General features: G+C 34.3%; 4 protein-coding genes across 5 annotated transcripts; 2 read left to right on the top strand and 2 right to left on the bottom strand.

The window, feature by feature from the left end:
• The first annotated feature begins 15,888 nt into the window (after window positions 1-15,888).
• LOC133328501 (calcium uptake protein 3, mitochondrial) lies at window positions 15,889-28,377 on the top strand. Of its 2 annotated transcripts, XM_061537066.1 has the most exons (9): window positions 15,889-16,133; window positions 21,381-21,516; window positions 21,577-21,687; window positions 21,758-21,805; window positions 21,897-21,979; window positions 22,248-22,310; window positions 24,241-24,354; window positions 24,688-25,093; window positions 28,071-28,377. In XM_061537066.1, the coding sequence occupies exons 1-9, from the start codon at window positions 15,906-15,908 to the stop codon at window positions 28,358-28,360; spliced, it is 1,479 nt and encodes a 492-aa protein (XP_061393050.1). In that variant the 5' UTR covers window positions 15,889-15,905; the 3' UTR covers window positions 28,361-28,377. The 2 variants fall into 2 exon arrangements, with proteins under 2 accessions (XP_061393050.1, XP_061393051.1); XM_061537067.1 differs by lacking the exon at window positions 22,248-22,310.
• A 5,851-nt stretch (window positions 28,378-34,228) lies between these two features.
• On the bottom strand, window positions 34,229-58,906 carry LOC133328495 (serine/threonine-protein kinase/endoribonuclease IRE1). Its single transcript, XM_061537060.1, has 9 exons — window positions 58,860-58,906; window positions 58,554-58,671; window positions 38,264-38,701; window positions 37,981-38,203; window positions 36,848-37,917; window positions 36,497-36,687; window positions 36,262-36,426; window positions 35,172-35,486; window positions 34,229-34,819 (listed from the first exon to the last, which is right to left on the bottom strand). The coding sequence occupies exons 2-9, from the start codon at window positions 58,630-58,632 to the stop codon at window positions 34,229-34,231; spliced, it is 3,072 nt and encodes a 1,023-aa protein (XP_061393044.1). The 5' UTR covers window positions 58,633-58,671; window positions 58,860-58,906.
• A 3,965-nt stretch (window positions 58,907-62,871) lies between these two features.
• Window positions 62,872-64,340, top strand: LOC133328494 (venom serine carboxypeptidase-like). Its single transcript, XM_061537059.1, has one exon. The coding sequence runs from the start codon at window positions 62,872-62,874 to the stop codon at window positions 64,327-64,329; it is 1,458 nt and encodes a 485-aa protein (XP_061393043.1). The 3' UTR covers window positions 64,330-64,340.
• A 1,744-nt stretch (window positions 64,341-66,084) lies between these two features.
• On the bottom strand, window positions 66,085-66,895 carry LOC133328493 (rRNA methyltransferase 2, mitochondrial-like). The gene is made up of 2 exons (XM_061537058.1): window positions 66,542-66,895; window positions 66,085-66,480 (listed from the first exon to the last, which is right to left on the bottom strand). Exons 1-2 carry the CDS (start codon window positions 66,893-66,895, stop codon window positions 66,085-66,087), a joined length of 750 nt encoding a protein of 249 aa, XP_061393042.1.
• Window positions 66,896-72,089: the final 5,194 nt, after the last annotated feature.

The following is a 72,089-nucleotide window of genomic DNA, read 5'->3' as shown; positions in this document are numbered from 1 at the left end:
ACGCGGAACAAATCAGATAACTATTTTAATATAAAATATTGCATATTGCAGCGAATTCGATGGAAAAACGCGCTCAAGAACCCCAAAATACCAAAAATTGGAGGTGCCCTTATATAGATAGCTCGAAAAAATGGACCAATATTCATAATTTGTTGGGGAGAGATTTAGTACCTATAGAGATTTCAAAATAATAAATTACAGCAAATTCGGTGGAAAAATACGATCAAAACTCCCAAAATACTGAAAATTAGTAGGTATCGTTATATAGGGCCAGCAGAAAATGTGGACCTATATTTATAATTTTTTGTGGAGAAATTTAGTATCTAATGTACCAAATTTCAGCGAATTCGGTTGAAAAACGCGCTAAGGACCCCAAAATACCGAAAATTGGGGGTACCCTTATATAGGAGATATGACTAAACGTTGACCGATATATCTAGGAATCTTGACCTGCCTGCAGACAACAGACAAACCTATGCAAAGTTTCAGCACCCTATCTTAATTCCTTCAGAAGATAGCGTGATTACTGATGGACGGACATGGCTAGATCGTCTTAGAATTTTACCCTGATCAGGAATATATATACTTTATAGAGTCGGAAATGAATTTTTCTATGAGTTCCGAACGGAATGACAAAATTAATATACCCTCCATACTATACGCTCTTATTATTTGCGCTTATTTTTCCTCTCTCTCTCTCTCTCTTTGACGAAAACAAAAATACCACAACAACCATTCATTGTTCGGCTGTGCTTTCGTTTGTTTTTTTGCAACAGTAGTCAAATAAAATACTGTTTCCAACCACATACTTTCCTAGATTGTGACTAGTTTTGCATTCCATTCCATTCATTTCAGACACTCTTGCCAAACTCTGCATTGATGTTACCAAATTCGCATATATATTTTCCAATTTTTTTCGATATAAATTCTAAACACAATACACTAAATTTGTTTTTTTCACTCTCTATATCTATGACAAGAAAACAAGTTTTTAAAGTTTTATGAACTGCATTCATAATATGCAGAAATCCCGTAGCAGCATTTTCTAAACACTCTTCATATAATGTTCGTACACTACTTTTTTTCTGTGTACAATAAATACTTACGATACTCTTTATAAACAATCATACAATCAGCAAAGGTGGCATATATAGCCGAGAGTAATACGAAATCCATCTAAAGATACCGCAAAATTTTCGATATTTTTACATTTTTGGGGGAATTTTCCCAAGTTCAATTGAGGTATAGCCGGTTAAATGGAATATGAAAGGCCGATACGATGTCAATGCTCACTCTGGAAGCCCAATTTCAAACGACGTGAAATTAAAGGTTTGAAGAAAATGATTTTGGATAATAGTCGACTTACTGTCGACTCATACAAATAAATATTACGAATGTTGTAGGCATGAAACGTGCGGAAGTGAAGATTTTTTGAAAAAGCAGTTGAACATCATCAACACACCAGTTCATGCAGAGAAATAACTTTTTAATGAATATTTTCATCATTTCATTCATAGTTAATTTTTCCCTTATTGTAAATGTACCTCTCTTTCAATACGAGTACCAATTCGTATAATCATGAGAAAGCCACTACTTCTTTCCAAAAAAAATCTAAACATTTCATTAAAATCACAACTATGTTCCTACTTCGCTCTACTTTACCACTATTTGCACTCATTTTTCGAACCGTTTATTTGGCTACTGTTTCTGTTGCTAACAACTTTCCACTCACTCGATTCTATTGTTTATTTCAGACACTTACCGACCTCTGCAGTGTTACAAAATTCACATATATATTTTCCAAATTATTTAGATATAAATTAGAGGCGCTCCAAAAAATACAAATGACAAAATAGAAGATGAAGGTATGTATGAACATAAGAACCATATCCAATAATACATAATGTTTTATTTTTACAATAGAATGCTTTTTCATTGATGATCATACCTTTCGTACACCACACTACAGGAAATACAGGTGTGTGGTTGGCTGTGAACAAAACAATTGTAATTTTTTCAGGTTGAATAAAATCCTACCAATAAAATGATTGGGAGCAAAAAAGTAAATGGTTGGGGCAAACATTCATATTGTAATTTTTTAAAATATATATTTTCAGGTAAAAAGAACAAATGTTTGGGACAAACATGTAAATGACAGAGATATTTATTGCATTTTTTAATATATATAAAAGATTGGGCCAAAAATGTAAATGGTTGGGGCAAACATTTATATGCATACTGCTGACTCATATCGAAACAAAAAATATGGTTGCAATATTCCATAATAGAGTCCACAATATATTTTACTTTTCGAATATTGTTGGCACAACCATATTTTTTCTCTGCGTGTACAGATTTACTACCCGATCATACTCCAGTTATTTGGGGCCTAACCAGAAACGTGAATTAAGGGAGAAACACATAAGAGGACTTGACATGTTAAATCGATCACGACAAAGCTCGCTAAGTTTTTTTTGATATTACAAATATAAAAATCCAGCCCAATCATCATACAATATTTTCCATAAAATTTGCAGTTACTTGACAAAAACGTTATCCGAAACGGAGATATGGAGGATTGGTTTTAAAATATTGCTCGTCAGTTTGAAGATTATACATACTTATTTATTGCATTATTTGGATTTTATTCAGTATTTTATATTACAATCCGACCTTGTTATATCGTTGAACAGTCATTAAATAAAGGCCTTAAATTATTGCATGAATGATACCAAATCGTACATTTGGGAAGACAATATTTTATATATTTATGATGTGTGTTCTAAAAAATTGATGATAATGGTTTAATAACTTAACTTATTATACTAAAAATAACAAAACTATAAACTATAGTTATATAATTTAAGTTACTTTTTTATGGTCTTTTGGTATGGTTGGCATTTGAAACGTGTACCAACAACACTTATTACTGCCTTAGTCCAAATTTGAAGTAAACTGTAAATTTTCATCGAATATAAACGATTTTATAGGCCCAAGATTTTCAAGACCCTTAGTATTGGACCAAATCCAAATCTTGGTTCGACTTATCTACATTTTGTTAGTTTCATGGAATTTTATTAAATATTAAAGATAAATTTTCAAAACCCATTATATGGGAGCTATATAAAATCTTGTTCCGATATATCCAATATTTTGTCAGTTGCTCTTTAGGCCAATAATAAGCATTTGCACATAGTGTGCCGGAGCCAGACATGTATTCTTTTGAATGTCATTGGAATTTTTAGAATCATGTCCGCCATCGAAATGAATGACTTTTTGTTAATTACAAAAAAAAAAACTACAAAACAACAAAATTATGTCTATTAATGTTCTTATCCTTCTTATTCTTATTCATTTGAATCGTGAATGGGGAGGTCCTTAAAGGTTTGTCGCATTCGTTTGTCCAGTGGAGCATTTTTTGTTTCCTCTATGCAAAACCAACCTCTCATCAGAGGTGTAATGAACTGTGAAATTACTACCAAATCGAACAGTTCCTATCTTCCACAACCTGGTAGAGTCTCTATGTGTTTACTAGTATTTTTTCTCTTAATAATTTAAAATTTTTTGCCAGTTTTATTATACGGAAAACAAACAGTCTCGAGTCAAAAATAAAAAATAATCCAACATTAATTGGCAATATTTGAATTGAAAGTTGTCTCAATTACCACAAAAGACGAAATAACAACAATTACAATACTCATTATTATTTGAATGGAATTGAACTAGACAACAACAAAAACTATATCCATTCAGAAAGAAGCCGAAAACCGAAGTAGTCGAATACAAACGAATTTCAAAGTCAGCATCAGCAAATAAAAGTAAATCGAAAGACAAAAGGCAGATCATGCATATTACACGTAACGCCACGACATGGCTCCCTGTGATATTCAAAAAAAATAGAAATACCAGTTGCTAGCCAAGGTGTTGTTCGATTAAACTTCATTGGAATATGTTAACAAATAATAATTATTATTATGGACCGATTGTTGTTGTTGCTGATGTTGAACTCCCCCTCCATTCAAATTCAAAGAGATTTTGTTTTGTTGTCTTTCAAAAAGTCATGTGTATTATTTTTTGGTGTTGTTGTGGTTCACTGTTCTTTCATATTGGTACAATCACCACCACTACCACAATTGTGGTGGACCAGTATCAATAGATGTTAATCTATTTTATGACGATTGTAGATCGTTATGCCATCCTCATATATGTTGTATACCTCCCAAAAATTATTAAGAATTATCAAACACGCAGACACTCAATGTTGCCAGAATGGTTATTGACAAATCACTCATGGCAGCCCACTAGACTGCGAATGAAAAGAAGAGCTATGAATACCCCATGTTGTAGTGAAAATCATCTATAGGCGATCTCATATTCACACATAGTATTTTAAACTATTTAACGACGGGGACATTCTCTGTAATGCTGCGGGTTAGGTGTACAGACCAGAGTTGGGCTGCTAACACACACACGCCTAACCTTTCATAACTTGTCTAACTCCTTTACAACGCTCTGACCACTAAACCCATTCATCCCTCGAGAAAAAAAACAATATTCTTGGTTATGGCAAAAGATTTGTAAAATATTTCCAGTACGTGACTTTTTGTCTATCTGTCTTGGCCGGGGTTTGGTCGAGTGAGTGTGTGTGCGTGTATGTGTTATTTTTAAGGAGAGAATACCTTTATAATGGCCATTTATGATGACGTTGATAATGTGGCGATGATGCCGATATGGTGATGATTATTACACTGAAATTTGGGAGACAAGTGAAATTCTAGTTAGAAGCTACCTCTCTCGCTGATGAACCAACAACGCCAGACAAAACGTGGCTCTGACATACAACTGAAGGTGCTGATGCTGCTGCCAACCCAACAAAAGGAGAAATCACACAATTCTATTAAAGTTTTTTGTAATATTTTGACATTTTTATTACGATTCTTATTAATTATTAAAATGTTGCATTTATCGTTATGTCTGTCTGTTCAGCCGTCCGTCCGTCCATCCACTTGGTTGTAGTAGTGTTGCTGGTGGTGGTCCAAAACCCCTCTGACTTTGGTCACTCTGATGCATGCCATTACTTAGCTATAGTGATGCTTGGTTTTTTTTTTGTTGTGGTAATCTGAGATGTTTGTCCATTGTTGTTGCTGTTCTTTGTTACAAAGCACACTGCCCAGCCATTGTGATTAATGACCGATAAATCATTGAATGATTTAATAATTATTAGGAAATTAAAACAATTGTCTGTCTGTCGGACTGGCTGGGCTGTCTTCTTTTCATATTTTTGGTGTTTGTTTTCATTCGATTTTTATTGTCTCTTTGTCGTCTTAATATCATTCCCCCACTCCTCTCCTGACATTAAACGCCATCTAAGCTATCTGGAAGCTAATCATATTTTTGATAACGTTCGGCATTCAATAAAACCAAGAACTTAAAATATGAAAGTTTAAATGACATCTTTATCTGATCCAAAAAAGGGCTTCGACTTGACGTTAATCTGCTTTTTAGGGTGCACGAATAACTTTTATTAGACAAGGTAATTCGATGTGTGGACCAAAAGATTTGTAATGTGATAGTCTATAATTAGATATGATAGAATCATATTAGAGGAAATTTAAAAAAAATATATAATGAAAAGTTTACAAATAAAAATTATCTTACATTCACCAGTCCGAATCGGTCCAAAATATTTATGTATATTTACTATTATTCAAAAATCTATTACATTTTAATATGTTTACCAATCTTCATGAAATGTTATCTGAAGTTTTTATTTCTGACCCAAAAACTTTACGGAACGGGCATTATACCCTACACCACTTAAGGTATATACAAGATATGCTTCTAAGATTCTTATTGTAACCTACAATAAAACGTAACCTATATAAGCCAAACACAAAAAAGATTTCCAGGTGCATCGGTCTTGTGCACAGCTCTTTCAATTTGAAAGACCCTGTTTCGAGATGTTTGGTATGTTCCCGTACTGCAAGAATCTACTATTTTTTACTCCGATAACACTTATAAAATCGTTGACTACCTCGAAGCTGTAGTTCTCAAGTTCCACAGTTTGTCCGAGTCTACTGGACGTCTTGATCGTTTATGCCATCAGGTTGATCTTCTCGCCATTTACTGTAATCGGCATAGGCGAGTAAACTATCTTGTTCGGTGTACAAAGTGCCATTTCTGTTCACATTTGCCTACCGTATGACTTTTTCCAGCAGGATCTTAAAAGACTCCGAGAGGACCTTTCCGACTTTAACAGCTGACCTTGTGCCAGTTAAGGTTATTCTGCATAGCCGTATTAATTTGTCAGGAATACCGAACGCAGACTTGGCTTTAAACACCTTCGAACGGGTAGGACTGTCGAATGCGGCTTTTCCAGGATTTGGCGCAGAGTGAAATTCTAGTCAATGGTGGATTTGTTAGGTCTGAAGCCGCATTGGTATGGTCCAATAATGTCATTAATCATTGGCTTCAGTCTTTCACACAGCACGCTGTATAGCACTTTATATACGATGGGAAGGAGTCTTATTCCAATCCAATCCTAGGTCATGTATTCCACTAACCAAATTGAATAATTCAGGTGGTGCATGCTCCTGACCAGCATCTGACCTGATGTTTTACTCGTTGGTAAAATTTCCGGACTTCGTAAATCTCGATTTGCTCCAGTTGACGCTTTTATTTTTCATTCTTTATATATCTGAAAATTCACTCCTCCTTTTCTCCCGAAAATTCTCTCACGCATTACGTATTGCTACTGTGTGCAAGGTTGCCCTATACGGGTTGAGTTTCTCAATGGTGGTCCATGGCATAACTATACATGACAGTCCCATGCTATCATATGTTTCTATTTTTTTTTCAAAAATTTGCTTTTGGCAACATTCAGCTTTCAAAATTTAAACGAAAATATCTTCCTTGGAAATGTACGCAAAGTTCCCTCCCCATAAGTTCCCTGCCTATAAAACCTACAAATATAAATTACAACATTCTTAGTTAAATCTTGAAAACAAGAAGTTCCTACCTACCTGTTGTTTTGCAGATTTTCGACGTCGAATTTCCGTTTTACATTAGATCGCACATTTGCTGCTACATTAAGACGATTGCGAACCTTGGCTGCTACAAGGTAGTGGTCCGAATCGATATTCGCTCTGCTAACTACCATATTTTTTATGCAGGCTGAATTTTCCAGCGGTGGAGCCAAAAATATTTTCCCTTCCGATTTTTGCACTACAATCTCCTAGCAGAATTTTAATGTCATGGTCATCGGTCACATGTCTTTGGTCTGTTCATCTTTGTCTTCCGTCGGAGCACGGCTACAAAGAAGACTGATGTAGAAGAACTTCGCTTTTATACGGATTAAAGCAATTCGCCCATCTACTGGAGTGAATATGGAGACGAGGTCTTTTATTTTCCTGTTAATCATAAATCCGCAGCCAAATTCATGTTTCGTTGCGTGGCAGTAATCGTCTAATTTACTCACGACTGTCCCTTTCCATCTGACAAATTGCCTCGCGAAAACGGCGCATGACGTCAAGGTAGTATTCGTTATTGACCCTACTACCTTATGGCAAGCCGAAGAAGACAGTGAACAGATACTTTTCATATGAACTTCAAAATTTCAAATTACAGCCTTTTCGGTTGGCAAATGTGATTAAAACCCTCTAAAAATAAAATTTTGGACGGGACCTTTATATGGTAGCTATGTCAAAACATGAACCCATAGGAAAAATTGTGTAAATATAAAAATGTCAGTTTCAAAAAACCACAAATAATGCGGTGAAAATCTTCCAAATACAGAAAATAGGGTGGGACCTATGTCAACACACTACATGTTCCAGTTCTAAAACACCGAGTACCAAATTATAGGCCTTTTGAGGCTTAAACCGTAAAAATACCGAAGATGCGGCGGATATTTAAAAATACAGCCCAGCCCCTAAACCCCAAAACACCAAATTAGAACCATTTTCGGTTGAAAATCCGAAAATGGTTCAAAACATGGACCAGTATTTCAAGTTTTCTGCATATACAGTGAGTGTAATAAGTATTTTGCCTCAATACTAATTTGACCCCCATAACCGTGTATGCCAAATTACAGCCCTTTCGGTTGGAAATGCAGCTAAAACCTTCAAAATACGGAAAATTTACAGAAACGACACTATACAAATCAAATTTGAAGGGGCCACGTAATTATCACACCTTTGCTTATGTGAGGAAAAAAACAGTTTATAATGACATCTGTAATATCAAATCATTTGTTTAAGTAGAACATAATATACTTTATCGAAAAAATAGCAATTGAAACAAAATGATCATGAGAGATCAGAGGGACCAGAGATAAATAAATATAAATTCTTCAAGGAAAATGTAAAATTAAATACGGTGGATCGAAAATGTCAAAAAATATGAAATTTTCCTCTGTACCTCAAATAGACTTATTCATAATTTTGCTATAATTAATATGCCTTATTTCAAAATATTTTAAGCAAACTATCTCTCCGGTAACTAATCTAATTTTAAAAATTATAATTATATTTGAAAATAAATGTACAATTTAACATTCAACTTCACTAATTAAATTCCTCACCAGAATTTCAAAATAAATAAAATATTACGCTTTATGTCTGTATGTGTGTATATATTACCTACCTACCCCAAACATTTGGTTTGAGACACATTAACTTTGAAACAATTAACAAAAACTATCAAAAATTTGTCTTGGGCAAAAACAACTGTTCAAATACGCCACAAAAAGTGCGGTAAAATACCAAAGAGTTCAAATGTGAACAAAAAGAGTGACATTTTAGAAAAATATTGAAATAGAACAACACTTAAAAGCAAATAAACAAATCTAAAATTGTGAACGAAACCTCAATTGCGATGGAAACGAAATATTTCGTTAAATTTTTTATTTATCTTTAACGAAAAACGAATAGATTTTCGCTTGTACTGTACAAACCAGATAAGATGCTTTGTGCCATTGGCGCCACCTAGCAGCAGGAATTAACACCAATATCTGAAGTGCTGTCAACAACCATTGAAGAAGGGGTAAAAGGGATATATTCGGCAGAACCGAAGGTTAGAGAGTACCTTCAATATTTTCAAATTAATTCGTCTTAAAAATGAATTCAGAATTTCGATATTACCAAAACCAGTAAAGAAAATGCAAAAGTCGGATGAGGTAGGGTATATGATAACCTTTATAATTTTTAAGTAAATTCCAAAAGATCACAGAAGAATATATTTATCAATATATGGGAATATTCCAAAATGCATATAATTTAAATGATTTTATATAAAATGAAGTGTTCTTGTTAAAATCTCATAATATCGGTAATAAATAATAAGTTGCGTGGAAGCTGTGATGGTGGTTGAAGGATACCCCATGGACAGACAATATGGTTCTAATGTATGATTTTTCGATATAACCACTGCATCCACCCAAAACGGATGCTGAAATTTTGAAGCCAGATTTTCGGTGTTTTTTGAATTTTTCTTATAATTGGGAGACAACCAGATAATGGGCTAAACTGACTATAGGATTGTAGAACTTGCGATTTTGCTTCGTTTAGTGAGTATCATGAATGTACTCAGCATAGGTATTTAGTGATTGGATTCCAATGACGAAAATTTCGGGCGTAAATGTTAATAAAAAAAACTATTATTCGGTAATAGTTGCATAATTTAATGAAATCAGGGGAAATATATCTAAATATAAACCGGTTTAAACGAAATTTAACACACGACCTTGTAGGCTGACTAAGATGATCCATCGTTCGTCACTTCTGATGATCCATCGTTCGTCACTTGGGGTATGAATTTTATTTGGTGCAACTCTGCCCTTGTCATTCACTTTATTCTCCCGTAAAAAGCGTTCTATTATATGTTGCACTGTTGAGGATGGTATATTAACAATTTCTGCTATATTACGTTGAGATTTTCCCCTTTTAAAATGATGAATCACAATTTCTGGTTGCTTAATCGTTGTGAGTCGACCCATGTTTTAAAATTCTCCGGTATGACACGTGAACTTGCAAGATCAAACTAAAATTATGCAAAGCATAATAGAAAAACCCGAACAAAAGAGAAAAACAAAAAAAAACATTATATTTCGGATCATAGCGGTGTCAATAACATTAAAACATCATTGCATCAAATAAGCTGTTCTAATTGAGAACTGTTGTATTATTGTTTTCCACTCATTTGTTGCAGAACTAATAAATATATAAAAAAAAACAATTAAACTTAGATTTGAAGTAAAACTGTTGAATTCATAAAATCCTTTTTGTTTTTGTTAAAATTTTATTCCATTTTTGAGTTAGATAATTTTAACTCATTTCGTTGTGCTTGCATCAAATAAACTGACAACCACTGTACATTTTAATACTCCTACAGTCAGAAATAGTACCTCATTCATGCAGCTTCCGAATAGCATTATTATTTTGGTATCAAATAATTGCCAAATTTTAGAAAAAACCTCGAAACCGTCCTTTTTAGAGTTAGTTCTCTTAAAAAAAAAGCAAATTAATAAATAATAGATTTATAAATATATCAATTAACATGATCTGTTAACTTCTGTCAATTGACTGATCTGCCTATCTACTATGGACATATCTCGCATGTGCTACAAGACCGGCATGAATCAAAAATCCTGTTTTTTGACATAATAATTCAGAATTATTCGCAATATCAGACGTCATTTAGATGAATATCTCGTTCACAACCTGATTGAGGTGCTGTAGAAGTTTCTTGGTTATTTGTAGGGTGTGAGGCGATTGACAACATTAAACACATTTTCTTCGTAAAAAGTAGTAGACCAATTTTCTGCAAAATATTTTTTATACCGACCTTGCAAATGTGGACAAAATTATCTTATATACATAATATTATTATTACTAATTGGCTGTTAAGTTGATTTTGACTTTCTTACTGCTTTTTTTTTTTTGTTGAAGAACTTTTCGTATTTTTGTACTCTAAGAGCGACTTGGACTTGTTTTCTTTTTGCCAACTTTTCTATTAAAAATGTATGGGAACAAAACAAATATTTGCATAGTAATATTCCGGGGACTGTATTTCTGTAACCATGGACTTTCCAACTTATATTTCTAAGACCTATAGCATTCAATTAAATTTATGCCAATGAACACAGGAGCTTCCAGATCCACAACTTTAAAGCGAGAAATGTGGACTTACCCGAATAATGTTTAAATTCCAGTTCAATTCCAGTCCAGAGAAATTATTTCCATGTTACGAAAAATTAAAATTAAACCTTTTTTCCTTTATAGATTTTTTCATTAAAAAATTTTTTTTTTCAATAAAAACTGTCAGCTTATGCCATTTTCTCTTAGCAATATTGAAAAAAAACTAAACGACAACATAAATCAAACAAACAACGAACAAACGTGAAATACTTTCTTGTTTACTTTAGATATAATTTCTTTTAACACATGTAAACATTAAAGAAAATGTATAAAATATAAATCAAATAAAACGGTAATTTAGTTTGTTTTTAGTAGTCGACTACATTCTATGTTGACGCCGTTACTTTTATATGCCCTACTCAGGCATTCGTTTAACATTGGCAAAGTCAACATTCGATCTAAGAACACCTATCATCAGTCAGTGAGCGTATGCCCCCTTTTCCACGGGCAAATTTTTATTTGGCAAGTTCTGAGTTTTTAGGCGAGAGGGGTGCGAGGAAGAAAAACAAAACTTTGCCTGTTCAGAATTTGCGGTACACGCAAATTCTGCTTTGCTCTGTTCGTTCAAAACATTTTTGTTGACATTTCCTTTTTAACCTATTCGTGTTACAAACCTGTTGCTTTAATTTGTGCAAGTGAAATTTAATTTTTGCAATTTATATAATAAAATATATAAAAACTAAATAAAATATTAAAAAATTCTTTAAAATGTAAACACTTTTGACGTTTATTTCTTTCTTTTGTATTTGCTTTTTTGTATTTGCAAGCGAAAATTTCAAAACAGAAAACAAAAAAATTTCAAAATAACAATATGCCTGTGGAAAAGACGACTGAATTTTCTTTATTTTTGGCTTTCTTTATATACATAATTCGCTTAACATAATTAATTAGAAAATGTTATTGATAAATGCTGATACAAATTAATAGTAATGTAGGTCGGTCACCAGCAGACTTTAAATGCTATGTAACCAAAATATGTAAATGTATTAAGAAATTTAAAAACATTGCAAAAGTGAATGAACAAATGGCCAATGAACTTATAAAAAAAAGTGATATGCAACAATAAAAGAATCAAAATAAGTTATATATTAATGCTGTATAAGCAGTTTTAACAAAATACAAGAAAACTTATAAATGTGTAGGAATGCTAGATTGTTGTATTTATTATTATTTGTTTCGGCAATTAATTTCTAAAGTATGTTTATAGAACAGCAAAAAATATATATGTATGTTTTAGCACATTATTTTGATGCAGTTTGGGGCAACAACTACAACAGAACATTTTTTATGATGGCAAATACCGCATAGTACGATTTCAAAGAAACAACAAATTATGGGAAGAAATCTGCCCTTGAATAAAATTAAAGGCACGTTTAGATTTACGAAATCTACTCGATCTCAAATATCAATTCCATTGCTTATACGGCAAATATAACCCACTGGATTTGTGAACAGGATTAACGTGACGTATACGCAATGGAATTGACATTTGAGATCGAGTGGATTTAGTAGTCTAAACGTAGCCTAATTCGCAGTTCATTAATTCCTTACATAATTGTTGCCTTTTTATTTAATTCAGATATTTTATCTACCCAAATTCTTAAAGTGAGCAATTATTTTGTGGTATGCTCCTCCTCCTTTATTTCGTCCCTTAAATCTTGCACACCATAAATTTGAAAGAAAAAAAAAAATTTTTGTAGCTTTATCATTGCTCTTTCATAATTTTTATTTGAGTTTTTCACTGTTAAGCGTGGTTTTATATTTGTCGGGATCGGTGTTGAGAGTTTCTCTCTCTTGAGAGAGTAATTAGAGTTGCGCTATTTTTAATTTTGTAACAAGCGTACTTTTTGTTCACAAAAGGTACGAATTGACATAAACGTACCAAAACAAAAATTATATTTTTTATTATTCGTGGATACATTTACGCTTAAATTATAACATATATTATTTATGCAAACAACTGGTATAAATAAATATTGGCCAATATTTCTCGATAATTATGATTTATTATCATTTGAAGTAGAATTTTAGGTACCTTTTCGTACTTTTTTGTTCCTACCTGTGGCAATGTTTTCCAACACAATTCACAATTTACCACTGAGAGAGAGAGACTCTCAACACCGATCCCGATCCCGGCAAATATAAAACCACGCTAAGTGCCTCATCAGGCAAATTTGACTATTTGGGGTTTCCAAATTGCATCAAACTCGGCTTAAATATTCCTTATTCCCTTTATACATTCACTGGGCATATTTGGTTGAGCATGCATCGTTATAGGATAGGATATCCAATGTTTTTGAATTAAAAATATGCATACAACAATGTATTGTGTAGATATTTTTCATAAAAAATATTAAATACTTATATTTTTGTCGGCAGCACCATTCAAATTTATTAGCCAAAATTTTCACACAAAAACCCTGAAACCCAAAATAGCAAATTTTTCCCTTAAAGCGGATTTTTTCACTTTCGAACTTCATTCAGAATAAGGCGAAAGCAAGAATGCGATTTCATCAAAAATCAAAAGTCGATTTCTTAACTTTTCAATACAACAAGTCGATTAGTCGAAAGTCGATTTACTTATCCCTAATCATAATTTGCCTAAACCTCATTCGTAAACAACACGGTTTCCATTTAGTCTCTATCCCACCTCAGCCGGCTATTTAGAAAAAAAATTAGTTTAAAAACATTGTTGATGCGTTAGCCGAATTTTCCGCCTGTCCATAGGAGAAAGTCTTAAATCCCCGGCCGAAGGCCGGCTATATAAGAAAAACGTTGATATAAAGGAAATTTTAATCGCGTAGCCAATTTTTCCACCTGTCCATAGCAGAAAGTCTTAAATCCCCGCCGAAGGCCGGCTATTTAGAAAAAAATTAGTTTAAAAACATTGTTGATGCGTTAGCCGAATTTTCCGCCTGTCCATAGGAGAAAGTCTTAAATCCCCGGCCGAAGGCCGGCTATATAAGAAAAACTTTGATATAAAGGAAATTTTAATCGCGTAGCCAATTTTTCCACCTGTCCATAGCAGAAAGTCTTAAATCCCCGGCCGAAGGCCCGCTATTTAGAAAAAATAGTTTAAAAAAACATTGTTGATGCGTTAGCCGAATTTTCCGCCTGTCCCTAGGAGAAAGTCTTAAATCCCCGGCCGAAGGCCGGCTATTTTGGATAATTTTTAATTAAGACGAATTTAAGTGGAAATATAATGTGTACGCTTTACAATCATACCAATATTACCTTCACCGATTCATAAATAACGAAGTTATGAGCATAGGAATTTCGGAACTTTAGAGGTCCATATCTCGGGAATTATGGACTTCCCCCATGAAAGTCATATATTTTCGTGATCAGGGAGACGAGATCTACCTATGACAAAAATTTCAGAAAAATCGGAGATGAGCCCCTAAACTCAACTTGTTCCAGTGGACCTATATTTATAATTTTTTGTGGATACATTTACTACAAATTCGCTTGAAAAACGCGCTCAAGAACCCCAAAATACCGAAAATTGGGGGGTACCCTTATATGGGAGCTATGCCTAAACGTGGGAAAATCGGAGATGAGCCCCTAAACTCAACTTGTTCCAGTGGACCTATATTTATAATTTTTTGTGGATACATTTACTACAAATTCGCTTGAAAAACGCGCTCAAGAACCCCAAAATACCGAAAATTGGGGGGTACCCTTATATGGGAGCTATGCCTAAACGTGGGCCGATATATCCCATCTTCGAACTTGACCTGCCTGCAGACAAAAGAAAACCCTATGCAAAATTTCAGCACCCTATCTCAATTCCTTCAGAAGATAGCGTGATTACAACAGACGGACGGAGATGGCTAGATCGTCTTAGAATTTTACCCTGATCAAGAATATATATACTTTAAAGGGTCGGAAATGAATATTTCGATGAGTTACAAACGGAATGACAAAATTAATATACCCTCCATACTATGGTGGAGGGTATAAAAAGTACTGGAACAGACCATTTGTTGGCGAAGGTTTGCGTACGACGTCGCTTGAGTCTTGGCAGAACGACGATTAACAAGCGAATTTTATGAAGGCTGGAGTCTTGGAGGCTTCCCACTGTTCTTTTGAATCTCTCTCTCTCTTTTATTATTTTTTTTTCGTTTTTCCATATATAGTTCCTTTGCTCCATATAGTTCCTTTGCTCTTTATAGTTCCTATGCTCCAAATAGTTCCTTTGCTCCATATAGTTCCTTTGCTCTTTATAGTTCCTTTGCTCCATACAGTTCCTTTGCTTCAAATAGTTCAAAAAAGGAACTGGATCAGAGAAAGGAATTATATTAATCAAGTTAGATATATAAGGTAGCCGCATCGGCGAATTTCTATTTGATATGTCAAAAACATTTTGCCAAAACAAACAGATTCATAAGATTTTTTACACAGATTCTTGTAGAAAATGTTAATAAAAGTATTGCCAAACAAGATCTTCAAAATTCGGAGATTTTCCTTTATAATTTTGTTTTATAATTTTTTGGTTTTACACTACAACAACATTTTTGACATTTATTTGCACCAACAGCTGGGCCGATGCGGCTACCTTGTTAAATATACCTTGATATTAATTAAAGAACTGGAACTAGTTCCGTTCGTTCCTTTCTCGGAATAGTTCCAATGAACTAGTTGAACTACCCAACTCTAAAGTAAAACATACGGAACGGATCGGACGGAAAAGATTTAAAGAAAAACAAAATGAGTGTTACAAATCGATTATTAATAACAAAAAGTCTAGTGAATTTTACAAAAAACCTTCGACCCGTACAAAGAAACCTCAGTTCTGTCCGTTACACGCCACAAAAACAACGAAATTATGTGAAATATGTGTTAGTAGTTGGTGGCGGAGTCACCGCGTTTATGTTTGCAAATTTAATGAAAAACCAATCCAATCGACATGAAGCTCTCAATCTGAAACGAATTAAGGTGAGGCGATGATTAATGCAAAAAACTTGTTTTGAAGTTGAATGGAATAGAAATATTCAATGTGTTTTGGGTGAAAATTTGCCAGAGATCTGTTGTGGAGAAACAAAGAAATGAATTTTTTCTACTTCATCATGTGCCATTTTTTGCCTGAATATGGTGAATATGGTATATTTGTGTCTATTTTTAGCCCAAATGTATATTGACACTTGCTTATAGTCGAATGTTTATGTGTATTTTTATTGTTCTGTTGATGGATATAATCTACTCTCTCCTCGTTCTCTTTTTAACGCTCTGGAAATCTCCCCAGTCAGCTGTGTTTGTTTATATTATTTGTTTGGGTGTAGGGATGCCAAGTTTTCTTTTGGAAATCGAAAGGAAGATAATTCAATTTGTAGAATTCAAAGAAAATTTTTCTTTATTCTCTAAAAATGAAATAATTTTCTTTAAAATATTATTTTGCTTTGGAAAAAGGATATAGAAATTGGCCATAATTCAATGACGAAAGAACTGGGCCAACTTTTTCACATGACCTCAATATTTTGTGATATATTGTTTTACTAAATGTGTCATCATTGTTAAAATATGAAGGGGTATAAATTAACAACAAATTAGTTATTGCTTTCAACTCTATCACATAATTGATAAGGTCGTTAACCCATACAAAAATGTCGTATCTTTGCAATCAATAGCTAACAACAACAACCACACATACGCATGTAATAGCTGATAAATGTTTTTCAAGTTCATGTTAATTGATAGCAGCGACGTAGATACAATGTAAATATTTTTGTTTAATTCCGGAAGCAAATTTGACGGTTTTAGACATAAACAACTAGCCAAAATGGTCATGTATAAGTTAATATGCACATTACATTGGAAAGGTAGCAATACTAAGTTTGTAACTCCTCATTACCATAATTGCTTATGTGCTCATGTGCATGGCTGTAGTAAGTGCTGCAATCGAACTAAGGTATATGCCCATCTGTTTGGACTAATGATGCATGCATGATAAAGGAATAAACCAGAACCAGGTGTCCAATAGCTAATCTCGTAAAATAAATAGTTTCATATTATTTATGATATTTGATAATGTAGAAGATTCATATTTTATAGTTCAAACCACTGTCCCTTCAACAGTGGGTCTACGATCCGAAATAAGCTATAAACCTGGCTAAAATATGAAAACGAATTTAACATCAACCTCAATATCGAAGTTAATATTTTTTTTTTGGATCTGGGCACATCCAACCGAAATTGAGATTCCTATTGTAGACGTGATAACAGCCAATGGAAATGACAACATTGACAATCTAGAAATGTACTGGGGCGATCATTTTGGTATCGTGCGACTAGAAGTAATAATAGACTCATGATCTGTATATAGGCCACAGGACTTTATTAGCATGTTTCATCACTGATATTTCCTCAGATGAAAGAACTGTTCAATGTCCAAATATATGGTAATTGTGAGCAGATTCCCATAATAGAATAATGATCTGTAATTTGGTACCAGGTACCTTTATTGTATTTACTGAAGTTATTGGAGGACATCGATATCAAATGTATGAATGTGTAATACCAGTATACAAAACCGATATCAAATACTTGTATTTGTTGTTAAGGTGGCAAATCAATTCAGAACATAGAAGCAGCTTCCGTGGAATGAATGTATGGGGGTAGGGTGGAACTGCCAAGGTAGAGATGCTTAATGTTTATATAAAGCCGATGAATAGCTGTAAACTGGGTAATTTTTCGGATATTAGGCCAATTATAGATAGTCATAACCCCCTGATACTAGGAGATTTCAATGCCCATCATGTGTTATGGCAATATGTTTATGTTTAATTACACTGTGCGACACGAAAATTTTTCAGGGGTTCTAATGTACCAATTCTGTTTAGTTGGAGTCCCTGGGCCACGAATATACCTTTGGTTTTTCTGGGTCACTTCGAAAATTAGTTTTATAACGGTAAATGTAGAAAAAACGTGGGTAGACAATTAAATAAGCTTTCGAAAATGAGAAATATCTAAAAAATCGGTTAAAAAATGGACGACTTATACAAATTTTTGTATTGATTCTATGCATATTCTCAAAGATCGTCCGTGTTTTTTCTTGCGAGTCACACAATTTGTATTTGGGATTTTTACGATCCTCGACATCGGGTATTTAAGGACAGCGGGTATTTTGACTTATGTTGTCATCCATACTATCCTCATCTACACATAAACCTAATGTATATATTATTTATTTTAATTATAATATGTCCAGTGTTTCGACTACATTATAATGTTAAAAAAAAAACTTAAAATTAGATATAGTAATTTAAATGTGTATAGTAGAGTTTTCTGTATTCGGGACTAACGTCTTCTATATTAATTTTCGAAATTTGTTAATGATGTTAGAACAGAAATCATTCTCTATATTTAATTCGTTAACACCGATTTGTTATTTGTTAACAAAATTTGGATACCGAAATGCCTTTCTGTTTAGCTTGGCCACTGTCACTACGCCTCTATGAATAAAAAGCTAAGTCAGATGTAGCAAACTAGAAGTTGAAAGTTGTATAAATAAAAAAATATATATAAATTAATATTAGCATCAAAATAATTCTGGCCTGATTGTTTGTGTATTGAATGACAATGAAACGGATGTTGCAAAAATAATATTAATATCTAACAATGGTATTATTTATACGATTTCACTGCGATCTGCTATCCCCAGTCATTTCATACAAATCATGTCACATTTGTCTACACACACCTCCTTAACAGGAATAGGATCTCTTACGTTCTATTGTGATTTCTTTTTTAATTGTTCAATCTTTTTAATCGGGCCATTACTGTGTGATCTCTAAGCCCCGATAACAATTATGAATAAATATCATAATGATCTGTCTACATACAGAAGTTGAAATGATCTTTAACTACACAAACAAAATAAATCTACCTGCTCCCACGCGATCTATTTCCCAGACAGGCAGGTCGGTAATGATGATGGATGCATGATATCACTTTCGGTATTGTGATGAATGCTGGGGGTGCGAGCATATATAAAATAATGACGATGATAGCGAGAGATAAGGATACTTATAATACAAAAGAGAATTTTTGCTGTGGCGCATAAATCCGCATTCAACTGACATCATCCTTTTCACAGCTACTGTCAAAGACATGTGTGTATGTATGTACGACATGCAATGCATAATTTGCAGAATGATTGGCAATAACAATTTCTACCGCCGTTCGGATGTCATTCATCATGAAATTGTGTCATGTATTGTGTCGCGTTTTCTTTTCTGGTGTTTGTAATTGTTGGGAGGATATTTATTGGATGTCAGACCAAACAATGTAAACATTCCCATTGGATGTTTGACTGTCTGTCTGTCTGTCTCCGTCTGTGGTGAGTTAGTTGCCATTGAAAGTTTGCATTTATTTATCTTTCAAATTCTTTTGTGCGCCACAAAGGCAAACTCCGCCTTAGCATTATGAAGGGATCACGATCCCAGCCACAATCATCAGTACCACCACTACTGACAAACATTGCCACCGACATTAAATCTCGCCGATTATCATATGGAAATGATCATAAATGCAATCTTTCGCTCTGAGATTCCAATTGTGATTTATAGATAATGTCACATTTCATTGGCGCTGAGCTGTGCCATTCTGCGCATGCTGGTTGGTTGGCTGCCTGACTGACTTCATGTCTTCGGTTGTAATTTATTGCAGGTGGGTGTTTTGTGAATTAATTTTTTACCCGCTTTTCGGAGCGGCAGTAAGTAGCATTGTGCAGCTTATTTAATTCCTCCTACCACTCCACTCCAATCAATTGGAATCTATTTCAACTGTTTTTGTTACTGTTATTATTTGTCTGTTATGGGATCACTTCTTAGTGGCGCCATTAGATCGCGGCACACTCGTGGTATCAAATTTCATTTCATGTTATTACATCGAGTATAATTTATAGGGCAATTTGTTTATTTTGAAGTTAGTTTTGTTAACATTATAATTTAATTTATAGTTCATTAGTTGTTGTGAACTCGTTGAATGCGTTATTCGTGGGGTGTTTATTTCAATAGAAAATAATTTGAATAGCAGACTAATAAAGCAAGTGATTGATATTGTTTGAAAATATATCCGTGAGAAATTTACAAAAACAATTAAAACCAGTGAGCGGAGCAGTATAGTCGGACGGACTATACCTTACACAACATCCACGGAACTCCAACTTTCTGCGGATGTTTATTCTGAGCTTGGGCAATATTTCGTGATATTTCCACCCTCTTGCCCGATTAGAGATCAACAGCACCACTTCCTTACACTGACATATATTCCGAATATTACTAATATTCAGTACAGCCATTCTAATTACTTGTCCAGATTTCCTTCCCTTGTGATGTTCGGCTTATAATGGTGGCCTATAGATCGACTCAAGAAAAACACAAAAAATTAAGTTTTCGGTCCACTTCATCCCAATATTATTATCTGATATTCACCGAAAATTATAGGCGTTGTCCTTGACCGTACCTGGATCCTCATGGAAAATTTCAAAACGATCAGCGCCATATTTCGCCCTCTAGTGTGGTAATGGGTTACTAAATGCTATCTCAGTACGTAAGCACCTGTAAATATTTAAGTGTAACTCCCATATCCGAGTGTACGACAATATAATTAGAATCAATTTAAATGTCAACCACTCGTCTTGGATATACTCTCAACTTCTCGGGTCTTCATACGCTATAGAACACAAATATTGCCATTTTTCACACAAAAGTCAATATCCATTTGACCCGCTAAATATTGACCGATCTTTATCAAAACCGGCATGTTTATTCTTTGGCCCGATCCCCTTCTCCATGTAAAAGTTCGAGCGACCAAAAAACCGACAAAAGTTAAGTTTTTGGTCCATTTCATCCCCTATATATATTAACCGATCTTTGCCATTAAAATTCCCTCAGAACCATCAATGTCAAACCCCAGAACCGTGGTTATAACAGTGAAACTCTTTCTGACAATTCCCAATTGGGCATTTCAGGTTCTTAAAGGAAAAACATTTCGTTCCGAAATTTTTCAATATACACAGGTCATGTTTTCACATAGCTCCCATATAAAATTCACGATATGCTGAAGGCCTAAACACAATTTTCATACAGAGCGTCCGTAATCTTATTCGCCAAGACGAACTTAATTCATTTTTAAATGTTTTTAAAAATTAAAAATTAATTATTTTCTTTATTTCCATTTTAGCGTGAAGAAGAAAATTTAGTTAAGCTGACAGCACGTGAGAGGCGATTTATCAAATTTTCTTCTGTCGAATACGACGGACAATTGTACATGACACCGCAAGACTTTTTGGATTCTGTTGTCGAGCAGGAGCCAAGACGTATGATATTGAATTAATTTTATTAAACAAATTTCAAAATTTAAAACCTTTTTCTTATAGCCCGCCTTAAACGAAAAGTGTTAACCGAACAAGAAGTTGCCAAAATAAAAGATATAACACCACCATTAAAGAAAGGATCCAATCAACTTTTTAGAACGTTAAGAGATAAAGGTAAAATGCTGTTGACTGACTCGTTATTACAAACAATCAATAATTTGTCATTATTATTTGTTTTTAATAGGAATTATTTCATATACCGAGTATTTGTTTCTGTTATCAGTCTTGACCAGTAAGTAAATGCTACAAAGCATTTCTACTTTTGCATAATAGCCATTGATTAATTGTTGTAAATATTTTTTATTGTTCATTGTTACTTACAGAACCCAAATCAGGTTTCCGCATTGCCTTTAACATGTTCGATACTGATGGTAATTCGCGTGTTGATAAAAATGAATTCCTAGTGGTATGTTACCAAAACGAAGTTCTTAAAAAAGGGCAGTTTGACATTTACAAAGAAATATGCTTAAAAATTAGACCCTAAAGCATGTTGTATGCAACACCTATGTAAATTTTGTCAACATTCTAATTTTCATTGCAAATAATGAACTGCCCTTGATTTTATGTTTTCAACATTATTTACATAAATATTTCTTAATTGTTGTTTTTTTACATTTTATTTGTGATTTTTAATTTTATTTCCATTATATTATTTTAAACCTGTTTTCATTTAGGTTAGACAAATTTTGGGTGGCTCTTTTCATTCACATGACTTGGATGATGAAACAAGACGAATTGTAAGCTTTTAATTTTTCAATTATTATTTAATAATCATATTTTTGTATTTATTTATGAGCAAATTTTATATGGAAAATCATTAGGGTGCTATTTGTTATGAACATATAATTGAGAAAAATGTATAACTAATGGGAATAATATTTAAAAAAGTTCCCAGCTCCTCCAGCAGCTTTCGTAACCACTTATTCGAAGACCGTCTACTTCTCAAACATCTTCAGCTTCCAACTTACGCCTAACCCAGAAGTGGTGGTTCAACCCTCTCTCTGAATACAGATAGCCAGATTGAACCTTCCCCAAGGAAATTGTTAATGGCCTTAAGCGCTTTGTAAAACCATAGTCTCATTCGATTCATTTCGTCCGTTCTTCAGATACCGATCGACGATCGAATACTACTCTGCTCATTTAGAGGTTTTAATCGAGCATCTTTTTGTTTCGGGAGGAATATCCTCTCCATCTGGAGCTCTCGATGAAAAGCGTGTGGATAGGTTCTTTCGAATTTCCATACACATTTCATCTTACCCTTGATGAGATGAACCTCCCTCTCCGAAAGCAAATTCGCATCTCGCCATACGAACTTGCGAACACCGTTAATGTTTCTTTGCCGTCTGTATCAATTCCCTTTTTTTGTTATTTCCAAATAAAATTTGCTTTATAATTATATATTTATATTTTCTATATATTTATAAACAAATTATTTTATATTCTTTTTATTCAAATACAAAAAAAAACATTACCCTTATATAGCTTGCCTTTCAGGATTATAATAGGTTATGTTAAGAAATGAATGTATAATTTCCTTATTCCGCAATGTGTACAAGATGATATTCTCATTTTGGTTTTCTTAATAATAATTTTGTTTTTTATTTAAAATCCGGTATTCAGCTTAAACGTTTAGTTTCCACCGAAGAACAGGCTCGTGAATTATATTACAAGAAAAAGCCAAAAGAAAAGCCTAGCCAAAAAAATGCATTTGTAAGTTTCAGAGATGGATTTGATTTGTTATCAGAATGCCTTTCGTTTCAATGTTCACTTGTTTGAGTTAATTTTATTTGTTTGTTGACTATTTTTCTGTTCACGAGTTAATATTTTATTTTTTGTTTTATAATAGAAATAAGTTATAAATAGCTATTCTTAAGAACATTGGCTTGTCGTTTATTCTAAAGCTTGCAACAAAAATCTTAGCTTTAGAAAAAATAAAAATGCTATTACGAATTTGTTTCAGCAATATATTATTTCGTTGCAGTCTAGCACAGTGGTTCCCTGTCTCAAAATATTATTGGGAAACATATGTATATATAATTTCTCAAATTATTATTTGATTTTGAACATCTATGCACTGTGTGCTAGAGATGCCTAAAAGTCCTAAAAGCTGCTCAGTTTTTTGTTATTTAAGTTGAAATATATTTTAATTGCCTTCTTTCTTAAACGAGCTTCTGTTTTGTCCAATTAGCAAGCTGCGCCTTAGTTATTTTTCTTGTTTCAATGACAAAGACGTACATTTCCGTTATTGTAAGTAAAAACACAAAATATCAATAAAACACACAAACATATCCGAATATGAGGTCACCTAAAATATCCCTGTTTATTTGTTTATTGTCCTTGTTTAAAGTTTTATTCCTCGTTTTATAATATTATTATTTCCAAGCTTTAGTTTGTTCAATGAACATCATTGTCCACATTTATTTTTTATTTTTTTATTATAAGTTTTTTTAACAACACTTTAATTTGTAAAAACGCATCTGAGTATGGTAACTAATAACCTCTTTAATATTATCCAATTTTTCCCTTGCTTTTTCCATTTCTCCCCAAATATCTATATGCTAACCTCTATTGCTAATATTTAACCCGAATGGATTCTCCCCCTACAATCAATCCCTATCAATGAATGTATGTTCTGTACTGTGTAACCACCAATATATTGTGCTAAAGATGGAACGCATATTTAGTGGAGCATGGAAAGATAAACGTGGCAAAAATAAAACTGAAGAAGAGGCCACAGAAGAAGATAATAAATCTAAACAAGAAGAGGAAGAAAAAGAAGAGGTACAGTATACCGCAAAAAAACAAAAACAATGTGGAAAATTAAAAAAAAAAACATGTAAAAATGAACTACATTTGTACTATATGACACTCTATTAAGGTGTTGTAAAAATGTACTATACTATATGTATATCCGTCACTATGTACATTTTTCTATTTTCAAAACAAGTGAAAAGTTTGTATTCCTGATATACTATTTTGTGTTAACCCTTTTCCAAATTTTGCAAGTGACTAAAAATTTTAGAAGTAAAAAAAACTTTTTATCCAAATTAAAAAAAATCCTATCCTCATTTGATTATTTTTTACTAATCTGCATTTTTCCATTAACCACAACAGGACAACTACATTGATGACGAAGAAGGCTTACAACGTAAACACAAAGTCGACACCACTCTACAAGTCCACTTGTTTGGCAAAAAGGGTGATAAGGATCTATACTATGAAGGTTTCTATAAATTCATGGACAACCTGCAAACCGAAGTATTAGAATTGGAATTTACCGAATTTTCCAAAGGCAATAAAGCCATAACGGAAGTAGATTTTGCCAAAATTCTTTTACGTTATACATATTTGGATACCGAAGAATATGATAGTTTTCTGGAACGTCTTTTGGATCGTGTCAAGGATGAACAAGGCATAACATTTGATGAATTCCGAGATTTCTGTCGTTTCCTTAACAATTTGGATGATTTCTCCATTGCCATGCGTATGTACACATTGGCTGATCGTGCCATTTCAAAAGGTAATATAGGCTTATATAATAACCATATTTTTATACAATACATCACGACTACGGAATATTGTTAGTTTGGTTTCGGCGATGTAATAACTAGGGTTCGCTATTCACATTTTTAATACAATTCCACCATGAGGTATGTCAATATTTTTATTCCGTTGATAGCTTCTAGAGATATTCATTTTAAAAACCTATGTAGATCATACGATTTAAAAATGTCCTATCATCGTCTGTTGTTATTGTGAAGATGGGTTTATCGGTCATCGTTTTGGTACCATCTCCGATATTCGGTATTTTGTAGTTTTTAGTCACATCATTTGTGTCGTATTTTATAAAACCGCTCTTTTAACACCTGTTTACGCAAGTCAACGTTTTAGTATAGGTCCCATATAATGATATCTCTAGATTTTGCGGTAATGGAAAACATCGGCTCATATTGCGGAATATTACGATTTTCAGGAAAAAAATGTCAATTGGAAGATATTAATACCGATACACGTTTTTGTATAGATTCCGTATAATGATACCTAGAAGTTGTAGTCAAATAAAAATCGTTAATTGAAATTACCAACTGAAAAAGAAATCCATTATTTTTATATGAACTATAGGACTTTATTTAACATACATCGAAATGTCCGATTTGAGCCAAATATCCATTGTTTTTTGTACGATTTTATCCACATTTTCCACGACCGGCCTACCTGTGCAAGGTGCATCTTTAACATCAAAAATTTCTGAACGGAATCTACGAAACTAAAATTGCACATAATTGGCTGTTACAGTATCGGAACCATAAACACCATTATCAATTTTAGCCGCTTGGCTTACATAAATCTGAAATTGTTTGATCGATACTTTACGAGAAATCTATCAGTACAGCCATCTGCCTAAAAAATAATAATCACCCCTATTCTGTATGTCGTCGTCGACACGAAACGACGTCGAAGAGAGTCGTCTTTTGCAAATTGGTATTCCCTATGTCGTTGTCGACATTTATCGATAACTATTGAAATATTTTGGTATTCCGTAACAATGTGTGACGACGACGATGTCGAAGATTTCTTCGTCATAGTTTTTGTTGACGACTGAAGCGTTTGAACATTTTTTTTTTAGAAATTAAAAAAAAAAAAAACATGACCTGACAAGAACAGGATACATCATTCTAGAATCTATTCAATACTTAATGCAAAATAAAGTGTAAATAAAGAAAAATATATGGAATCTATATATAAATCTGAACCGATTTTGACCAATGTCAATAGGACTCTATGTGGAAATAAAATTTCATCCCAATTGGATGGATTTTTTCCAAATTTCATCCCGTTCGGATCATAATGGTGGCATGTAACTTGTTTAAAATAATACATGAATGGAGGGACATGCATAAATCGACTAAAAAATAATTCTATGTACATATATACTAAAAAGTAACTATGGGTCTATCTCGTTTCTTTTTGGTCGTTGCAGACACATTTACCAAGGCATAATGCCCTGTGCCACAGTGCGGTGAAGGATACAAACACATTTTTGCCCAAAAATATGCAACAAAATTTTTGTTTTTATTGATATCGATAAATAGTCGACATCGTCGCATGAGTGTTACAGAATACCAAATCAGTGTCGAAGTGATGTCGATGTCGATGCGAAGTGATGTCGAAAGAGAAACGTCGTCGACAACGACGACGACATACGGAATAGGGGTGAATATTTACGTAGATTATTTGGCGAGATATGAGTTCAACCTTACACATGTATACATCGCCAAGATCATAATCCTACCTAACTGCTGCATTTGATGGCCAACCTGGTCTGTTAAGAACATGGTCTTCAGATGATGATGGAAGTACCAGCGAAAAGATAGAATTTGGTTATCTGGGACCATTTGACGATTGACGATTAGTTTTTGGCTTCAAAAGTTCATGCGAACACTTGGTACGACTTTCGTCTTCCCATGAATAGGAGACAGACAGTTAAGCAGTCTGCAGCTCCTCGGACGATCTCATTCTCTCTAAAGTTGTTGTTGTAACAGGTTGGCTGTTAGTGAAAGTTCTTTCCTAAAAATATTGATAGAAAATAGAAGTAGAAAATATAATAATTATTAGTTAGGAATTAAGATTCGAAGAGTTTAGCCGGATAAACGGTGATACTTCTATAGGCATTAGCCATAAGTCTATAGGCTCGATCGGACAATTGAATAGATGGTGTGTGTTGTGAGGGCTTTGCTGGCAGGATTCCAATATGTTGACTTCCGATGGAATGACGTCTTGGACGCCTTCACGATAGCGCCTGAAGTCCTGACGGATGTGTCGCTCAGGTGGATCTGCTATCACTGTGTGATTGTTGCGATGACACGGCAGATAGCATACCATACCGCATCCTGGTGTCCTCATGGAGGTGATCGATGCTCATCATTTAAATATAGCCTGTTGCAATTTGGAGTGTATTATTTGGGTTGTTTGCAATGATCTAAATTGTGTGTTGCTAAGGAAAGAAGTCAGGGGCAGCATAATTTTGGATGGAATGACCTATGGCCTTATATATGTCGTTATCTAGCCCCAGGAGGTGCCAGCCAAATATTTCAAAACTTTATTCCTAGCATTCACCTTCTGGTTGATGTAATTGGAATGCGAGGAGAAATTCTTGCACTTACGTCGTCAATGTTAACGCCGGACGAAATACGAATACAGTCGATACCCTTAGTGTAAACCATTTAACTGATAGGCACGAGGTCGCTTAATACCCCAGCGTTAGGGAGTCATCCTTTAGAAGAGGAGACCAGGAACACAGTATTACTTTGGACCAACTTAGGTCATTACTTTTGGTATTCAACTGAGATTATTACTGCTAGCTGATGCGAGATAAGTCAGTATTAGATTGAATGCACCCTTTACTTCGAAGACCTATTTTCAAAAATTGGTTTATTCTGTAATATCATAGTCGTTCGTTATATTTATCTCACACATATACCTTTCTTTAATTTCAGATGAATTTTCTAGAGCTGTCAAAATCTGCACCGGTTACACACTGTCACGTCATTTAATTGATACAGTTTTTGCCATTTTCGATCAGGATGGTGATGGTTTGCTCTCCTACAAGGAATTCATAGCGATCATGAAGGATCGCCTGCATCGCGGCTTTAAAGTAAGTGGTCATGCATTCGAATATAACGAGCTATTAGATACATACGATGAACCTGAACAGCCCATGTTTGCTGTTTGGCGTAAACGTGCCTGTCGCAATCTTGATCATTTCTATGAGCATGACGTTTTATAAGAATCTCTTTTTTTATGTTTTTTATGTATTGTTGCCACAACAGCGCCCTATGCACACTTAAGCCTAATTATACTTTTTGTTACGCTAACAATAAAGCTTTAATGTTAAAATATTGGATGATCCAGAAAGTTAAAAGGTCTGAAATTTAATTTTGATGTCATACTTATTTAAATTAAAATATTTTTAACATGCATAAATGTTGTAACCCTTTTCTGGATCATCCAATATTACAGTCGTATACTCAATCAACACAATGAAACAAATAATCTCTCACACGCGAAAAGAAAACATGACAAGACTATGAACACAATTTTTTGTTTTGTTTATTGCTATGTACTCAATTATTTTTATGTTATTTGCTTTAATTGTTGTTTTATTTTATTGTATACTGTGGGCCTAAGTCTTTTAACTTTAAGTGCTTATTAATTTATTTATTATTATTGTTTTATTTTAATAAACAATTTTTTTAAATGACACACACATTTTTAAATCATTTTGTTTTAATTGGCTGTGTATTTTGTTCGATATATTCTAAGGCGTTTTATGTCTCAATCTGCTTTTCTGTAACTAAATTATTGTTCTCGTTTTGTTGTTTCTACAAAATTAACACATCACTCACGTCATCAAGTATTCTAATAACCTGTGTCAACAATATTCACAAGTTTCAGTCCCATGAAATGGTAAAAGCGAAATAAATCCTCTTCTATATTCATTTTTGTTGTTTACCACCACATTAAAACTTCACTTAAAGTTATCGCATCACTTTTTGACATTTATCAAGTTTTTCAAATTCATCCATTCACATTTTAAAGACATTTTTATCTATTTAATTTATTTACTTCGTAATCTATTAAAAAATCTTCTGGTATTTTAAATAGGGTCCCATTGATCAAACATAAGATTTACTACATTATGAGTGGTTAATAGTAGATCTTCTTCAAATTAATCTTCTCCATCACATCAACATTTCAAATACATTTTTAAATCTTATCTCACATTTCGCAAAATTTATTAACTGTAATTGCTGCGATGTGTGGTTGTTGTTGTAAGAGGTTGGTGAAAGTTCTTTCCTGAAAATATTGATAGAAAACGGAACAAAGAAAAGGAAAATATATTAATTAGAAATTGAAGAGGGTAGCCGGAGCCACCTCTACTGGCTTTAGCCATTAGTCTATAGGCAATAGACTTGTAGGCTCGGACGGACTATTGAATAGATGTTGCGTGTGTGTGTGAGGGCACAATGCCCTGTCGATACGAATTGAAAACATTGCTGTACCCAGACCTTAGTTGTCCCAGAATCGAACGGGTTTGCCTAGGAAAAAGCCTGTCACTGTCAGAAATTACAAGAGGATGTTAGAGTAGGACTTTGTTGCATCTGTAGTCATTTATGGGTTTAGGACCGCCAGTTGATGCATTATCTGGCGTGTTCGCTAAAGACAATCTGTTGACTTCCGATGGAATGACGTCTTGGATGCCTTCACGATAACGCCTGAAGTCCTGCTTTCTTGGAATTAATTTCTTCTAATTAATCTGTCAACACTGCGTGATAGTTGGGATGACACGGCAGATAGCATGCCAGCAGGAACTTTCTAGTCAAGAACACATTATGTTGCTTGACTGACAGCATCCTGGTCTCCTCGTGTAGGAGATCGACGCTCGTGTTGTTTGCAAGGATTTCCATGGTGTGTCTCTAAAGAAAGAAGTCCAGACTGGGGCAGCATAATTAAGGATGGAACGACCTATAGCCTTGTATGTTGTTACCAACGTTTCTATATCTTTCCCACGAAATACCAGCCAAAGCTCTCAGAGCTTTATTCCTAGCTTTCACCTTCTGGTTGATGTAGTTAGAATGCTAGGAGAAATGAAGGAGATTATCGAAGACCACCCCAAGGATTTTCGGATTATGGACTGTGGGGATGAGCCTACCTTCAATAGGAATGTCAAGTTCTAAATTGACTTCTCGCGTCCAGGAAGTGAAAAGAGACACGGTAGACTTTGCAGTGGATAATTTTAGATTGCGCTCCTGGAGTGTGTTGTTTATGGTTAATGTTAACGCCGGACGAAATAATCGTACTGTCATCGGCGTACGGAACCACTGAAACATGAAGTGGAGGAATGGGGAGTTTCGCAAGATACAGGTCGAACAAAATGGGAGATAGGACACCGCCTTGCGGTACTCCCATGTTGATAAGAACCTCAATAGGAATAGGAGGAAGTACGAAAGGGACGAATTCCGATGGAACGAATTCCTACCGAGACCGCAGGAACTTGAGAATTGAAATTTTTTGAATTATATCTTAAAATATGTAGTACTAGCAGTTTACTCTTACTTTGCTAACCTTTTCGGCCAAAAAATGTCCCATTCCAAATAATGCACTTAGGCATCGGCTCATGTTTGTATCACTTCGGATCGTTTTGGGTACGTAATGAGTGGCTATATTGATTATAATGTTTTCCAAATTGCTGTCATTCAATAGCACAGTTCTCTGAAAAGGTTGTTTAACTTCTTGGAATATATACTAATTGGTTATAAAAATCAGATGTTCGGTAACCGATTTCCACATTTATGGTACAAAATGTGTATCCGTCAATTCTCATGTTTTGTTTTACTTTATATATTCTTCTTAAGTGGTTAATTACCCAGGCATCTAATGTCAATATAAAAGAATTGGTAAGGGGTTTAAAGGTGAATATTGTTGAATCGAACAAGGTGCGAATCCTAATGAACGATTCGCCTCCTTATATTGCACATAGGATATATTAAAACAAGTTAGCGTAATTTTAATATTATGCCACTTCACATAATATCGCATTACTCATATTTCGCATTAATAAATCATAGCTTATTTAAAAAACGCAGTAAGTATTTATAGCATAAAGTGTATATAATTATCAACCAAGCACAATTAAACAAATCAGATTAAAAAAATAAAACATTATTTGCATCTCTGCTGCTTTGTCATCTCTTTTCAGTCGGTGGGCAAATCCGAAGGATGGGAAGCATTTAAATCGTGCATTAAACAAGACATGAAACAAAATAAATAAACTCCATTAGCAGCAGTTTGCTTTGTGGACTGTGGATACAAAAAGAACAACAACAACAATTTGTTATCGTACAGAAGCTTTATAAACCAAAAACAAAAAAATTAAAAAGAACTACTAACAACAATATGTCGATGCCTAATCTAGCCAAATTTGCAATCCTTTCTAGAATCAATACGAACAAATTTATATCTAACAAATATATTTTTCACTATTAATTTATAATATTTTATAAGAAAACTATATTTAATTATTTATTTATAACAAAAAAAAACTATTTAGATTTAATAGAAGAAATTTTTAAAATCGTTGTTTTATTTATTTATTTTATTTCTTTGTTATAGTATTTCTAATTCAACAATCGTTACAATAAATGAAGAAAATTATAAAATATGTTCCATTATAAAAAATATGTTGTTCATTTTTATAATAGATCACGGCAACATCCACATAGCAAGGGCGAGAAATACCACAATTAGTTACAAAATTTCTTTTTCCATACGCGCACGTTTTTAAATTCGAGAATAGTTTTTCTCGGTGTACTTTAACAATTTTGGTCTGCAAGAGTTCAATTCACAATTTATACATTTAAATTGAAAGTAGTGGTCACTACGGGGATATCTAACAAAATGTTTCCTTACCCTTTGTCTTTGTGGAGGATCCCCACAAATTTTCCCTCAATACTTTATATTGAACGGATTGTCAAATAATTGGTATTTCAACGCCACACCTATACTGGGGCTTAGTATCCCTTGAACACCAACTAGAGAATATATTACAGCAGCCTGTGCAAATAATTTATTTTTCATATTTTTTTTTAAAGTTTTCGATATTTATATCAAAATCTACCTTAATATCGTTTTAGTTGTTATTGAGGTATACAACTCCAGCAAGCTCCATATTGATACAGTATAATAAGATGGACAATGCATCTGTTTGTATATGGCTCAATGAATACGGTCGTACATAAATAAAAAACTCCAATAAAATATATTTTTATACAATGCTACTACTCCTAGGATATTTAGTATTGCAAAAGGAATATATTGGTGCCCGCTTTGGAGTAGCTCATATAATGCCACACTTTTTGTATTTTAAAGATCTTTTTGTATTTTAAAGGACGCATTTTTCAACCGAAAGGAATTATTGTCAGTTGTCACCTTTTTATGGTAGGGTAGGTATAAATGATGAATGGTTTGTTTATAAACAATTTATGTAAATTGCCTTATGCTGAAACTTTTGAGTTTCTTTCTGAGGCTGAGGTGTTTTTGAGTCAGGCAAGAACGTATATGTATAGTTCTCGCCCCAAAACAACGAACAACACTTTTGTCATAGAAGGGAGCTGTAGAAATGTTCATGAAAGATTCATACGTGAACCTCTAGATTAAAAGACCGACTACTTTATAATCTGCCACCGTCTTAATTTTATTGGGAACGAATAGAAAACACGATACCGTTGACACGATACCGTTGACGTTGAAATTAGGTAGCAGACAATCTATATATTTCAAATGTATCTTGTCCTGTGTGAAAAATATAACGGAGTTGCTATGAAAGGTATTACCTTTCAAACCCGGAGAGTATATTTACAGACCTAGCTCGTCTTACTCGTGTATTTATATACGAAACGAAACTTTTCGTCTTCTTATGTAAAATGTATCACAAGAAAGCAGAAGTATTGTCGCAATAATAATAATGATATTGAGTTGAGCTTCTAGATTGGGAAAAGTGAAACACTTGACATAATTCGGGACCTTGCACAGTGATGGATGAAATATTTGTGTGGATGTGGCCAACTGATGCTATCATTTTTGAATTATAATTTCAATTAGGTACTAAATTAATAAAATTGGGCTCATTGTAATACATCATTTGTATTGAACTAAAACCAAAGATTATTTAATTGAATGTATTGTAAATGATGAGAAAATAAAATGGAAAATATGTTATTGTATTATTATGAATTTTGTTTGTATATTTTGTTGTGTTTTTATATAGTTATTGAAATGCAAACAAATTAAAAAAAAAAATATTGAAATGTATAAAAAACTACGAATGTTATTATATTTTTTTCATTATATTTATTTATAATAAAATTAAAAATGTACAAAAATTGTATTTAGTAAAACCATTTTCTAAAAGAAATAAAAAAGATTTTGGTAGAAGTAGTAAGGTAGGTAGGTAAGTAAATATTGGTTACACATAAAATATAAATATAAATTACCAAAATAATATTAGAAACTGGACCAGAAAGTGTTCATTGGTTTCAGTAAATAGTAGGTGAAAATCATCTATCAAGGATAACATTGATAATTTCTTATTCCAAATAATTGCATAAAATACAAATATATATGTGTATAATTTTGTCATTTAGAAGAGAACAAAGGAATAGAGGATAAATGAATTAAAAGAAATCATATATGTAAGTCAAGTAGAGTGTGTATGGTTATACATTAATAATTATCACAGACATTCAGTATTTTTGTTAAGTGGACGAGAACGAACGAAGGAACGAACTCCCCCATCCAAATAGCAAAATACATACATTTCTTATTGAACTAACTTAGTAACTATATTGGTTTGTGTGTTTCTCTAGATGTGTGCTTACAAAAATTATATTTTTTACACATACATATAAACATGTATAATAGATTATATTTGTGAGCTGTAATAAAACTGGCGGAATTGTTAAAACAAAATTTTTGCTAATAGGACGCATAATGGGTGGTACGAATGAATCGGTATTGAACAACCTTTAATCAAATAGATTTTAGTTAACTTAAATTATCGAACAAAAAAATCATCTAAAATTGCACATCATAATTACTATTCATCTTTTGGCATAACGTTAGTTGCATTAACACCTGCCACTGTCGCTGTTGTAGTTGTCAGAGTCCAGGTAACATTTTTCTCTTTCTTATTTGCGTTGTTATAATTACGATTTGATGATTTCGTATTACGTCTAAATTTGAAATTTGCAAATACATCACGCTTTTCTTCATCATTTCCGCCATTATCGGGAAAATTACGTTGTAAGCCACCCATTGGTGGTTGTAAATCATCATCACCTTGCGGCTTACGGAAATTATAGTTGCCTTTACGTTGTCGCGGCTGTTGTTGCTGCTGCGATGTTATTGGTTTTTTGGGGCTATTTGTTGGCTTTGCCAACGGCTTGGGATCCCTTTGCAACAGTGTGGGATAGAGATCATCGTCGGCATCAAAATACTCTGGACGTGTAAAAAAATATGTAGAATTGTAGTAGGATCTAAATATGGGCTCATTTGAGCAAATACTAAATGCATGATAGGCATGCGATATTAAATGTGGAAATCTGCTAATCCAATAGTTTGTAAATTCATGTGGAATGCTGCCAAGTATATTTTGCATTTCTTCAGTTAGTTCGTGGTAATGATGTTTCTGCAAAGAAATGATGAAGATAATAAGTTGGAAGAATAATCAAATTGGAGATGGTACTATTGTGAAGACTCATCCATTAGTTAGACATATACGATAAATAAAAACTATTTCCTGATGATAATCAAGAATGTTGAGGAACCAGTGAGACTAAATATGTATATCGAATCGAATCCTAAAGCACAGTGTGATGCTGGATATAAAAATAAAATTATATGCAGATGTTATTAAAGATTACTGAATGATCAGATCGATTTCGACGAGTATAGAAATAAATGAAAGATCGATAACCAACTTTGTTGTTTGATTTAAGGGAAATAAAAAATTAGTCATTTAGAATACATTTTAAACTTACCTTATTCCGTAAAGCTCTCAACAAATCCCGCACACTTGCACCCATATAACCACGGAATTTGCGTAAATCTTCGGTTATTATGGGATCCAAATGTAGATTCCAATCTTCCAGAACAACAATATTGCCATTCTTTTCCAATGATTTTAATGGCTCTACATTAAACTGTAGCTTTTCGACACGATCACTAACATCCTGCAGAAAGGCCAATATTTTTTTATCATTCCAAAATAGTGGATGATTGCCAATACATTTGGCGGGTGGTCGACATTGTGGATCTCGATGAATCATGTCACTAATTAACTCTGTTGCTAAAATCTATAACGAAAAAAATTTGAAATATGAATGCAAGTTAATATATTTATGTATAAAATGTGTTGTTAATCGGTGACGACATTTGTAAAACGCACAAAATCAGAATCATTGATGATCTGTAAGTCTCTATGACTCATTCAGAAGTACATCAGTCAAAATTTATTAAACCCGTCGAAAGTACCTATGTAGAGTTCATATCATAGATTTTCCAAGAATAGATGACAGTGAATAACTCCTTACAGTCCTACTAGCTCTATTTTAAATCAACTTCGATCTGGTTGGATGGCAATCCTTAACAGATACTAATCGAAAAAAAGTCTGGCATACTCGATCAATACCCCAGGCTAACAAAATTGCACCCTTATAGAATTACGACAGTGGGTCGTATCATTTCCGCAACGATTGTCACCTCAGCTTATTGTGTGAAAATAGTGTGCTGTTGAGGTATAGTGTAGATGAAACATTCCACGCAAGAGACTGACCAGCGAGCTTTTGAGATTTTTCACCCCTATATGAAACAAAAATCGTTTTAGCAACACTTCTATAGAATTGGCTTTACCGTGTTGTGGCCCATAAATATTGGTTGATTCAGATTTGCGTCGTAACAATATACTATTATTATTTTGTAATGACCTGAAACCCATCAAGGCTATCTGCATTATTTCACTTCACTCATTACTTTTTACATTAGAAATTTGGGTTACCGTTTTTTATGGTTTCTATTCGAATGTCGATCACGATTGAAAAACTTAATAACTATCAAAAACAAAATACTTACATATTTACTGCGATCTTCTTTGCGTTCAGCTTTTAAATGATACAAACTGTGATCATTGGTTAAAATATTTGCCTGGCGTTTGAGAGCATCTCCAAACAAATGTTGTCCTTTACTTAGAACATAAAAATATACACAGCCCAATGAAAAAATATCAACAGATGTCGTCTGAAAATAGAAACAAAACCAACATTAAATTGACTCAAAAAATCTGTACGAAAGAAATATTTAACTTTACCGTTCTTTGTCCTCTCATCATTTCGGGAGCGATCCAACCATCTGTACCAGTAACCCCAGATCGTCTTGAGAAACTAGTTTTACCATAATTAAGTTTCTTGCAAAGGCCAAAATCGGATATCATAACGCGTACAGTTCCATTAACATCGGGCAGGGATAGCAAAACATTTTGAGGTTTTATATCACGATGGACTGCAAAAAAGAAATAATATATAAAATTAGATGAACCAATTTTTCCCACTTTTCCCACTCCATTGGAGTAGAACGATATTTAGAGATATTTGATCGAACATAAATGTAGCAATCTACTTCAATGGTGACAGAAATTTTTATAGAATCTCCAATTCCTTACCTATATTCAATGAATGCAAATGACTTAAACCGGCTGCCGCCTGTTTCAATACATCCCACACATGAATTTGCGAACGCAATTCAAAGCTACGTTCACCCTCCGTATAATCTTGTAGTGTAGCTGCACACAACTCCACGGCAATATAACGAAATTGTCGATCTTGTTCCGTACAAAAATAACGCACAACATTTTCATGGGCATCACTTTCCCTTAGCAGAGCAACTTCACGATCGGCAAATGTAAAACATTCCGGTAGCAAACGCTTAACAGCTACCAGACGATCTTCAAATGTACCCTTGAATACAAATGTGCCCTCACAGCCTTTACCCAGAACTTCATTCGAGTTAAAGGAAATTTTACCAACACGAATGTGGCCATCACCCAAATCAATTAGATCTTGAGCACTAATATTACTGCTGCCACTACCACGACTACCACTATTGCCTAAAGTTTTTGAGCCGTTTTCACTTTGATTTCTTAGCTCTTGCATAGAGCTGTGCATGTACCAGAACATCATCAGCATCACAACAATAATGATGCAGAGTATAACATGCACACGGTTGCTGGGATGATCGACAAACCACTCGTAGATAAAACTGCGTACTTGTTTGCTGTTGTCTATAATTATTTCCTTGGTCTTGTTGAATGCAAAACGACCAAATGTTTTATTCGGAATTTCCGATTCAATTTTCAATTCAATAATGGGATCGGTTTGTACACCAATATCTGCAGCGGTGGGTTTTTCTTTATCCGATGACAGAATGCTACGCCCTGGACCGTTAAGAGATGCACTTATTGTGGCCAACTGATGATTGCTATCATCTTTGGTAACAGCCGGCGATGGTGAGAGTTGTAAATTGACATCATTGGGACGATTGTAATAACCCAATAGAATGCCAGAATTCTTCTTTAGAACATCATCCAAATAAACGGTATTTGGATCAACATTAGTGTCCGGGCCATCCAACAAATGAATGGGTGGGGCAGTGGAAATACGGGGTGTATTTTTATCCACCAAAGATGGAAGGGCATACAAGCCGTTACCATGTTCGCCTACATACAACGATTGACTGAAAATAAATATGAATGAAATTAGTAAAGTAAAACATAGTACTATTTGTTTGTTTCCTCACAATAGTTTAACTGTATTGACATTTCCACCCTTGGATTCATCTAAAATAGCATTAAATGCTTCTTCTGACACGGTGGTAAATGGTACACTTAGTAAACCCTCCGGACCTAAAAGGAATGCCGCCACCACAGGACTGGTCAAATCATTTTTCCATAAAAATTTACCATTTTTCCGATCCAGTGTCAAAATATTACCATTCGTGGTTGTGGTCAGATGTAGATATTCTGAAGGAATTAAATTATTTAATATTATTTTTGTTGTAGGTAAAATCGAAAATCTCTTACCATAATCCTTTGAAATATCTGGTGTTGTGGCCATTGAACTATAATCATAGAATGTTATATTCCATGGCTTGGCATTTTTATTTTTATTCAGGCTGTCAAACATCATCACGGTGTATTGAGTTCTGCCCAAATAAATTGCCCGAGATGTTGCCCATCCAATACGCTCACTGCCGCCACCGTCCACCGATCCATCAAATCCGACTTTTTCACGACGTCCCGATTTCGGATCAACTATAAACCATGTATCACTCTTCTTACCCGAATACAAAATACCATCCGAGGATCGGCAAGGAGCATTGGCCACCAATTGTGGTATCGTGTATGGCAGTTTTTTCAGACTACCCATATCTCCCAACTGATAAATGCTACCATCACGTGGATCTGGCAAATATTGTGGGACATGAACATTCTGCTGCTGTTCGGCCCGTATTGGTGGATCTACAATAACAAAAAAAATAATAAAAAAAAATAATAAAATAATAAAAAACAGAATTTATTAATAAACAAATAACTGTTTAATTTTTTCTGATATCTTTTTCACAAAAAAAAAAAAATAAAAGAAAAAACAAGGCACGTTCTAGAAGTGGGTATTCTCATATCATTATCAGTCATCACAAATGTAGAAAATACCACCGAATTACTATCGACAACATAATAAATAAAAAAAATCATGGCAATAGAGGGATTGCTGCAGTTGAAATAAATCAAATCGTCTCTAAAGTAGCCAGGTAATTTGTTTAGTTCTGCGATAAGAATAAATGTTATTTTTATAATTAAAATATAACACTTCAAATTCTAGAATTTTTAGACAGATATTTAGTTGACCGGATTAAATATATTTTTCTATTGGCGGATATTTCATAAGAATAAACGTTTCTATGACATCCCGTAAATAGAGCAAATGATAACGTGAATTTTCTATATGACACTTTTGTGTTTTTAATATGAAGAAGGAGGAGAAATAGAGCAGAAGATTTGAATGACAGTCTTGTACATAAAAAAGGTGATCGATAGGAATTACACTCTGAGTCAGGCCAATTGTTATACTTCTTCAATTGTCCACTTCTTTGTCTAATCTGCTATCGTCGTCACTGGATGGAAACAAAATTACAGTTGAACTTTTAGCTTTTAGCAAACAATGGTAGAAGATATTTTAATTATTCAACCGACCGTGAAATGAGCTCTCCCAAATTAGGAAATGAGAGGAAGGATCCTCTTTCTGTTGATCTTTAGGGGAATGAGACTAAGATCTTTAGGGACAGTTCATTGCGTATTATAACAAGATTACCAAACGGACATTCAATGATGTCGTTAAGGGAAGATACCGCTTATTATTGACAAGAGATGACCGCTGTCACCTGTATTGGGATATCCACACTAGTTACGGAAAATGTGATATCAGTCTAACTCCCTTTTGTTATAAGGAATGATCTTATAGAGGAACTCATAAAAACATCGCTATCGACCTAGATTTCGCAAGTCGATGTAGCTGACCCCGATAAATTGAAAAATAAGCTCTTTTATGCATCATATAATCCAATATATAGACCAGAAATCTCCAGAAGCTTGGGGGAAGCCAAATTAGACGACGTAAGAAATACAAAAATTCATCTACTGATCTTCATTGAAAATATCAGTGATATAGTTATGTTGGTATAGTAGATAATAGTTAGCTTCCAGGACACAAAATGACACCCTTATCAGAATAGTTAGATAGACACTTAAATTTTTGAGAAGGACTATTAAGGGGACCCCCCATTCTCGGTGTCAAAATTTTTGTTGACTTAATTCGAATCTACACTAATTAAAGAATGTCCCTACAAAATTGCAAGTGAAAATCTCAAGAACTCTTGAAGATATAGCCGATTTATTGTGTCAGCATCAAGTGACGGCTGAAGGGCTTCTCAAACTTTAAACACGTTTTTCTCTAAACATTTTTTTGCGAATGGCGGGCACGTTAACTCAAAAACTAATAACCCAATCGATTCCAAATTTTTACACGTTTCTCTGTGAGTGTATAGCTCTCGTATGAACTAGGATAAAACCAATCGGTAAAGATCTTCCTTATTTTTTAACTTGTTTTTTGGTAAAAAATGGGTGATTTTCCAAAAATATTTTTTCAAAGTTCCACCATTTTGTTAATTGTTGTGCGAAGTTTATAATCCTAGTTCATACGAGAGCCAGACATGTACCGATGTTCCAGTAAGGAGTTATCATGCCCGCCATGAAAAATAAGGACTTTTCATTGATCACTAAAAACAACAACAAACATTTTTTGTAAATTATTTTCTTCCTTTTTAAATCCTCAAATATATATGTGCAAAATTACAAACCTTAACAAGCATTTGTATTCATTTACCAGCCCATTTAAAATCTTAATAATAAAAAAATCGAGAATGGGGGGAGGGTGTTCCCTTAAGGAAGAAAAAAGGAAGTAGGTAGTAAATAGTGTCGTTGGTTGTAGAAATTTGGACAAAAACATATTACGAGGTCAGGTTGGACTATCCCAACCACAAAGATAGTCACCGGTTCAACGATATCAATCGCAAAGATTTCAACTTAGAAAACACTACAGTTGCTATCCAACTTGTAGGTGAGCTTAAGGCCTAGCCTTTCACTGTAGACGCAAGCCCCTATACATTCTTCCATCTTAGATCCGTCTGTATAAAAAACCAGACTGTCCAGAGGAGGTTGGTCCTATGTGATGCCTTGTTCGATCAGGATACATCCATACTCATAAACACAATTTCGCCAAAGATTCTGTTCATGTGCCCACACAGTACCTGTCGGAATTAAATTTGCATTCGGTTGGGCTACAGGTTCTAAACTTCCTTCGTTGGAGCCACAGCAATCTTCCTGTGTAGACTTGGCCGGAATAAACGTGGTGTCTAGCTCATCATCAGTTAGGGTTAAATTTTGTAGCAGTTCCTCAGGAAGTATATTCCCACTTTGTTCTTCCGGTAGAAGTCTGTAAAGTTGGTCGAATAGTTCCCAACTCTGTTTCTCTAGACCGGAATAAACGTGGTGTCTAGCTCATCATCAGTTAGGGTTAAATTTTGTAGCAGTTCCTCAGGAAGTATATTCCCACTTTGTTCTTCCGGTAGAAGTCTGTAAAGTTGGTCGAATAGTTCCCAACTCTGTTTCTCTAGACTATCGTGTATAGCGCTAAGAGTTCCATGTAGGTTGTTGTTGTTGTTGTAGCAGCCCTATTGCTTTTACACAATGGGCTGAGGTGACAGACGTTGGCCGAGTAAGACTCGGGTCGTTTCGGATCGTAGACCCCTCTGTCGAGGAAACGAGTTCCATGTAGGTCGTCCTGTCTGTCGTAGACTGTTTTTATCAGTCTTAACTAAATCATCTTCCATTAGTTAAACTATATGCACTTGTAGTAGGTACAGCTGCAGGTACCAAGGCATCCACATCTAAGGCAGCCGGATCGCAATCAATTGATTTGGACGACGCTTGGCTTGCGGTCTCAACATCGCTTGACTAGATTATAAACCCTCTGCACCGTAACTTTGTTTTTTCTATTATTTTTCATTATTTAAGGGAACTACCCCGATCCATTTTGATCCACGGGGGATCCGAAGATGCCCTTCCCATCCGTCACACGACGAGATGCGTCTAGTGGGAGATTGGCAACTCCCCTAGGAGTAATGAACAATTTTGATTGGTAAAACTACCACTTAGATTATTATGGGAATGAATTAGAGGAATCGAACATTTAGCCATTTAGATCAGCTGATTTTCTAATGAAAACCCCCAATCTCAATTAAAATCTATATAAAATTACGACCTGTAAAAGGAATTCCCCATCGATCACTATCAGTCACATCATATAACGTTCCCAAGTATGTGCCCCTTTGCATTATGATAAGTGGCAGTTTTATTGTGTGATTGGTTTTGGGGGGAAAATAAATAAAGTGGGGGGAGGGGGGGGTAATAAAAATAAATAAACCGTCTGTGATTGAATATTCCTTATCATAAGGTCTCTTCTTGATTTGTTTTTTAAAAGTTCGTCTTATCATTTGTTCATATGCACATACACATATTTACATACAAATAACGCACATAGGCAACACTTAAAGACACAAATGTGAAATGTCTGCCTGCATGTTGAAAAAAAAGTACTAATAAACAAATAAATAAATATATTTTTTAAACGTTGAGATCACTTTGCTGCAACACATTGTAGGCCAATTGAGAGCATACAAAATAAGCAAACATAAGCAACTAAATGCATTTGAGTTTCTACACAGTTTCCAAGTGGGATCTGCAAACAATTTGCAATCCCAAACGTTTTGAAAAAAGCTAATTAAAATTTCTAATAACAACATTTGTTTAAAAAGATAAGAAGAATGGAGGCAAGTGAGTTTAATGTTTTGAATTTTGTTCTAGTTTATCAGGAAACAAAATGTCGGAATGTTTAGATTAGTACAGTGTTCCAACTATTAGCTTGACATGTCGAAATAAGTAAAAACAATGTTAAGTACCCCCCAAACATATATGGGAAATTACAAAAATCTTTTAAATTCCTTGAAGCTGGGGTTTGCAAGGTTATAACTCGCGAAATATGAACATATTGCATATAATTAAAATTCAATTCTATAAAATGAAGTGTTCTTGTCAAAATCTTAAAATATTGGTAATAAATAATAAGTTGCGTGGAAGCTGTGATGGTGGTAATGTAAAAAAATGGGTGAAAATGTGTTGAAGCCAACGAGTTTTTTTGTGTTCCTTCCTGATTTGTGGCTAAACTACACAACGCACGCACATGTGATCAGTGACTAAGTTGCAGAATACCCCATGGACAATATGGTTCTAATGTATGATTTTTCGATGTAATCACTGCATCCACCCAAAATGGATGCTGACATTTTGAAGCCGGATTTTCCGTGTTTTTTTAATTTTTCTTATAATTACGATGCGCATCCAGATAATAGAATAAACTAATTATAGGATTGTAGAACTCGTGATTCTGCTTCGTTTAGTGTATATCTCATGAATGTGCTCACTGTAGCTTATTTGCAATTGGGTTCCAAAGACGAAAATTTGGTGCGTAAATTTTTATAAAAAACATATTTTTTGAGTCTAAAATTAACAAACTCCATTCAAATTCCGTGGAACCCCGCGTGATTTTGGTTTTTTTACGTGCCGGATCTAATGAGCCCATTCATGTTCAATTCCGCCCAATAAAACGGCGGATACAGGTACCTTGAATGTGGGAAAAACTGCAAAAACTTATTTTGACAAATTCGCGTAAATAATCGCGGTTTTCTTCGAATTAATTTTACATGCATTTATGCTTGTATTGTCAAATTCGCGAATCTGTGTGGAAATAGGTCAAAAATTCATCGATACGCGAATAATATGCGTACTTTATCCAAAATTGATTGTGGAGGCACATCCGCGGTTCTTAACCGATCTTTTTAAAATAGGTGTCCTTTTGTGTATTTTCATAGGAGATTACTGAAATCGGATGCGCATAAAAATCGTATGCACGTTGCGTGATTTTTAGCCATTTTTAGGGTTTTTGCATAGTAAAGTGCATCGAGTGGCACAATTTGACCGCTATATTAAACATCGAAAAATTCATAATTATTGAAAGACATTGATTCGGTTTATACGAAAATCGCATGCGCATCAACTGATTTCAACTAATTCGCGAATTGCAAGCTTTTCAATATTGATAATTTTTATGTATTGTAAGTGCAATATATTTGGCCATTAATGACGTCGAAACTCGTATCAGATGAATCTACCGATATTTAACAACCATCTAAAAGAATTTGCAGAAGAAAGCGTCGTATATTTTAGAAGATTAAGGCAAAACCGTATCCTCTTAACCATACTAAAAAAATCGAAAATTAAAAAAAAATTGTTTTAATTCAAAATTTAATTATTTTAATTTTCCGATATCTTCATGTTTCTATTTGTTTTTTCGCGACTATTAAACCGTATTTCAGTGTGATTTGACTAGTATGCAAAGAAAACAATGGTGTTTAAGCATTTGTGAAGAAATTCGCGAATTACAACGAATAGGAATCCATTTAATTTATATTTGAAATACAAGATTTAAAACCGCTATAACTTTTGTGCGCAGCATCCGAATTTGTGAACGCGAACAGATTTCGAATCAGCATATTTTTCTTAACCTATGTACCAAAAATCATAAATGTGCTCGCAAAAAAATTTTTCAAAATTTTTTTAATGAAATTTTAAAAGAATTTTGTAATTTCCCATATATATATACCACATCGAATGGTAGAACTAAATTAAAGAAAATATAGAGTGATATTTGTCTGTCAAGAATATTTTAAAGAGGGACCTCTGGATTTTCATGACCCGAATGGCTTTCAATCATAAATTTTGTTGTTGTTGAATCACACTTTACAAAAAATCAGAGGTTTAAGACCTTGTCAAATATATAGCCAAATAGAAATATAAATACTCGAGTTTAGAGTTTAACATAACATTGTATATATAATATGATTTTCACATTAGCCATGGTGTTCCATCATAACAACATTGTAGATGATATATAAACACTTCTACGTATTCTCAGAATTGTTTGTAAAAAGTTTTATGTGAATAATTGTCTTTTTTTTTGTATTCACAAACTATAACAATGCAGGTCAATATAAATGTGTACATGCCATAATGTATACATACATACACACGTATGTATATAGATTGGTGTGCTAAATTATATTTGTACATATTTATGTTTGCATAACAGCACCTGTTGAAGTATATCTTTAGTGCGAGTGAATTCCCTAATTTTTGAATAGAATTTATTTTCTTCGGAAAGTTAGATTTTAGCTATATAAAATGCATGATATTATTATTTAAACACTAGGAAACTTTCATTGCGAAAAATCATTGGCTCCTAGTGACAAGGATTTATTTTATTTCAGCAACTATGATTTCATACATCGTACATTTTCCTCTATAATATAATGTTAAAATAGTCTGTTGTGGTCAGAGACTTGTAAATTGAGATTTATTGCAATTTATATACATATGTAGCAAATATGTTGTTCATTGTTGTACATAAAATATTTAGACAACTGAAACATGAATAACAAATAGCACAGACGTGACTAAATGTGTATGAAAATTTAAAAAAAGAATAATTAAAACTAAAAAGAGTAGTGTTGGCGGTTTATTTGGGATACCATTTGTATTTTGTTTTTGCAAAATAGTCAGGCTGAATCCCAGTTTGTTGTTTTTATATAAAAACAACTATTAGTGGGGAATGTATGGCATTATTCGCCGAGGGGTAAGGCAGGGAAGACTATAGTTTCGGATCACGCCACTGATTCTCATCAGTTCCCCACTGATCCTCATCAGTTCCCCTAAAATGTATACATATATTTCAAGAATCTGCAATTTTGGTATGCAATTTGATTCGAATTAGAATTCAAGAAAATTATTATTTGGTTTGATTGATTCGTCTTGGATTTGTGTGTCAAAAATCAAAATCATCTTATATTATATGAAATGGAAAACCAAAGATAATTTTTGTAAGGCAATTGAGAAGCTGGGGGGAGGCTTAATAATGGTATTTGACTGTTTTTCTTTTTATGGAGTTCGATATATTTACAATATTTATGAAGTAATAGATCGGATTGTGAAATGTGAAGAAATTATACCGCTTGTTTGGGTGCTTCAGCTTGACAATATCCTCCAAACATACACCAAAACCAGAGCTCCGAAATGCTCGCTCGAATTCGAGTAAAGAGTGAAACTCGCTCGAACTCGAGCGGGAGTACTCCTGCGAGTAGAAAAAGTAAACAAAGTATACTCCTTTTTTTCTCTGCCACTCAAATAAGAGCGGAAGTGCTTCGCTCGTTTTCGAGTGGGAGTGAAATACGCTCGAAATCGAGCAGATTACACTCTTGCTGAGTACTCTTTTATTATTATTTTTTTTTTTTTTGTGATACCGTTGTTTCATTTGTTGTTGTTTGTGTGCATTGTTTGTTTGTTTTGTGATGTTTGGTTTTCAGTACTGCTGGGAAAGCATGCATTAACAAGCTCGTTTTCTGCGTTCTCTTTATGTAAGTCATTTCATATAAGATTTTTATTTGTACCTCACATGTATAAACATTTGCAATAAACAAAATAATCAATGTCCTTTTATGTTTTTCGTAATGATCTATCTCCCCACAGCACACAAAAGATCAACATCAAAAAAAAATTTGGTACTACACACACACACACAAATAACCAAATTTATTTGTCCACTCGATTTCACTCTTAGAGTGAACTCTTACTCTATTTCGAATATTTTGACTCACACTCTATTTTCTTCAACAAGGAGTACTCGCGAGCACTCCCAAACAAAATAAAAGAGTGGAGAGTATACTCCCTAAAAAACTCGTACTCTTTACTTACTCCCGCTCGGGAGTATTTTTCACTCGCGAGTAAAATCGAGCAAATCGGAGCTCTGACCAAAACAGGTCAAAGAATGGTTGTGAGGCCACAGTTATGGACCAATCTTAACGAAATTTTGCATTTAGATGGGTTCTACCCAATGTTTTTGGCAATGATCGGTTAATATTTAGGGGATTAAATGGATTAAATACTTAATTTTTGTCGGTTTTTCTGGTCGCTCCAGAGTTCGCCATTATGGACCAATAATCACGAATTTATACATGGAGAATGAGATCGGGCCAAAGAATAAGCATGCCTGTTTTGATAAAGATCGTTCAATATTTAGCGGGTCAAATGGGCCCTGACTTTTGGGTGAAAAAATTGCAAAATTTGTTTTCTATAGCGTATTAATTTACCCCTGAAGGACTTAGAACTGAAAAGTTGATAGAATTTCCAAGAGGGGTTGACCTTTAAATTGATACCTATTATAAAGTCGTATGTACTCGGATGTGGGAGTTACACTTAAATATTTACAGGTGTTTACGAATTCATATATTATTTAGTACCCCTTTATCACACAAGAGAGCAGAAATATAGCGCTGGTCGCTTTAAAATTTTCCATGAGGATCCAAGTATGGTCAAGGACAACGCCTACAATTTTCGCTGATGATCAGATAATAATTTGGATGAATATTGGGATGAAGTGATATGTCAATGTAAGGAAGAGGTGCTGTTGACCTCTAATCGGGTTAGAGTGTGCTACTATTACCCAGGCTGGGAATAAATATCCACAGAAAGTAGAGTTCCGTGGTAGTTGTGTACGGTATCCTATGGTCGGTCCCGTCCGACTATTCTGCTCCGCTCACTGTTTTTTTTTTTATTTTATAAAAATAATTAAATTACCTATTTATATCTGAAAAAAACCTTCATTATAAGTTTATTTTTAAAAAGCTACAGAACATTTATTCAGTTTGCAATTTTAGTTGCATTAGTTTTGCCCACAAATGTACATAATTTTTTCATAAAAAAATATATAGAGTATCATAGGTCTCATAGGATGTCCGTGAAGATAAATTTAAAATTTAACTAGCAAAGACACAAACCACCAAACTTTTTCGCTGGTTCACATAGGGTTAAGACAGAAGAGAGTGAGAGAATGCGAAATTGCAGAACTAAATCGAGAGAGAGAGAAAGTGTGAGCGTAACTGAGAATGTGCCACAATTTGCAGAACAGAATTGTGCGCAGTATGTGAGCGTATTTGACAATGCGCCACCAATTTGCAGAACTAAAGGTCTAAGAGTGTACTTTCAGAATATGTGGACCATATAGGCAAAAAGAATTTCGGAGATGGGAATTTTTCCGATTTTCTGAAAATGTTTAGGGTGACTTTAGGACGATTATCTACGACGTTTATAATTGGACAAATATTTTTAATATATTTATTTTTTGAAACAAAATTACTGCTGCACTAAACATGGACGAGTCCGTCAATGACGAATTTTGTGGTGTGTCTTGCTTCCATGTTTTTTAAGTTGCAAAGAGGTTTACAAAGAGAGAGAAAGAGTGAAAAAGTTACTCTCCAAAAGTTTCTTTTTGTTTAGTAGGGTGACTTTAGGAAAATTTCCGACAAAATGGGCCACTGTAAAAAAATGAAGAAGGGTTCGGGGTTGAGGGGGCTCAAACGAAAGGTCTAAGAGTGTACTTTCAGAATATGTGGACCATATAGGCAAAAAGAATTTCGGAGATGGGAATTTTTCCGATTTTCTGAAAATGTTTAGGGTGACTTTAGGAAAATTTCCGATAAAATGGGCCACTGTAAAAAAATGAAGAAGGGTTCGGGGTTGAGGGGGGGCTCAAACGAAAGGTCTAAGAGTGTACTTTCAGAATATGTGGACCATATAGGCAAAAAGAATTTCGGAGATGGGAATTTTTCCGATTTTCTGAAAATGTTTAGGGTGACTTTAGGAAAATTTCCGATAAAATGGGCCACTGTAAAAAAATGAAGAAGGGTTCGGGGCAAGTCAAAAGGACGTAACTGACATAAAACCTTTAAAAAGCAACAAAAAATTAAACAAATAAATTCGGCTCCATAGTGGGATTAAACTGTGAAAAAATGCCAGCCATGCTCCATTTTTATAGATTTTATAAGGGTTTTTTGGTTAGTAAAAGTGTAGTTACTTCCGTTTGCGTTTATGATGACGATATATTGAAACAAACATATAATGTCCCGTTATATTCCTATTGCATATGAATTGTTACATACACGTTGTTACATAGAGATAAAGGGTTGCATTTGCAAATCCTACTAAACAAAAAGAAACTTTTGGAGAGTAACTTTTTCACTCTTTCTCTCTCTTTGTAAACCTCTTTGCAACTTAAAAAACATGGAAGCAAGACACACCACAAAATTCGTCATTGACGGACTCGTCCATGTTTAGTGCAGCAGTATTTTTGTTTCAAAAAATAAATATATTAAAAATATTTGTCCAATTATAAACGTCGTCGATAATCGTCCTAAAGTCACCCTAAACATTTTCAGAAAATCGGAAAAATTCCCATCTCCGAAATTCTTTTTGCCTATATGGTCCACATATTCTGAAAGTACACTCTTAGACCTTTCGTTTGAGCCCCCCCTCAACCCCGAACCCTTCTTCATTTTTTTACAGTGGCCCATTTTATCGGAAATTTTCCTAAAATCACCCTAAACATTTTCAGAAAATCGGAAAAATTCCCATCTCCGAAATTCTTTTTGCCTATATGGTCCACATATTCTGAAAGTACACTCTTAGACCTTTCGTTTGAGCCCCCCCTCAACCCCGAACCCTTCTTCATTTTTTACAGTGGCCCATTTTATCGGAAATTTTCCTAAAATCACCCTAAACATTTTCAGAAAATCGGAAAAATTCCCATCTCCGAAATTCTTTTTGCCTATATGGTCCACATATACTGAAAGTACACTCTTAGACCTTTCGTTTGAGCCCCCCTCAACCCCGAACCCTTCTTCATTTTTTTACAATGGGGTATTTTATATGAAATTTGCATAAGGCCGGCCGCAATTTAGGTCTGCAAATTGGTGGCGCATTGTCAAATACGCTCACATACTGCGCACAATTCTGTTCTGCAAATTGTGGCACATTCTCAGTTACGCTCACACTTTCTCTCTCTCTCTCTCTCTCGATTTAGTTCTGCAATTTCGCATTCTCTCACTCTCTCTGTCTTAACCCTATGTGAACCAGCGAAAAAGTTTGGTGGTTTGTGTCTTTGCTAGTTAAATTTTAAATTTATCTTCACGGACATGTCTCATAGGTATAATCAGCACTCCATGACTTCTTTCTATAACCGAACACAAAGAAAAAGTGCGTAGCGTCTTTTTTTTTTTTTTTTTTTGAGGTGCCTCTATCGGAGCTTAAAGGCCTTTCGGCAAAAAAAATGCTCGTGAATACTTCGATGAACGATAATCCCCCTTATTTTGATAAACCCCTCGAATATAAACAAACCTCGAATAGATCATTTTTTTTTAGTTTTGGTTTAAACTTGTTCATTAGTACCTGAGTGGTTCATATTTCAAAATGCATTTTCGAATCTATTAAAGATTGATGGAAATAAAATTCTTAACAGGAACTATATATTTTTCTAATAACTAATAATGCTGCAATCTAATAAATTGCAAAAATCCCTTGCTAATGATAAGAAAATTGTTTGTTTTAATATTGCAGCATTTTTTGTTATTTTTTGATTTCATATTATCTTTGCAAAAGGTATTTCCAAGACCAATAAAACATATGCTAGAAATTTCATGAACAAAAATACAACCAGTCTCAATATTAATCATTCTGTTCAAAATTATTTTTATTATTGCACAATATTGAACTAATAATTCAAAAATGTCAAAAATTGTATAACAAAATCTAAACATAAAATAGATACTAAATTAAGATGAAAAGGAAAGCTTTGAGTAATCCTATTGTAACCACTTATATAAAACACATTTTGTAAGGTTTTAATCATTTATCCAATTTTTTAAAAGCAATATTAAATTTATTGCTAATAGTCTGGGGATCTACCGGATATTTGTAACACAACTTCTTTACTAATAATAAATCAAGCATTTCTGTTATTTCAACTGTTTGCCTTAGAACGTGATATTCAATAACGGAAAGAATAAAAAATATTTATTTAAAATAAATGTATTCTTTTTAGTTCATTTCTAGGAAATGACAGAGAAATAAATAAATTTTGCACTGTATTTAGAAGTGACGAATAATTACTGATAAGAACATGTGCACACTCAAACAAAGTAAAAGTACTGTTCATCTTTATATTTGTAGGTTTACGACAGAGGTATATGAATTTAAACATATATAAATTTAGGTGAACTTTTTGAAACAAAGATTTTTATTCCACATTTGAAAGACAATGTCTGCTGTGGACAATTACACCAAAAATGCTGCCAGGTTCATAACCAGACTGTATTAATAAGTAATTTAATTTGTTTTTTTTTTATTATAAAATAAATATTTATTTTGACGTTCTTTATATACCCGTTCATTAACAACCTGTTGAATATAAAAAAAGACACGCACCAGTTGAAATAATTATACAAAATCTGTCATTAACGATGTTATCCGATCAATATTACAGATATTTTAATAATTGTAGTTAAAACATCAAAATGTTCTAAAAAAATAAAAATAGAAAAGCGAAACGTCAATTACAGCAGTAATGTTCAATGATGCAGTTAGGAATATTAAAAATTAAGGCTATGTGAAAAATAGGTATTTATTAATTTTTTTGCCAGAATTTTTTGAAGGTCCACCAACTTCAAATTAAACACGTAAAAAATTCATTTTTAATTAATTTTCGAGCAACATTTTTCTAAATAGAATTGTCAAAGGCCTGTAGGCTTACAACAAATTAAAAGAGGTAATGCTTCAAGACAGATTTATCTTTTAACAATGAAAACGTGATATCGATCAATTTTGCATTCAGCAACACAGTAATAAAATAAGGAATTTTTACACTCAAAGCCGAAGAATTGTAAAGATATTCGTAAGACAAACCACAGAACTAAAGTAGTGACATATAACAATAATGTTGATAAGCTGATAAGTGGTACATGTAAACCAAACATGTTCGACCTAGGCAAAATACACGCTCACATTTTTCTGTTGTGTCTCACCCCTCTTCCACCATCTTGCCATACACCTTCAGACCGAGACAGACAGCTAATCGGTTAAAGTTAAATTCAAAAGGTATGGAAGAGCCTGCTCAACATGGCTCTCATTTGACTGATATACCAATCGATAAGCCTTCCATCTGCCAAAAAATAGCAACTTTAACTTCAAAAATTCCTGAACGTAATCTACAAAACCAAAATTGCATATTATTGGTTGTTACAGTATCGTACCAAAAACACCATTCACAATTTTAGCAGCTGGCTTGCATTTTCGCCTTTGTCAAAAACTGTAAATTCCACCTGTTGAGGTTCCATCGATTATGTCATCGATAAGTCTACTTATCGGTACCTCAACTATTACCTATCGTCATCAGAGAATACCAATCGCTAAATAAGAAGAAGAAGCAAGAAAGAAAGCTAAATAACTTTGCCGCTAAAACATTAAGAATTGTTTTTGAAAGGAATAAAACATTAATTCAGACCGCCAGAGTTTTTAAATTAAACAAGTGTTTTATTTTACCAACCACCACCAGTTCCTAATTAGCAACACGTAAGTATCGCCTGTATACTTGTTGTGTTGTCTAATATTCATATTTATTGTTGTTCGTCTTTGTGCAACAAATACTTTCGGCTCTAAAGCTACTCTGTAGATTTAGAACCCCTACAAATCCATACGCCTGTATCGGAACTTGTACAGCACCGAACTGAATGTCATTTGCCAAAAAAAAAATAGCAACTGGCATAAGACAGACGACCATATCGCAAGATTTGGCTTGAACTAGCCATTTCATTGAGAACACATCTTATGTTACAACTAATTCTATTTCGGAATTTGAACATGTCCTTTAAAATATCATACTATCATATGGAACGTTGTGTTACAGTTCCATATAAGAGTATGATAACAAAATTTTGAAAATTTCTTCCTTCCACTCAACCTGTGAAATAAACTTAAAACGAAACGAAACTTATAGAAAAATTCCATAAGAAAATTTGCATAAAAAAATGTCCCAAAAATTTCATAGCATAATAATGTTATGATTAAGGCTAAAATCGGTGAAGCATGAAAAAACAGTGTAACCACTTTTAATTTATGCATATTAATTCACAAGTTAAATACGAAAACAGTTCATAAACAATCTGCGGTAATTTCTTGCATAAAATGAGCAATTCAGGTTTCATTTTGCTCGTATTATTTTTAGACCAATATTTATAATTTCTTAAAAAATTTGAAATTGCCGATGACAATATTATGACGTAGATACACAACAAATATGACGCATCGTCATCAGAAGCCATATTATGAGACTTTTGAACTTGTGTCGTATGTTTTGTATGAATAACAAACACCACAGGTAAAACTAGTAACTTTTTTTTGCATCAGCATTTAAAAAAGTTCACACATTTAATGTGATTATGAATTGTGCAAATATATAGGTAATAGAAAAAACAGTAATGCTAATAGGTGTTGAGTGTGTAGAGTTCGGGAACACCAAATAAAAACTCATTTAAACCAGTGTTCGCAAAAAAACGGTACACTATCGTAGTGTACCGTACCAGGAACACAAACACTAAAAAAATTTTAGCGTTTGTGTTCCGGTACACAAACATTAAAAAATATTTTAGTGTTACTGTTCCGGAGCTCAACGAAATTCGTAGTGTACCGCTGTCGGAGCACTAAAAATCGTAGTGTACCGCGGTCGGAGCACTAAAAATCGTAGTGTACCGCGGTCGGAACACTAAAAAATCGTAGCGTACCGCGGTCGGAACACTAAAAATCGTAGTGTTCCACTGGTCGGAACACTAAAAATCGTAGTGTTCCATTTGGCGGAACACTAAAAATCGTAGTGTTCCACTTGACGGAACACTTAAAATCGTAGTGTTCCATTTGTCGGAACACAAAAAGATGTATTTGTTATATTTTATTTTTTTATGAATAAAATTTATATTTTTATTGTTTTCCAATAGATTTAATAAATATAAAACTTTTTAATTTTTTTATATATTTGATTAAAAATTAGTAATATTTTATTAGCATCAACCGTTTAACATAATAAATATTTTATAACTAAAAAAGGTCGTCTAGTGAAAATTCAATCAGATGCCAACTCGCAACTGAAAATTCCATAATCGATTGTGCTGATCGGAAAAATGTATTGCATAAGACTACCTGTGCAAAAATCATAAAAAGGAAGAATATTCCAATATTGGATATGTATATGAAATTCGTTGTTGATATGGTACCTGTGTGTGGTTTTGTAATATTTATCCCAAAATCATAAAAATATGTTTTCCATATCCGTGTTATTTGTACACTTCTTTTAATGAATAAACAGGTAATTATTATGTTGATTGTGTGACAATCACCAAATTTTGAATATTTTTGCTAAAATTTTCTAAAAGTATGAATCATAGATGGATGCAGGTATAATTGTTTTAAGAAATAATGTTTTCGTACTAACATTTTACAAGGAGATCTCCCAATATTATGGGAAAAATCATGTTCGTTGTGTAAATCAATGAACATTTTATCCAAAGCTGAATAATTTTGTCACAAAAACTGGCCAAAATACCTATTTCTGATGGACATTTTCACTTTTGTAATTGCAAATAAAGTTATATTCAGTTTTATTTTTTTTATTATTTTATCTCATTTTACCTACAAAAAAAACAGACGTGTATGGTACACTACCAATACAGTTCAAGTAAGTGGAACGCTACGATTTTTATTGTTCCGACCAGTGGAACACTAAGATTTTTAGTGTTTCGACCAGCGGAACACTAACATTTTTAGTGTTCCGACCAGTGGAACCCAATGATTTTTAATGTACCGCAGTCGGTACACTACAATTTTTAGTGTACCACTGCCGGTACACTACGGTTTTTAGTGTACCGCTGTCGGTACACTACGATTTTTTAGTGTACCGCAGCAGGTACGCTAAGATTTTCGTTGTGCTCCGGAACAGTAACGCTAAAAATATTTTTAGTGTTTGTGTACCGGTACAGTACGTCATTTTAGTGTACCTATCCACCTTGGTACGGTACAGAACACTATGGAACGGTACCATAATGTTTATTTTCGAACGCTGATTTAAACAGACAAGTATGGGGAGCCAGTAATTATCTTTAAGAAAAAAAATTACATGTACCCTCTTTAATGAAAACCGTTCTAATTTACATTTTAAAGATATGACGTCATGGGTAAATGAAATTTGTGACAATTTATCGCATTTTTTCTTAAGGGAACCTCCCCCCCCCCCCCCCCCCCATTCTCGATTTTTTATTTTTAAGATTTTAAATGGGCTGGTAAATGAATACCAATGCTTGTTAAGGTTTGTAACTTGGAACATATGTATTTGAAGATTTAAAAAGGAAGAAAAATAATTTACCAAAATTTGTTGTTGTTGTTTTTTGGGTTCAAAGAAAAGTCCATATTTTCGATGGCGGGCATGATAACTCCTCACTGGAACATCGAAATCCGAAAATTCCAACTGTTTTAGAAAGAGGACATGTCTGGCTCTCGTATGAACTAGGATTATTGACTTCGCACAACAATTAACAAAATGGCGGAACTTTGAAAAAATTTTTATGGAAAATCGCCTATTTTTTACCACAAACTAAGTTAAAAAATAAGGAAGATCTTCACCGATTAGCTTTATCCTAGTTCATACGAGAGCTACACACTCCCAGAGAAACGTGTCAAAATTTGAAACCGATTGGATTATTATTTTTTGAGATATCGTACCCGCCATTCGTTTTGAGAAAAACGCGTTTAAAGTTTGAGAAGCTCTTTAGCCGTCACTTGATGCTAACACAATAAATCGGCTATATCTTTAAGAGTTCTTGAGATTTTCACTTGAAATTTTGTAGAGACATTCTAGAATTAGAGTAGATTCGAATTAAATCAAAAAAATTTTTGACACCGAGAATGGGGGGGTCCCCTTAAATTACTTTATAAATAGAATAAAAAATAAATTCCAGTTTCAAGTTTACAAAGAGAACGACATTTTGTTTTGTGCTCTATTAAATTTGATTCAATGTTTAACCAGTTTTGTGGGCTCAGGAACGGGTTTCGAGTAAAAAGTCGCGAAACTTGTAAAATTATTAGATTCTTTTAGGTTCTGGAGCGGAACTATAAATTATATTACCATTTTACAATGTTGGACATAATTTTTAAATAAGAGTGTCAAAGTTCTCATTACCGACTGTTCCAAAAAGCTATAGTCTGTTATCAAATTTCAATGGGTTGATTTAACAGTGTTATACGACTGATTTTGCAACGTAGAAAACTTCTCTATAAAAGTAGTGTTCACAAACCTTGCAAAAGCATTCGGAATTTTAGAACAACTCTAGTTTAGTAAAAACGAGCCGATATTATCGGCTTGCATTTTCGCCTTTGTCAATGAAAAACTGTAAAATGTACGGAATTTCCTCTTTGTTCACTTCCATTTTTAACACCCTGTAACTCACAACTTAATGCATGAATTTCTTTTTCCCAAACCTAATATTTTACCAACCACTCTTGTTAGGATTCAGTACTGTATTGAACATTTATATACAGTCGGGATAAACACATCCCATGGTAAGAACCTGTTAAACAAATTCTTATCAGTTTTTTAGGTCAGACCGGCAAGAAATTTTTCATCGGAAGGGCCAAATCAACCCAATACAAGTCAGTGGTCCTAGAAACATTATGTTAGGTACTTATTATAATCTCCCATATAGTGATCTAAAGTATAAATATAAATATGTAATACCACATGTATAATTATTTTCAAGTTTATGAATTTATACAATAATCTTTACCTTTTTTTTGTAAAATTATTATTTTATTATCACAACATCAAATGGCATGTCGCAATGTAACTTCAATTGCATTCTGATAATTATATTAACGATGATGATTAATGTCACTTGTTTGAGTTGGAGATAACGTATCCATGAACTATCAAAACAGTCGAACCTGTTGTTGAACACAATGTTGTTGGAAATGAAATACAAGTTAGATATGTTGCAAAAAGCTAGGTTAAGGGCATTGTTCAAAAATGAAACAATAATTAGCTGTACAGAACGGGGCATTCAACGTCGCGAATATTTTCAACATATTGGGACCATTAATAAAATTAAATTTTTATGAGAATAGAGATTGAGAATCCAAAGCAGATATCTATAGTCCTGGCAAAAAGTTAAAAAATTAATATTTTGTCATTTAAAATAGTCAGATTTGATTTCACAGTTATTTGTTTAATGCTTAAAAAATATAGCTTAATGCAAATATTGTATTGTTCACTATTTGGATTAAGAGAAGACTATATATTTAAATCAAGTCTCTCGAAAATATATATAAAAAATATATCTCATACTCGTGAGATATAGACCTCTAAAGTTCCAAAATTCGTATTCTCATAACTTTGTCACTTATGGACTGATGAAGGTGATATTGGCGGATATTAAAACATAAATTAATTTAAAATAATCGCGTAGTCAAGCTCTTTAGGCTATTCCGGATATTTAGGAAATAATTAAATTTAAAAAATGTGTTCCCATTTCGATCGCATATTCAAGCTATTTAGGCTATTCTGGCTATTTAGGAAATAATTAAATTTAAAAATTGTGTTCCCATATGAATTTCGGAGGTCCATATACCCCCCAACTTGCTCCATTTTCACCATATTCAGTTATTTTCAAGGATATATAATATTATTACATATTTTTGACTATTACTTACTAGTCCCGAGCAACCTACAGTCGAAGCCCGGTATAACGTATACTGAGTTTCGACTTTTTACACTGACTATGGCATATAACGAACGTTTTCCAAATTTATACTGAGTGGGTATAACGAACGGCGCAAAAAATAATGGGCTAGCCTTATAAAAAAATATCTAAACAAGCTATTATTACATTAATTAATATATTTAAAATTAAATTTTCTATTTTTAAATAAAATTGCACATAAAAAAACTTCGCGATATAATGAATTTTTCGCTATAACAAATGGGCCTGACAGTATATCATTAATTATACGGTGCTTTGACTGTATTAAACCATTTTGAAATTTGATATTGATCATAACCATGTTTAAGAATACCACTCCGACACGTTTGGAATTTTTACAGCATATAGTCTCATTTTCCTACTTATGACAGTCACATAAAATGTTCTGAAAATTGTCCGTAAAGTGTATTTAAGACAAAAATCAAATGGTTTCGCAAAGGTTGCCGACATTTACGTCACTGCTTCTGACGGACCATCTCTGCTCAGGTGTTGAAATAATTGTTCCCTTTCACACCCTTCATTCACATTATTTTCCAAACTTAATATTGAAACTTCTTTCACTTTACATGTAGTTATTACCATCTGGTAAGTAGAATAGTTCCCTTCTACAGCGAAGGTGGTTAATTAATGTATCATTATAATGTTCCACTGTTTGACTGGCTAACTGACTGTTCTAGTGGAAAGCCACACAAAATGTAAATAAAAACATGTGTGCGGCGGGTCTAACCCACACACACACACTCTCTCGCATACACAATCCAACCACATTCATTCGTTAATATGTATGTTTGTATGTATGACAAAAAAACACATATTGTACTGCCATAAAACAACAGCAGAAGAACAAAAAAAAAAAACAGATGTATTGATGATAGGAATAGTACTAAAAATGTATGTTTAGTTGTTGTTGTCGTGGTCGTAGTGAGCATGAATAAATAAAAATGGGTTATCGTAATTACCATCCGCTATGGTCCAGCGTATTTCACTGGTTATCGGATCAATCGCCGTCAATCCGCCCCCTAACGTTGAAAATACCATTAAGGTCTCCTCATCACGGGCCAGATCGGTACAGCCCTCCTAGAAAAAAAAAACAGAACAACAAAAAGTACAAAATTATTTACGTTCTTTTGTTAATACCGGTATTCCAGAAATTGTCAATAAAAGAAATTCTTCCATTGGCAGTTATCTTTTGATAAAGAAATGTGTGTGTAAGAAAAACAGAAAAGCATGAAATACAACAGACACTAAGAGATGTTCGTACGTACCTTCGCTTGACTCAGACCATTGCCACCATTCACACCATCATTATCATCATCATTTACAACAACACCACTATCTTTTTGCGAAGTTGTTGCTGTTGTTGTTGTTGCGGCCGCCGTGGCTGATGCAATAACAATTAACAAAACAAAACAGCGAAATAGAAGCAACGATTTGCGAAAAGATTTTTGTTTTTTATTGCCCGAAACCGAACCGCTGCCGCCGTTCTTCATTAGCACCGCCATTACCATGTTAAAGAGAATTGCGTAGAGTAGATTTGTTGTAAAATTATTTTGTTTTCGTTCATTCACATTAATAAGCCACTAGAATTTGTTGTTGTCGTTGTTTTTTCTATAGTATTCTTTTCATCATTTATTTTATTTATTTCTTTTTCTTGTTTATTCACATTTATTGTCATGTAAAATAGCACAGCACTTGTTGTTTGGTGTTAACAGAGAATTAATATTTATTTCTTTTTTTATAAATTAACTTCTTTTTTTGCACATTTTTTCTAGCTTTCCAGAAAGAAAATAATCATTTTCCAATTGTCAAAATAGAACTGTCGAAAAAAGCTGGTGTCGTTTGACACATCTGCATTGCGTTTCGACAAGCATATGCTTGACATTCACATGGAGTTGCCAGAATGTTATTTTTAATGAATGTCAACTTCGGTATGCGTGGTTTTATATTTACCGGGATCGGGATCGGTGTTCAGAGTTTCTCTCTCCTGAGAGAGTAATTAGAGTTGCGCTATTTTTAATTTTGTAACAAGCGTACTTTTTGTTCACAAAAGGTACGAATTGACATACACGTACGAAAACAAAAATTAGATTTTTTTATTATTCGTGAATACATTTACGCTTAAATCATAATATATATTATTTATGCAAATAACTGGTATAAATATTGGCCAATATTTCTCGATAATTTCATTTGAAGTAGAATTTTAGGTACCTTTTCGTACTTTTTTGTTCCTACCTGTGGTAATGTTTCCCAACACAATTCACAATTTACCACTGAGAGAGAGAGAAACTCTCAACACCGATCCCGATCCCGACAAATATAAAACCACGCTATCAAGGTATATTTTATAAGATAGCCACATCAGCACAGCCGATTTTAATAAAAAATTTCAAATATGAAGTAATTTTAAACCAAAGAAAAGAAAAACGCTTTGTAGTATGTTTACATTGTACCGGATTTCGTTAACCCAGTGGGTTTCAATTGTCAATTCCATTGTATACTTGTTATATAAATCCTCATGGAGTAGGTTAACCCTACAAAAAGTACTAATGTAAATGCCGTTTTAAATTAAGTGGATAATTCTGGATGAATTTCTGTAAAAAAATTTATGACAAGGTTTGTTTTTGCAAACTATTTTTGACAAATCATTGTACTACAACGCATGGTAATTAATATAAGGTAGAATATCTTTTGTCGACAATTAAAAATACACCTCAGAATAAATAGCAACAAATGCCATGAGTCGTTCTATTTACTTGACATATTTAAACTATTTAATTAAAAATCGGGAGAATTAATGGAATATCAGGCTTTTTCCCCAATATCGAATTGAAAATATATCATTGCTACAGATTCATCCCACAAATCTTAAATTTTAAATGCAAAATGCATATTTTTCAACAACTTATTTTAACCCTTTGTGGCCCAATGTTGCCCACAGGCAACAAAATATTTTAGAGCTTATATTTAATATGCTGCTAGTAGATATATATTCTTTGGCTTTCATATGTCAAGATCTGATTATGGACGACACATTTCGCAAGAAAAATCTAAAAAAATCTAATTTTTGGTGAAGTTATGAGCTTTTTAAAATAGAGAAGAGGGCAAATAATGTGTACAGTACTAATTTGTGTATACAGTCCAAATTATTTAAATCGCTTCGTATTCGAAATGTACGAATTCTGCCGTCAGAATTATTTTTCGATTCTTGTAAAACAGAATATAGAGAAGAATTAAAAAAATTTTTTCGTCGATTTTGCATTTGGTTTTCTTGATATTGGGCTTTTATTATTCAGAAAGAATGTACTGTATCTCCCGAGTGCATAGATGTAGCGATTTTGTGAACAGAAAATTGATCTATTATTACGCAAAAAAATTCGGGGCTCAAAGGGTTAAAATATTTTCTTTATATTTCGAAATATTACACATTTTTTTCCATGGTACAATTATAAAAGGTAACAGCAAATCCCAGCTGATTTGATTCCAACGTAATACTAGTGTTAATATGAATTTGACAAATTATGTTTTTAAAAATAACCCAACAGGAAAATTGGGAGCGCATACAATTTGAAATTGTTCTTTATTTATGTGCTCCCGTATTCAATTTACTCAATCTGCCTGCTGGGAAAGTTTGAGGAAGCAAATCTTTCTTGAAGGAATATCTCGCTATTCCCAGCATTGTCATATGTGTTACACATATATATGGCAATGGCTGAATTAAAGGAAAGATGTGGAAGCGATAGAAATATTAATTTGATAGATTTTCATTCATGTTTTTCAATTTTTTTTTTGAGGATTCGAAAATATTCCATTTTCAAAATAAAAATAATTTGATGATAACTTGTTTGTTTGTTTACATTTTTCTGTCAAATGAGTTGACACTAGTAGAACTTACAACAACAAATTTCCATGTGGTTGTTGTATCGTTTTTTGTACAACAACACTTGCTGTTACCTTTTATTATTATACCATGATTTTTTTCAAGCTTTTTGTGTATGGTTTAGACAAAACAGCTACTACAAGAAAAATTTTTAATTTGATATAGTTGTTTGTTATAATAAATTGCTGATGCGGCTACCTTCTTAGGTCTACCTTGGTTGGAATTATCATTCCATGGCCTATAAATAAGGTCACCAGCAGATTATCGATACCTCTCAAGTTTTCTGTCAAAATGCATTACTGTGAATTGACTTCCATTTTGAAAACGTAAACAAAGTCGAAATTTTTGACATTAGATTTGAGAAAAAACACCTGTTTTCCGATTTCGATTGCTATCCTTATTAATAGATCTTGTATCATTCTTTCGGGAAAAGAAAAAACTAGCGAACCTCAGGGTTCCAGCTGAGGTTCAATGTACAACTGCTACCGGTAGACCGATGCAAATTCGACTAAAAATTTGATTTTTTTGTTATTGGTCTGTTCCAGTACTTTTTCAATAGTAATGCTAGTAAAAGGGAAAATTTTTCAAATCGCTCTCAGAGTACAAAATAATTTGAAAAGTTCGGGAACGCAAATCTAGTAAATATGCCAAAATTAGATGGCAATACTTCAAAATCCTGTTAACATTTTTACTAGGCCAAATTTCTCAAGTAAAAATGTTTATAAAGAGAACGCCATTTTGTATTGTGCTCTCTTAAATTTGATTCAATATTTTACTAGTTTTGTGGTTGCAAAACTCAAAACTTGTAAAATGAGTAGATTCTTTTAGGTTCCGGAACGGACCTTTTATAAATGTGTTGTGTTCGTGTTCTTGACATTTCAATACAAAAAAGTCGATTAGTCGGAAGTCGATTTACTTATCCCTTTTTTATGTCTTTTTTGTGTCATGGCCTATAAATAAGGTCACCAAGATAGCAATCGAAATCGGAAAACAGCTGTTTTTTCTCAAGTCTAATGTCAAAAATTTCGACTTTGTTTACGTTTTCATAATGGAAGTCAATTCACAATAATGCATTTTGACAGCAAACTTGAGAGGTATCGATAATCAGCTGGTCTCCCTTGGTGACCTTATTTATAGGCCATGTTTTGTGTCTTTGCGCTCTTTCGTTCTCTTTGTGCATTTTCATTTTATTCATTTTAAGCCGGCATATTGCGAAGTGCATACCCGTTATTTTTTTCGCGAACGAAGAAGGGCGTATTTATTTTCTTATCTAATCGAAAAGAATATTTAAAGTACGAACTTTTCCGGTTGAGTGCATGTTGTATTCGCAACAACAAGAAATTTTAAAAATATGCATCTACTTCTGTTCTATTTTTTTTTCAGTTCTGCCTACCACAATGAAAAGTGCAAATCACCATTTATTGGTAGGTTTGTTGTTGTTGGCTGTGGGGTTATGCGATGCAATCGATCAGAAGCGCCCCCACTATCGTAAAAGTTTCATTAACCCTTATCCGAGATTTCGTGAATTTGTAGACGGGGGAAATCCCGGTGAACCTCTTTTCCTAACTCCCCTAATTAACAACGGATCTATACCGAAATCAGTTATACAGGAAAAAGCCAAAGTTGTGGGATCCCAATATCATGGCGTGGAAAGCTATGCTGGGTTCTTAACAGTGAATCCCAGTTTTAACTCGAACATGTTCTTCTGGTACTTCCCAGCTGAAAATGATTCTGCTTATGCTCCTGTAGTTTTGTGGCTTCAAGGTGGTCCCGGTGCCTCATCCTTATTCGGTCTGTTCACGGAGAATGGTCCATTCGAGTTTGATGAACATGGCAAATTGCAGAAACGGAACTACACCTGGAGTAGAACCCACAACTTGATATTTATTGATAATCCTGTGGGAACTGGTTTCTCATTTACCGACCGTGACGAGGGTTATGCTAAAAATGAGAAAGATGTCGGTCACAATCTACACGAAGCCATGCAACAATTGTATCAACTATTCGAGTGGAGTCAAGATTCCGGATTTTGGATAACAGGAGAATCGTATGCTGGAAAATACGTACCCGCATTGGCCTATCACATTCATAAGGTTCAAAACTCCATTGATACCCGTGTTCACATACCGCTGAAGGGTGTAGCAATTGGCAATGGTCTTTCCGATCCGATTCATCAACTCAAATATGGTGATTATTTGTATCAACTTGGCTTAATCGATGACCATGGATTGAAAGAATTCCATAATGCCGAGGCGGCTGGAGTTAAATGTATTGAAAAACACGATATGGATTGTGCTTTTGACATCTTTGATAATCTTCTGAACGGCGATATGGTCAATGGCTCGTTATTCAGCAATCTGACCGGCTTTAATTACTACTATAACTATTTGCATACAAAGGGTGATAATTACGGTCAAATCATGGGTGATTTTATACAATCAAGCACCACAAGACGTTCCATACATGTCGGCAATTTGACATTCCACGATTTGGATACCCAAAACAAAGTGGAATTGTTCTTGAAACGTGATGTCATGGACACAGTAGCACCTTGGATTGCAGAGCTTTTAAATTATTACACCGTTTGTATTTATAACGGACAGTTGGATATCATTGTGGCATATCCATTGACTCGTAACTATTTAAATCATTTGAAATTCAAAGACGCCGATCTGTACAAAGTGGCGAAGCGTGAAATATGGCGTGTTGACGATGAAATTGCCGGTTATGTTAAACATGCTGGACATTTGGTTGAGATCATGGTACGCAATGCAGGACATATGGCACCGACCGACCAACCCAAATGGTTATTCTGGATGATTGATCATTTAACTCATTACAAGAAGATTGCATAAATTGTATGTAATACAATGTAAATATGCACTTACACAATATCTATTATCTCGTTTTGTTTTTTTATCTCATTTTATTTTTCTTCTAAAATGTAAATATTTTTTATGTAAAAGAAATATATTCACTAGCATATGTGTATGTACCTACATTGGAATAAATAAAAAATTGTTAAAAATGTGTGTTAATTTTGAAGGGATTTGGTGGATTTAAAAATTAAGAGTTTTGTTATATATATACATACATATATAAGTATCAAGATGTAAACAAATGATCGGGTAAAACTTTTTATTCAAGTATATTATTCTGAATAATACAAACAAAATGTCCTTTCGCTATTATATTGATTTATTTATCGCTTCAGTCGGCTGTGAGAGAACAGCAGCATAGAACAAAATTGATAACTTACAACAATTGGGCTGTTCCCGTACTGCAATAATCTACCACTTTTTACTACGATAACGAATTTTCCTTTATTGTAAAATCTAGTAGATTCTTGCAGTACGGGAACAGACCAATGACGTTTTATACAGAAGACATTTTTTGGGAAGCTTCTCCATAAATTAATCTGCAATGAGTATTGCTGTCGATTCGATTGTAAAATGTGAACAGGAACTCCGAAATCAAGATGATAATGTTATACAAAAATAATCGTATTCTGAGAACTTTTTGCTAGGACATTTTTGACCCATTGTTAATCAAAAATCCCCAACTGCTGACAATTCAGTTAGAACATTTGGACCAAATATTTAAAAACACTATAAACGGACGATTTTATGTTATAGTATCCAGACAGTTAACAAAATATTTATCAAGGATATTTAATTCTCACAATGTATCAATAATTCCGAAAATACCTTCAAATACCACGAAATAAGTAATCCATTATTAACCCTACGGTCAATAACCGGGTACATTTGTACCTTTTTTTGAATAAAAATGTTATACAATTTTTAATAAGGGAGTTATTTGCATCAAACATTGAGGAATCATTCTTGAGGTAATTTCACATATATATAATTTTTACAATTTTTTGAAGTTATTACCTACGTAGATCAATAAGCGTGGTACATTTGTACCCATCCGGAAATGGAGTTGTAATGCATTAAAATATTGGATTATCGTCCGGTTTTTTGTTTTAAATTAATCTATATGGATCTGATATACATGTAGGATCTCAAATTTATATATATATATATATATATATATATTACAATAATATATATTTAAATCCATGCTTAAATGATAATATATCTAAAACAATCATAGTAAATTCGTTATAGCTTTCGAATGGATTAAGCTTTTATAATTTATACCAAAGGAAAACCAATGTAGTTTCTGACTTCCACGAGTCGCCCTGATGGCCCCAACTTGTCTAGGTGTTCCCCAACGCCTCTGCAGAGACCCATTCGAAAGTTATAACGAATTTACTATGATTGTTTTAGATAGATTATCATTTAAGAATGGATTTAAATATATATTATTTTAATGTATATATAATTTCGAGTTCCTACATCCAGATCAGATCCGTATAGAATAATTTAGAACAAAAAAAATCACGATATTCGAATTTTTTAATGAATTACAGAGCTATCTTTGGATGGGTACAAATGTACCACGGTTATTGATCTACGTATAATTTTTTGATTATTGACCGTAGGGTTAAGAAAATAAATTCACTAAATGTTCATTTGAAGCATATAGTTTAATAATAAACTTTAGATTATAAATAAATATAACACATGAATAAGTAATATTCATTACTTTTCCTTTATTTCTTGTGTCATTATATTCTCTAAGCCTTTAAAGCCTCGAGCAACAAAAAATTGCTCAGCTGAATCGTCTCGACTAGATCTGGGTTTAACACGTTTCACTTTTTCATAGAATCGCTGAATGTCTTTCTCCATTCTAGGCACATCGCCGTTATCCCACACTTTAACTACAAGATTTGCCTGAGGAGCAGACATAATCAGAGCAAAACGCAAGACATCGTAACATAGATTAACAATAGACTCTTGATCCAAAATGCGTACACCTGTAGCATTTGGCGCCATATCGGACAGTACACAATTGACTTTTCTACCATTTAGGGCTTTTGTCAGTTGTTGTTTACTTTCCTCTTTGGTAAAATCCATTCCACCAAATATTGTAGCTCCCTACCGAAATCGAATTGAATTAATTCAAAAAATCATTATTCTATAGGTATCTATTACATACCGGAACACTGTGAAAATGCAGTAAATCCATACTGAAAACAGCACCCTTTGGTTTCTTCTCCATGCGCCCATTCGCATTACATTTTTCTACTGCTACTTGCGTCCAGCTACCTGGTGCGGCACCACAATCTATTACACAATCGCCTGGTTTTATAATATTGTATTTTTCGTCGATTTCCAACAGCTTGAAAGCACTGCGGCAACGATAATTCATCATTTTAGCCTTTTCCACATAAGGATCGGCCAATTGCCGGGTAAGCCATTCCTGTGAACTCTTACTTCGACCCTTTAAATTTTTGGGAATCTGTTTGGCACATAGTCTGGTGCATGTGGTTAACGTTCTTCTGATAATCATGGTCACTGTCATCTTGTTCCACTGGCCATTGACTGTTGTCCCTTGTGTTCAGTCCAGCCAGCAAGGGTAGTTAAAAAGTACAATGCCGTTTCTAAAGTTTTAACGGCGTTGTGGAATTTGACGAAATTGAGTCAAAACGTAGCTGATAAAAGCCAGAATCAAAATAAACACCGATTAGGATCAGTGTCTCTAAGGTCGAAAATCGGGCCGAATAGGGGAATCAAAACAAATCGACCGATTAGGCTTGCTCGACTCGACAACAATATCAGCTGTTAAGGGGATCAAACAGCTGATCGAGGACAAACCTCGTGTTTACGAATGAGAATCAAAACAAACGAGAGGAGGACCAACCAACAGCTGATCACAATTTGAACAGTTGATCAGCTGTTTGCAGTTCCGGAACGAACTAGTTCATTGAATGACACTTCGTTTTGTTATTCACTATAACATGATAACTTATTGTTCTATGGACTATAAAATAAGAGAATTTACGTTCTCGTTTACACCGTACTGGATTTAACTAAAATGATTTAATTAAATAGTATAATAAGTAGTAAACTAAGTTTGAAATTGTTCAGTAGGGGAACATAATTACATTAGTCTTGATTTAGATTAGACGAGTTTACTTGCGGCAATTTTTGTCGTTCTCTTTTGAACTTGCTCCATGCGTCTATACAAGGCAATTCGGTTTCGAAAATATTTCTTTTTTCATTTGATGTCAATAGTTTTTTCACATTTAAATAAATATAAAATGTCAACAAATACGAAACACACAAAACGAATTGCCAGAAAATTGTCGGTACGAGCAATTTTTTTCCATTTCTATTCCCCTTGCCCCTCTCTCCTACAAACAAAGACTTGCCGCAAGTAAACTCGCCTAATCTAAATCAAGACTTACATAAAATCACACATATAGATATTTTTAATATATTGTTACGAATATAAATTTAGATTTAAGTTACTTTAGATGAATTCCGTTAATTTAAGAATTTGAATTGTAACGTAAATTTCTACTACGCAGTTTATTTGAATAACTTCACAACAACAACTACTGTATAGATTTTTCTACATCCTTCCATTTCCTCTTTCATTGTCTATTTTTTTTGTTGACGTACAATTCTTGTTAAACGTCATCATTGATGATCGCTTAATTCCTCTTTCTTTGTTACCCCCTCACCTGTATATGTGTTGTTGTTATTGTTTACTCAATGTAAGTTTGTATGTGTTGTTGTTATTGTTTACTCAATGTAAGTTTGTATGTGTGTTTGTTGCATTGGTAGATTGTTCGTGATCTAGGTGTTACCAGATCGTCTAGAAACTTCTGTAGCGACAGACAGGGCTCATATAAATAGAGGAAATGGAAAGGCAGTTAGTCAGTTGTGAATCAGATCGCGAATTGAAACCGTCGAGTAAAGTAAAGTGCAAAGTAAAGTTGTGTGAATAAAATCATTGTAATAATCGTAATCCGAAAGAACCTGCGTTTTATTTGGTACGAATTGTATCGGGAAATAAAACAACGTCTACACGGGATTTAGTAAAACCCAAGAACGTAACAATTGGTGTCGGAAGTGAGATTACGATAATACTACGATGAAGTTTAAGGATCTACGAGTGGAAGACTTGAAGAAGGAGCTCAATAAATTGGAATTGTCCTCTACTGGCAACAAAGCTGAGCTACAAAAACGTCTGTTGGATGAGTTCGAACGCCGTGGTATGAACATCGATACATATGAGTTTGACAGTAAGGATGAAGTGGATTTATCGGAAATGGGCGAATCCAACGGTGGGGAAATCTCGTCAGTAGCTGCCAGGGTTGACGATCTCAGAGACATGCTGGCTAAAATGTTTGAGGAAAATTCCAGAAGGAGCGAAGAGAATTCCAGAAAGTTAGAAGAAAACACGAGACGAATGTTCGAAGAGAATGCCAGAAAGTTAGATGAAAATTCGAGAATAATGAACGAGAAACTCGAGAGCATTACAGAAGTTATTGGAAGGAGAGTGGAAACCGTGGAGGTCCAGATTAAAGAGTTGGATAAGAAAGTGCAGTCGGTTGACGAGAAGATTCTGTCTGTGGATGAGAAATTTCTGGTCCACGACCACAGGTTTACTAATCTGGAGAAGAAAATGTCGGAACTGGAAATTAAGGGTGGTCCGGTGCGAGTTCCTGATACCACACTAAAAATCAAACCTCCTGTATTCGACGGCTCTACGTCATTCAATGTTTTCAAGTTACAGTTCGAGACAGTGGCTTCTAGAAATTCGTGGAACGACAGCGACAAAGCGGTTGCACTACTTCTGGCATTGAAGGGCAGTGCTGCTGATGTTATACAGAGCATTCCTGTCGCTTCTAGGAACAACTATGAAGATGTTATTGCTGCACTGGAACGTAAGTACGGTGGCGAACATAAACAAAACATCTACCTTATGGAATTAAGGGGAAGAGTGCAGAGGGCAAACGAGACGTTGCAAGACTTTGCAGCTGAGGTGGAACGTTTGGTGCTAATGGCGTATCCAGGAGAGAATCACCCATTGGTGGACCGTATTAAAATCGAAACCTTTGTGAATGGCATACGTGACCCTGAGATTAAATGTGCAACATTTGCGTCACCAAAAGCGTCATTTGCCCTTGCCCAAGAGACGGCAAGAATAATTGTTAAGCCCCAGACCCACAAGATTCGCCAACTGGAGACCGAAGGTTGCGAACCCAAATCTCTTGTTAACTCGAACAAAGTTAGTAGGGATGACTAAGCCCAGGGTTAGATGTTACAACTGCGATAAAGCAGGTCATATTGCGCGCGAATGCAGAGCTAAGCGCAAACGATCCAGGTCATCGTCACCACCTCCAACGAAAGATGGTAGACGAATGGCTCAACAGTCCACCAATGAGTCACCGTTAAACTAAATCGAGCCAGTCCAGCGGGGCATGAACTGGCTCCCATCGACGATGGCCCCACAATCTCCATAGCAATAGTACAACAGAAAAGTCACAACCTAACAACAACTGGGTACATTAATGGTGATAAGCGAGTTCTGACGTTAGATACTGGCGCATCTAAGTCCATCATAAGATCAGATCTGGTAAAGGGAAAAGTAACGCAAATTAATGGAGTCAGACTGCGCACAGCAACGGGGGAGCCCGCGGCAGTACACGGCAAGATTACCCTGAGAGTAACTATTGCCAATAAATCGGAGAATTACGAGTTTATAGTTGCTGATATCATAGACGAAGTGATAATAGGCGCAGATTTTATGATTACCTTTGGTATCAATCTGGATATGAAAGAGCGTGTGATGACCTGGTCTAACGTCGAAATTCCGTTAAACGTGGGCTACGATGAAAGTACACCCATTAGACGTCTGACTACGGACCATCCAGAGATCATACCGCCCTGTGCCGAAGCAATAATATGGGTACCAATGAATGGAGATTGTGGAGCCGAGAAGTTGTGGGTGGTGGAACCAGCAGAAAACCGAAACAGTAACATCCTAATAGCGAATGCCCTGGTGAAAAGCAACAAGGACGGATTAATTCCTGTTAGAGTTTTGAACCTGTCGAACAAGCAAGAGCAAATTTGCCAATTTTCCGATGTTGGACAATGCACACCAGCTGAAGCTGTAGTTAATTTGGAAACTAGCACCGAAAAGCAAGCAGCCATGGAGAAGAAGCACCTCGACGGCTACATAAAAGAGTGGACACACCAATTATCACCTTCCGAGAGGAACAAGGCTAAGCAGCTATTATGGAAATATGCCTCTACCTTCGCGTTGACAAAAGAGCACCAGGGAAGAACATCAGTGGTGAAGCATGAAATCCATACAGCTGACGCGAGACCCATTAAGCAGCCTCCAAGAAGTGTTCCTCTGGCAAAAAGAGACGAGGTCCAGAAGCTGATAAGTGAAATGGAAAAGAGTGGTGTAATAGAACCATCGTCAAGTCCATGGTGCTCCCCAGTGGTCTTGGTCAAGAAGAAAGACGGAAGCACCCGATTTTGTGTGGACTACCGAAAGTTGAATGATGTCACCAAGAAAGACAGCTATCCGCTCCCAAGAATCGACGACACATTGGACACATTAGCCGGGACGTCATGGTTCTCCACCCTCGACCTGCAGAGTGGGTACTGGCAAGTAGAGATCGCCGAGAAAGATAAAGAGAAAACAGCGTTTGGCGTTAATGGGGGTCTCTGGCAGTTCAATGTCATGCCATTCGGACTCTGCAACGCCCCGGCTACATTTGAAAGGCTGATGGAGCGTGTGTTAAAAGGGCTGCAGTGGAAGTCGTGCCTCATATACCTGGATGACATCATAGTCATGGGACGCAACTTCGACGAACACATCAAGAACTGAAAGGATGTTCTACAGCAGCTTTCGTCTTCAGGCCTCAAGCTGAACCCAAAGAAGTGCAGTCTCTTCCAACGAGAGGTGAAGTTCCTGGGGCACCACGTGACGCCGGAGGGCATATCGACGGATAAGGAGAAAATTCAAGCCGTCAGAGATTGGCCGCAGCCCCGAAATCTCCATGAGCTGCGAAGCTTTCTGGGTCTCTGCACCTACTACCGTCGATTTGTCCCAAATTTTGCCAACATCGCCGCCTGTCTACACCGCTTGACGCAAAAAGGCCAGAGGTTTCAGTGGGGCAACGACCAAGAAGAGGCGTTCGGTAAACTCAAAGACATGCTATGCAGAGCCCCCATTTTGGCATACCCTATACCTGGCGGAAAGTTTGCTCTGGACACAGACGCAAGTGCGTGCGGCATTGGTGGCGTCCTTTCCCAGGAAATCGACGGACAGGAAAAAGTCATCGGGTACTACAGCCGGACATTGTCGAAACCTGAGAGGAATTACTGTGTGACGAGGAGAGAGCTGCTTGCTGTCCTTGAGTGCGTTAAACACTTCCACAAATACCTATATGGCCAGCATTTCCTGCTGAGGACCGACCACGCTGCTCTCCAATGGTTGCTGCAGTTTAAGAATCCGGAAGGTCAACTAGCCCGTTGGATCGAGAGGCTCCAGAGTTATGACTTCAGAATCGAGCACAGAAAAGGCGGAAAACACGGTAATGCTGATGCCCTGTCTCGTCGGCCATGCAAAGTAGAATGCAAGCACTGCTCAAAGGCTGAGAATAAAGAGAATATCGTTGATGTCCGACTATTGCAGTTTGAGTCGGGTGAAGATTGGTCGACGGAACAACGAAGAG

Source organism: Musca vetustissima, unplaced genomic scaffold (assembly GCF_032173495.1).
Source record: "Musca vetustissima isolate MV318-11 ecotype Yass unplaced genomic scaffold, APGP_CSIRO_Mvet_v1 utg11016, whole genome shotgun sequence".
NCBI classification, from domain to species: Eukaryota; Metazoa; Arthropoda; class Insecta; order Diptera; family Muscidae; genus Musca; species Musca vetustissima.
Note: the sequence above shows the minus strand (reverse complement) of the source record. Positions and strands in the feature narration are given on the sequence as shown.

What these genes read in the sequence shown, in the direction of transcription:
- LOC133328501 (XM_061537066.1), top strand. Translation starts at nt 15,906, where the DNA reads ATGAGTGTTACAAATCGATTATTAATAACAAAAAGTCTAGTGAATTTT. An exon ending in TAGAACGTTAAGAGATAAAG is followed by an intron (nt 21,688 to 21,757) that starts GTAAAATGCTGT and finishes TGTTTTTAATAG; the next exon opens with GAATTATTTCATATACCGAG. An exon ending in AAGAGGAAGAAAAAGAAGAG is followed by an intron (nt 24,355 to 24,687) that starts GTACAGTATACC and finishes TAACCACAACAG; the next exon opens with GACAACTACATTGATGACGA.
- LOC133328495 (XM_061537060.1), bottom strand. Translation starts at nt 58,632, where the DNA reads ATGGTATTTTCAACGTTAGGGGGCGGATTGACGGCGATTGATCCGATA. An exon ending in GTCAATACAGTTAAACTATT is followed by an intron (nt 37,918 to 37,980) that starts GTGAGGAAACAA and finishes ATTTATTTTCAG; the next exon opens with TCAATCGTTGTATGTAGGCG. An exon ending in TGAGAGCTTTACGGAATAAG is followed by an intron (nt 34,820 to 35,171) that starts GTAAGTTTAAAA and finishes ATTTCTTTGCAG; the next exon opens with AAACATCATTACCACGAACT.
- LOC133328494 (XM_061537059.1), top strand. Translation starts at nt 62,872, where the DNA reads ATGAAAAGTGCAAATCACCATTTATTGGTAGGTTTGTTGTTGTTGGCT.
- LOC133328493 (XM_061537058.1), bottom strand. Translation starts at nt 66,895, where the DNA reads ATGATTATCAGAAGAACGTTAACCACATGCACCAGACTATGTGCCAAA. An exon ending in TGCATTTTCACAGTGTTCCG is followed by an intron (nt 66,481 to 66,541) that starts GTATGTAATAGA and finishes CGATTTCGGTAG; the next exon opens with GGAGCTACAATATTTGGTGG.